The sequence below is a fragment of the Myotis nattereri genome, assembly GCF_964212035.1.
Source record: "Myotis nattereri genome assembly, chromosome: 3".
Taxonomy (NCBI): Eukaryota; Metazoa; Chordata; class Mammalia; order Chiroptera; family Vespertilionidae; genus Myotis; species Myotis nattereri.
In genome coordinates this window covers 123470612-123541964 of record NC_138077.1, presented here as the reverse complement: position 1 = coordinate 123541964, position 71353 = coordinate 123470612, and the positions used below count along the sequence as shown (strand labels likewise).

Sequence of the window (71353 nt, the reverse complement as noted above, 5' to 3'; positions counted from 1 at the left end):
AAAATACTGTAGCCCAGACTACTCATGTCATGAAAAGTGCTGAGTAAATGCCCTGCGTGCGTGATTTTTCCTAGACAGCGTGCTACGCTGTAAGGAGGCGGAACAGCTGAGCCTCAGGGCTGGAGATAAGAAGCATTTGCAGCAGACAAATGTTTACCAAGTTAAAGAGCAGGGGGTACAACCAGAGAAACGTTTATGAGGTGGTCCCACTGTAGGAATGCTTTCTCAAAGAAACGTTTTAGGGGCATCATGAATAAAAACGGGGATTAAAGCATTTTATCCACTTATTTGCTTTATGAACTTGAGTGAAATCTCAGACCTCGCCAAGCCTCAGTTTCTCATCTGTAAAGTTGGAATGATAATAGTATATGCATCTCTTTAAGAGAAAATAAGATGGTGAACACAGGGCTCTGTTAGCACATTGTAGGGACGTGATAACTGGCAGCTATTATTATGTATCATTTAATTACTCCTCCAGGACAAATCTCTCCAAATGCCTGCAACAGGCCTCGTGCCCTCCTGGGGCTGCAGCGAGTCCTCCAAGACCCACCCCGCAGGCCAGGGGGACCAAGGCCCCACAGGAACCCTATCAGATGGGCCTCTGCATCTGATCCTGCTGTCCCCACGGCTTCCAGTCCCGTCTAAGCTACAGACAGGCATCGGCTCCCCGTGTCCAGCCTTCCCTGCATGTCCTCGGATACCTCTCCATCAATGTATGCCCAACTGAAATGATCATTTTTGTTCCCAGCCTGTTTCTCCATCAGAGAAAGATACCCTGGCTTCTCATCACCCTGGCTGGAAGCCTGAAGGGTGTCTCCCCCTTTCCCTTGCCCTTGCCCTCACCACCAGTCACCCAGTCTCCCAGGTCTGACTGTGCAATCCCCTGCTTCACCTCCTCCCACTGCCCCTGCCTATCTGAGGCCTCAGTAGCAGGTGATGTCGGTGCTTCCGGCCCCACCTGAGGGCCTTTGACACTGACATAAATTAATAAAATGGAGTAGAGTTAAAAGTCTCTACACCATTCATTAGGGAACTGTAAATCAAAACCACAATGAGATGGCTATTATCACAAAGAAAGAAAATAATTAGTGCTGGCTAGGATTTGGAGAGATCAGAACCCTGGGCACTGCTGGTGGGACTATAAAATGGTGTCATTGCTGCAAAAACAGTTTGGTGGTTCCTAAAACAATTAAGCTTAATAGAATTACCATAGCAACTTCAGTTCTGGGTATATATCTCGAATAGTTGAAAGCAGTCTCAAGCAGATATCTGTACACCCATGTTCCTAGCAGCATAATTCATAACGGCCAACACAGGAAGCAGCCCACGTGTTCACTGATGAACGAATGAATGAAATGTGGTCTATCCATACAGTGGAAGATGATTCTGCCTAAAGAGGAAGGAAGTTCTGACACGTGCTATAACTTGGATGAGCCTTGAGGACGCTATTCTCAGTGAGATGTCAGTCACAAAAGGGCAAATAATGTATAATTCCACTGATATGAGGCACCTAGAATGGTCATATTCATAGAGACAGACAGTAGAATGGTGGGTACCAAGGGCTGAGGGGAGGGTAATGGAGAGTTACTGTTTAATGGGGACAGACTTTCAGTTTTACAAGATGAAAAGAGTTCTGGAGATGATTATGGCGATGTTTGCACAACAATAAATATATTTAATACTGTTGAACTGTACATTTAAAATGCTTAAGATAATAAAATTTATGTGTATTTTACCATGAAAAATTGGAAATATAGTTTCTAATATGCTACGCAAACCTTTCCCGAGTTGCCCTCAGTCCAACTACTCAGTCCCATTCCTGCTCTTTCCCACCCACCTCACCCCCCAAGATATGGGTTTACAAGTCATTCTGTGAGGTGCCCTTCACGCTCCCTGCTCTGGGAAACACCCCACTCCGGGACCTCCACCCCGCCCCCACCAGCTCTGAAAGGCTCTGCTTCCCCTGGCTCACCTCTGGTCTCACCCACACTCACTCCAGGAAACCTCGATCCTGTGGCTCCCCAGGGTGCAGCTGCTCGGACCTGTGCGCTCCTTCCCCACCTCACTGCCATCACAGGGTGTGGCCAGCCCTGGAGACCTGGGCCTGTGGTCAGCTCTCGTGCTTGCTTGTTATGCGAGCAGGTAAGGGCACGTTTATTTGTCCTTGCATTTCCATCCCTGTGCAGAGCTCCTAGATCACTCCATGTGCTCGGTCAACATCTTTCAGATGGAAGTGGGTTAGGGAGCTAAGGGAATGGGAGACCCAGTGAACAGTCAGGGCTGAGCTTTCTACCATGTCCCAGTAAGGCCATAAGGCCACACAGTGGTCCTTTCAGACAGTTAGGCAGCTAGCCCATCCCACTGCCCCTCTAAGCCCTGGCCAACCTGGTCCTCTCCCATCACCCCAGGTCTGTCCATGAGCCCCAAGGGCCCCATCAACACTCAGTCCCCTCCTTTGATGCCCACTCTCTGCATGTTCTTGTGTGTTTTGTGGTACAAGTTCATTTGTGTTGATGGTTTCAGGTAAGAACAAGCAGAAGAGAAAATAATTTCTGTCAAGAGACCCTCAGGTTCAGACTGGGCTGGCTGGAGCCTCTCTGGCCCTTTCGCCACCATCCAGCCTTGAGTCCCTGGCGGGTGAGTGAGCTACCCAAGCACTTCTGTGAGAAGGGTGAGGGGGCCCTGGCAAGAAGCAAAGAGAGGGTGGCGGCCTCCTGGGCACCAACGTGCTGCTGGCTTGCTGACAATGGGGAGTGATTCACACGGTCTGTGGGAAGCTTTCCGCCCGACACCCACCAGGACAGCTCTGAGTGCCGTCTGCAGCCGAGCGCTGGAAGGAGCTCGCCCTGGCCCAGAGCAGACTGCGGTCCCGTCTGAGCTGACCTGACAGCATGTTTTCACGTACCACCAAAGTGGCGGTATTTTTCCCGGCAGCACAGAAATGATGCATACTTAGCAGTCTGAGAGGGAGATCATCGCTGAAGATTACCCTCAAAGGCAGACACCCTGAGCAACTTCAGGCTGGTCTGGACATGCAGGATTTGAAGCAGAGAAAGGTAAAGGTAGTTTACAGGATTAATTAGGACACAGATCAGTGCAATTTGTCAGATATTGTGATATTGCTTTTCATGCTAATTTTTACGTAGCAGAGGCGATTGGGGGCTGGGAACCTTTGCTGGGGTGAGAGGAATGACATCACATCCAGTGATCAATGCCACAGCCCACAGGAGGCCTTATGTTGATCACCCAAATCTTAGTTCATTTAACAGGAAAGGACAACTGGTGTCAGAGCTATGGAAAATCCAAGACATTAAGTGTCTTGGATGGATGAAAAGTAAGACATTAGCCACCCTGCGCACGTACACGGACTAGGAGCGGTCCCGGCCTTGATGTGTGCATAAAAAGAATAAATTAATGCAAAAGTAGTTTCAAAAGTAGACACGAATTTCAGTTATATGCGAGGGAATGAAAGCCGAAATCACCTCACGGTAGGCTTGCCTGGGCTAACTTAGACACATGCCACTTCTCCTCCCGGCAGGCGGCCTCAGAGGAGGCGAGCTCACGTGTCCGCGTGCGTGCAGTCCATCAGCACTTGGCTGAGCGTGCAGCGACACATCCTTGCTGATTTCATCGCATTTTGTTTTCTTGGAAGGAGCTTCAAGCTGCTGCATGAAAATTACATGCTAGTGGTGGGGGAAAGAAACAAACAGAAAAGGCAGCTTTCTTGATTAGCTTTCAGTGGTTGGAGAGAGGCTTTGCGGGAGTCTGAAACCATTTCTCCTGCTTTGCTGGCACTTGTTAGTTGTCCATCTATTTATTTGGAGGAGGAAAGAGCTGACAGAAAAGGCTCTTTCCTGAATTCTGTGCTGTTGAATAAAACAGCGCATGGAGAGAAGTGGATTCCATTGAGAGGACAGGCCCAGAGCACTCGCAGCCATCATACCTGCGCGCCCGCGAACAGAAGCTCCGACCACCAGCTGCCTCTGTGCCCGCAGCACTGGCAGCACCGCACCAGGGAGGAGAGACCCTGTTGCAAGTGTGACTCTGTGCGTTTGGCTCAGGTTGTGGGGGGGCTGGCAAGGACCCCAGAGAAAACTCGCCCAACCGGAACCCACAGCGAGGAGGCTGTTTGACATGCAGCACTATTCTGTCTTCCAGAGTGTGGGCACTTCGGCAACATTTACTCCTCAGAATTCCCGGGCTGTTTCACAGCCCTTCTCACTATAACCTTTGTCCACTCTCAAAGGACAGCGTGCTTGCCTGGGAGGCAGAGCTGACCGGGATTGAAGGCCCAGCAGGTCAGGGACACGCTGCTCTGGGCGGGTGTGCTGTGTGTACAAGCTCAGGTGTGTTATGGGCGTGTGTGAAGACACCATGCATACCCCAAGGTCTGTCAGCTCTTCTAACACCACCTCCTGCCCCACCCAGACTTTTCTTCCTCCCACTCCTCTCTCTTAGACAATATTTTTTAAAAATATATTTTTATTGATTTCAGAAAGGAAGGGAGAGAGAGATAGAAACATCAACGATGAGAGAGAATCATTGATCAGCTGCCTCCTGCTCACCCCCCACTGGGGATCAAGCCCGAAACCCAGGAATATGCCCTGACTGGAAATCAAACCATGATCTCCTGGTTCAAAGGTCGATGCTCAACAACTGAGCTAGGCCGGCCCGACTCTTAGACAATATTTTAACTAGTGTCTTGAGTTTCAAGTTCCAGGGAGCAAAAATTTCAGCATCTCCAACTCAGCTGAACCACAGACAAGCCTCCCCAGAGCATCCCCGTCCCCACTCCCACCTGTCACAGGAACCACCGCAGTGGGACAGAGCTCACAGCCAGTCATCCTGTCCCAGGCCCGGCCCCTAGTTAGCGCCAGGTGCTGACACCAGCCCCTCTTCCGTGCTCTCTCCTGGCCCCTTTCCTCTGTTCCCACTGGCACTGTCTGAGTCAACAGCCTCCAACCTGCTCTCCCTGCCCCCAAAGCCTCCCGCACACACTAAAAGCTGGCCCCAGTAACACCTCCTGGACACCACTGCCAGGTGCCCATCAGGGCAGGTCTGGGCCTGTCATGCACGAACCAAACACACATGTGCGTGTGCGTGCAAATACACACCCAACACACACACAGCACCCCCCCGCCACACACACACAGCACCCCCCCCCCCCACAAGTCTACAGACTCCCGTCAGCTCTCCATAATACTCAGAATAACACTTCTAAACAATGCCCACCTGGCACAAAGGCCTCCCCCGCTAACTCCCCCCCCCCCCCAGCCTGTGCCCCGCCAGCCCCCTGCTCCAGGGATGACATGCTCAAGGACCATGTGAACAAGCTCAGCACTTGTAGTGGAAAGAAGTTTTCAATCTAATATTTTGTGGTTATTTATCTGTTTTGTAGACAACAAACGACATACCACATATATAGACACAATGAGAACTATAATCTCTAGCTCTAGCTCTAGCTCTAGCTCTAGCTCTAGCTCTATCTGAAGAAGGAAAAATTGTGCAAATGCTGGCTTTTTGTCCTTGTAACCTTTGGAGTGGAGTCGGGGTGAGGCTCTGTAGTTCATGGAAGCTGATCCAGCAGGTCGCCTTTGGCATCGCTATCACAGCTTTTAGCACATCAGCCTGTAATCCCTGCTCTGCTTCTCTGTCCCCGACCGACTGGATGGAGATTCCTCAGGGATAGCAGCACGGCCTCACCTGTTCTCAGTGGTCAGCAGGGAGCCAGCTCTCAGGACGAGCGCAGCAGGGCTGGGGTCCCTGTGATCTCCTAATGAAACAGGACGGGCGCACTCTGTCCGGGAGGCGGCGGGCGCAGCAGTGTGCTCAGCAGTGTGTATGAGATGCCGTAGCCCCCACTTGCAAGTGGCTTTTTTTTAAATTTCGGAGAGGAAGGAAGAGGGAGAGATAGGAACATCAATGATGAGAGAATCGTTGATTGGCTGCCTCCTGCACGCCCCCTACTGGGGATGGAGCCCACAACCCGGTCATGTGCCCTTGACCGGAATTGAACCCAGGACCCTTCAGTCCTCAGGCGACGCTCTATCCACTGAGCCAAACTGTCTAGGGTGCAGGTGGCTCTTAAAAGCCACTTGCAGGTATGGTCCCTAAATCCTGCAGGCAAATTTTTGGGGGTATGCATGGTTTCCTTAAGCCATTCACACCACTGTGAACCCTTAAAGATGCATGTCCCCAACACCTTCCCCTATGAAGCTTCCCACAGCATCCAATGTCTCCCTTCGGGGTGGGGCTGTGGTTTCACACGGAGACTGCACATTAGAATCGTCTGGGGCTCAGTCCTGGTGATCTAAGCTTCCAGCAAGGATCTGGCTGGCTGGTCGGGGGTGGCCCGGGCATCCACGTTTGAAAAGCTGCCCAGATCATCCCAAGGGTGTCCGGACTGAGAACTGTCACTAACGCACCAAGAGCCACAGAGCAGCGCTTCTCAAATCCCAGCCAGTGCTCCTCGGCGTTCCGGGAGGGTTCACGCTGTTGAAGGTGGTGATGGCACTTGATTCTATCTCCATTTTAAAACAATATATACAGAAAGTGACTATTCTGAGATCTCTCTCTTTTCAGTCTGGTATTCAGGGAGCAAGCCGGTGTGGTGGTGCGTGGAGTGGTGTTCAGTTTTGGTCACGCCATTTGCTGATTACAGCTAGCTAACGCCAGTGCTTCTGATTTTACATTATCCATCATCTTAGTTTTACATTGTTTAATTCATGCCCACAATGGGCCACTAGTTAAATAAACAAGGCATTTGGAATACTGACATTTAAATACAAGTTTATGAAGAAAATAACATAAGCCTTTGTCAAATAAGCCTCAAAAATTTTACCAGTTACATTCATTAAATTGAAATTCTTAACATCAAAATCTCCAGTATTTCAAAACCATTGTCCAAAGAGAAAATATAGCAAATAATTTATCCAATTACTTTTCCTAAAGATAAAACTTTAAAAAAGAAACATTCTCTCCTCATCATTCTAACAAATGAAAATTATAAAAATACTAGAGGCCTGATGCATGAAATTCGTGTAAGAGTAGGCCTTCCTTCCCCTGGCTGAGGTCATGGGCTTCCCTCCAGCACCTGGGACCCCCTTGCAGAGGGAGGCCCCGCCCACCCTCCCCAGCCCACCAATCGGTTGCCTGGGCCTCCCTCTGCAGTAGATCATGGGGTGATGGCTGGGCCCCCAACAAATTGCATCACACCCGCCTTTGTTGGCCTGGTGCCAGTGGGTGTCATAGCATGGTCCCAGCTGGTCGTCCGGATGGTCGTTCTGCTGCTTGGCCATTCAGTTGATTTGCATATTATACTTTTATTATATAGGATTAAGTCGACAGTCCATTTTTGATGCTCTAAACATGACCAAATTTCAAGCTGCTTTTTAATATTTGTTTTTGTCCAAGCTAAACACAATATAATAGCTCATTTTTAAATGACCTATTGGGTTTTTCATATAAAATTAAAGTGTGTTAAATAGCACACACATTTGTACAATTTGTAGAAATGCATCTTACAAATTATGAAAGTTATGACCTGACATTAGAAATATTTTATATCCTTGAGATTATGTTGATCTGAAATAAAATACTAAAAATTAACTTTTTACCAACCTAATGTAAAACTAATGAGATTACTTTTTAATTCTGAAGGAGTTTTTCAGGTTATGAATGAGGTGCATGTATCAAAAAATTTGAGTAATGGCATCTTTTCCCCAACTTGATTATCAGAATCACAGAGGGAGTTTGTTAAGCAAAGAGACTTCTGATTCCTCCAGATCCATGAGTCGGAGTGTCTAGGAGATACGGGGCATCTCTATTTTTAATAAGTATCCCAGATGATTCTTTTATCTTTTTCTTTTTTTTGTTAATCCTCACTTGAGGAAAATTTTCTACTGATTTTTTAGAGAGAGTGGAAGGAAGGGAAGGAGGGGGTGGAGAGAGAGAGAGAAAGAGAGAGAGAGAGAGAGAGAGAGAGAGAGAGAGAGAAACATTGATGTGAGAGAGACACATTTTTTGGTGACCTCCCGCACCTGCCCCAACCAGGGCCAGGAATCGAACCTTCTACCCTTTGGTGCTTGGGCCAATGCTCTAACCATTGAAACACACCAGTGAGGTCCCAGATGATTCTGATGATGAGCCTAGTGGGAAACCAGGCTCATCATAAAAAAGCAGTTCCCTGGGGCAAAAAGAAACCAAGAAGGCAGATTTGTCAGCTGGCAAAAGGCCACACTAGGCAGAAAAAGGCCAGATCTGAACATGGTCCTGCTCTGAAGATCTTAGTGAAGGGAAGGCAGAAAGACACTGAAGGGATGTGTGGAGGAGCAGGCGAGGATTAAAGCTGCAGGCTGCTGCAAGCCAGGGACCTGGCCACTTGTCTCGGATCTGTCTCCTACCATGTGACCTCAGGAAAGTCACCTGAGTCAGGTTTCTCATCTGTATGACGATAATTTTTAAAAAACGAATTCTATAGGATTGTGGTCAGGGTTAAAAGAAATTATCTAGGCGAAGCATTTGGTCCCAAAGCTGCTAAACATAAGTAGAGAATTCAAAGAAAGGGTGGGAATGACTGAAGAGGGATTTCGAAACTTCCTTTGACCTGTCTCTGTGAAATTATTGTTGTATTTTCTGAACCTATAATTTGCTGGTTGTCCAGGTCTTTTGGGATGAACAGTCTGTTCATAAACCCCACCCATCTGGGATCGATCCCTGCAACATCATGGATCGCTGCTACTTCCATAAGTAAGCACCCCCGCCCTCCAAGACTGGACAGTCTTCTCTTGTGGGGTGATCAGGTTAGAATGTCTTGTGAAAGGGATTAAACAGTGCTGTGTTCTGAACATAGTTCTTCTGCAAGCTTCTCTCGATGAAGACAAGTGTTCCAGAGAGAGGGAGTTTATAACGCTGATCTCTACTGAGCAAGCGGAGAAACCAGGCCGGGGGTGGGGGGTGTGGGGGGCACATGCTGAGATCTTTGATTTGATTCTCAGCACAAAGCATTCTTTTACTTAACATCTCTCAGCGATGAAAATGTGACTGTTAGCTAGGTTACAAATTGGAGGAGCACTTCTAAAGACTATAGAATAACTCCCTGGTAGCAGAAAGGCTGGTAATGAGATTAAAGGCTCAACTCTCAACATTACACAGAAAAAAATACTTATTCAGGAAGCTAGAGATGGGCACCCAGGGTAAAACATGTTATGCAAATACAATGTGTCTGCATTATTTTCATCATTAATGATGAAAAATGGAAGGAAAGGAATCTTGAGACCTTCCTTTTCCTTAAGAAAAAAAAATGTGGTGGGTTCAGAAGTGCCCCCCTGAAAGACTGTCCCCCAATGGCCCTGGCTATGGACAGGGAGCTCTGGGGAGGCACCGCGAATGAACCCCCTCTTGGCTGCCGAGATACAGTCAGCACTGCAGCGGGAGGGCAATGAAATGATTAGTTTCATCTTTATCCCTATGGTTAGGCATGGTTACTTCCAATCTATTGTTAGAGCTGAATGTGTTTTCATATCTCTCATTTCCTTTCAGACTCAATGCTCTCACTGCAGGAAACTATTAGCATATTTCAGCAAAGATTCTTGCAGCGGAAATATGCCACATGGTGATAATTCTTTTCATCAGAAGAATGAAATTGGAAGTTTGGGCCACTCCGGTTCATGACGTTATGTATCCATAGCTTCTCTCCTTGATGATTTTCCCCTTAGTTCATAGGCTCAGGACAAGAAATGCATAAATGAATTTTATACATAAAAACAGGGGTATTTGCTATGACAAACCTAACGTGTTGTATTAAATTTATTAGAAAGATCCCAAATAGAGGCCTCTCAAGATATAAGCTCAATCTGTGGAGTTTATTATCATGGAGAAAGTGTCTCTAGAGCGGGCGAAAAAAATTGGTGCAGAAATAAATTGGTGCAGAAATAAATTGGTGCAGAAATAAATGGGCTGATGTCTGGGTGTGTAGGGAAAAAACCCAAACCCTATTTTCCAGGTAGCATTCTATGGAAGCTACCAATAGCATGGCCACCTAGTACTATGAAGCAAAGTAGCAAAGGGCTTACACTGGTTAAGATCAAAATGTGGCAGCCAGTGCTTACATTATGCCACAAATTTTCCTACTGTGCAAGTTGAACCTTGGTGGAATTAAAAATGGATACATGAGCTTTTCAGAGGTACCAGATGATCAGCTTCTAGAATATCATCTTTCCTTTATCACAGTCCTAAAGATCTCTTAGACCAACAAATCTAAATTTTAAAAAGATAAATGAAAACCCTGACCACCTGGCTACTTCTCAAGGCCCAGAAAGGACTTGTTTATCTTTTATAACAAAGCAGCATAACTTCAGAAGAATTTGCCGGTCACATGGTACTGCTCTCACTCGATTTGCACCAGGCGATAAAAACCTGCTGAAAGAGTGAGTGGTGAAGGGGTGGCAATACAGAGGGAATTTTACAGGAAAACAAAGACAGTGCCTTACAAGTATATTTTAAAAATTAAATTGGAGAGGTGAAAAAAATTTACATATGAAAAAAATAAAACTGTTTAATTGGGTCAATAGTCATAGGTTTTACACCGGGATTTATAATCAATGAACTGGGGGGGGGGGGGGGGGGCGGGGGGAACAACCCTCTGGAGATCACCAATAAAGTTACCGGAGCACTTGTAAGTTTCATTTCCTTCGGAAGTGTGCTCATTTATACTACATTGTCATAGAGACGTTTAAAAAGTGTTTTCCGGCCATTTTGTGGCTCCACTGAAGGACCTGGGAGACCAAGTACTGGGTTAAGGGGAGATGTAAAAGTTCCCGCCCACTTTACCTTCCTCCGCCCACTCACCAGGTGAAAGAACTCTGTTAGTCCTCTCCCATACAAGAGTTCCTGGAAATGCCTTTTGTTGTAAAACAATGACTACTGCCCGCCTCCCACCGCCCTCCCCCCCTCCCCCCCAAGCTAGGAGCCAAGTGACAGGCGAAGTCCAGCTTTTAAGGATAAACCCCTCAGGCTTATCCTGGGCAGCAGGGGAAGACAGCAAGCTTCCTATACAATGGAGCATCTCGTTTGAGGTACAGTCATCCCCTTACCCACAGTTTCTCTTTCCATAGTTTCAGTTACCTGAGGTCAGCGTCCGTCCAAAAATATTAAATGGAAAATTCCAGAAACAAGCAATTCATACGTTTTAAGTTGCACCCCATTCTGTGTAGTGTGATGAAATCTCGCAGTATCCTCTCCGTCCTGCCGGGACATGAATCGTTCCTTTGTCCAGCGCATCCACGCTATAGACCCTCCTTGGCTGTTAGTCACTCAGGAGCCGGCTGGGTTATCAGATCGACCGTCTCGGTATCACAGAGCTGGCGTTCACGTCGCCCTTATTGTACTTAATAATGGCCCCAAAGTGCGAGAATAGAGATGCTGGCAACTCAGATATGCCAGAGAGAAGCCGTAAAGTGCTCCTTTAAATGTAAAGCTGAGTACAGCACAATAAGATATTTTGAGAAAGAAAAATTTACATAACTTTTACTGCAGAATATTGTTATAATTGTTCTATTTTACTATTAGTTATTGTGGCCCATCTCTTCTGTGCTTCATTTCTAAATTAAACTTTGACATAGATATGTATGTACAGGGAAAACACGTACAGCAGATCCTTGAATGAGCTCACTTTGTTCAATGCTGTTACAATGTTGGTGAGAAAAGAACTCGATTCCTGGCCAGGGCCACTGTCTGTGGCGTGTGCACTTGCTCACCACAGTTGCGTGGGTTTTCTCCGGGAACTCCAGTTTCTTCCCATATGCCAGAGATGTGCACGTGGGTGAATGGGCGTGGCTACAGTGTCCCGTCTGGTCTAAGTGAATGTGCCCTGCGATGGAAGGGGTCCCGCCTGAGCCCTGAGCTGCTGGGTTGGGCTCCAGCTGCCCACGACCATGAACTGCAATGGAAAATAATGATCTTACTTGTTCTCGTTAATCTTTCTTAAATGTATGTGTAGCTCACATTCATTTCAATGTTTAATATTAGAATGTCCTTCCCGCTCGGAACCGCCATCTTCCAGTAGTTTGCCAAAATGACTAACACACAGGGAAAGAGGGGCGACCCCACTGCATGTTCTCTAGGCTTTTCAGAAAACATGGAGCTGTTCTTTGGCCACATACATGCGAATCCACAAGGTGATGTTGTGGACATCAAGGGAATGGGCGCTGTTCACAAAGGAAGGCCCCGCAAATGTCACCAGGGCAAAACTGGAGGAGTCTACATGTCACCCAGCATGCAGCGGGCATTGTTGTGAATAAGCACCTTAAGGGCAAGAGCCTTGCCAAGAGAGTTACTGTGCGTATTGAGCATATTAAGCACTCTAAGAGCCGAGACAGCTTCCTGAACCGTGTGAAGGAAAACGGTCAGAAAAGGAAGGAAGCCAAAGAGAATGGTACCTGGGTTCAACTGAAGCACCAGCCTGCTCCACCCAGAGGAGCACGCTTTGTGAGAGCCAATGGGAAGGAGCCTGAGCTGCTGGAACCCATGAATTTATGGCATGATAAGTGTAAAAGAAAAAAGACATCTGTACTTATGAAAATGTTTCTCTTAATTGAGTAGAAGTGTGGCATCCTCCCCCCACCCCCCCCAAAAAATAAAGAAAACTTTGTGTTCTAATATATATATATATATATATATATATATATATATATATGAAGTGTTTTGAGTCTTTATTTAAAAGTTTGGCAATATTTTTGTAACTAGAAATATGCTGTAGGAATTTAACTCTTGCTGGTATCAAATAACCTATGGTAAGACTGGTTTCATTATATGTCGTTTTGCTTAAAGCTGCAGTTTCCAAGAATCTCTGGACAACATTAGGGGAGGACTTAGTGCACACATGGGGTTCAGTGCTATCTGCAGGGTTTTTTAAAAATATATATATTTTTTATTGATTTCAGAGAGGAAGGGAGAGGGAGAGAGAGATAGAAACATCAATGATGAGAGAACCATTGATCAGCTGCCTCCTACACAACCCCCACTGGGGATCGAGCCTGCAAACCTGACATGTGCCCTTAACCAGAATTGAACCCTGGACCCTTAGTCCACAGGCCGACATGCTACCCACTGTACCAAACCAGCTAGGGTACAGTCCCCTGGGATAATGGGACTATAATTTGAGATGTGTGTAAATATTTTTACCCACCTTATTAAAATGCTTTTTAATTCAATAGTTGTAGGCAACAGTGAAACTATGTGAAGAGTGGCCTAAGTATTATGCTCAGGCCTATCCGTTTCCTTGGAAACCTCTAATTTGAGCAGGGTATTCCCAGGTTCAGTGTCATTTCCCCTGGCCAATTACGCTTCCTCATTTCTCATAGACCAAGAGGTCAAATGACAGCCAGAGCAATGGGGAAGTGGAATCACTCAGATATGCCCAATATCCTTAGCTATTCATTTCATTTTTTATTTATTGTTTTAGAAGCCACTCAAACCCCTTTTGATTTTACATATATACTAGAGACCTGGTGTAAGAAATTCATGCACAGGGGTGGGGGGGGGGGGTCCCCTCAGCCCAGCCTGCACCCTCTCCATTCTGGGACCCCTCGGACATCCCTCTCACAATCTTTGACCACTGGCTCCTAATCGCTCACCTGCCTGCCTGCCTGGTCGCTCCTAACTGCCTGCCCTGCTGCTGGCCTGGTCACCTCTTACTGCGCCCCTGCTGGCCTGGTCACCCCTAACTGCCACTCCTGCCGGCTGAGTTACCCCGACTTCCCCCCTGCTGTCCTAGTTGCCCCTCACTGCACCCCCTGCCAGCCTGGTCACCCCTAACTACCCCCCCTGCCAGTCTGGTTGCCCCTCACGGCCCTCCTGCTGGCCTGGTCACCCCTAACTACCTCCTCTGCCTGCCTGGTCTCCCCACGCAGCCTGCTGTTCATTTGTTTGGTTGTTCCTCACTAACCTTCCTGTTGGCCTAGTCACCCCACGCAACCAACTTGTTCAGTTGTTTGGTTGTCCCTCACTAACCCCTCTGCCGACCTGGTCATAGGCAGCCATCTTGTGAGGGTGTGAGGGTTAATTTGCATATCACCTCTTTATTATATAGGATACATATCTATATATACAAAAGCCTAAGCAACCGTCTGACCATTCGACTGACCGATTGGTAGCTATGATGTGCACTGACCATCAGGGGGCAGATGCTCAATGCAAGAGCTGCCGAGCTGTGGTGACTTGGCAACTGCAGTTCTTGGGTGACGTACCCAGAACCAGAGAGGAGGGAGCCCAATTCCGGCGTGCGTCACCCAAGAACTGCCCTCTTGCAATCTGGGACCCCCTCGGGGGGATGTTGGAGAGCTGGTTTCAGCCTGATCCCAGCAGGCCAGGCTGAGGGACCCCACTGGCGCATGAAACCATGCACCAGGCCTCCAGTGTGTGTGTATATATATATATATTTTTTTCTTCTTCTTCTTTTTCTCCTCCTCCTCCTCCTCTTCCTTCTTCTTCTTCTTCTTCTTCTTCTTCTTCTTCTTCTTCTTCTTCTTCTTCTTCTTCTTCTTCTTCTTCCTCCTCCACCCAAGGATATGTTCTTATTGGTTTTAGAGAGAGAGGAAGGGAGAGAGAGAGAAAACATTGATGTGAGAAAGAAACATGGATTGATTGCCTCCCATATGAGCCCTGACTGTGCATCAAACCCACAACTTAGGTATATGCCCTGGCTGGGAATCAAAGCTGCAACCTTTTGGTATATGGGATCAACCAACTGAGCCACCTGGCCAGGGCTCAACCCTTTTTTGGAATGAAATCATTATCATAAATAATTAAGCAGTATGTGTGTAGTTGTATTCTTAACATCATTGGAATTTATTTGAAAACACTCACCTTCATTTTCTGGCAATTTGACAATGTGTCAAAACCTATTTCCTTGAAAGTGACCAAAAGCATCAAAATTAATCACCAAGAGCTCTTATCATTGAATATTAAATTACATAAAGGCCTCTGAGGACTAGACAGTGCTTAAACCACAAGAGGGTGTGGTTGTGGTTGTGGTGTGGAGCATGTGGCTATCTTCGGAGCCTTGGCTGTCTGCCCAAAGCATGCTCACACAGCCATGCGGGGCACACCAGCCACCTGAGAGAGGTTGCCTCTGAGTGAAACCGTGGACTGATGTGGGCTGTGTGGCTCCCTCACGACAGCCACTTTTGTGTTGAGCATGTCTTTTAAAAGCAAACCAAGGAAACAGTCTCACTATCAGACTGGGATCTGCTGACACTGAACTTGGAGTGGAGTTTTAGGATATAATCAGAATCACAGGAGATATCAGTCTGCTGAACTTAAAATTGGGTTATTAACAAAAGCAAAACCTGCCAGTAGTCTCCAATTGCCCAGCTTCTGAACTATACCTGTAGCCCCGAGTCGGTCATCAGACTGGCACTGGTTTTCTAGAATATATGTACACGGTGGTGGTGGAAAGAACGTCCCTCAAGCATAAACTTCCCACTCATGGACACTCTCCTCACCCAGAGGCTCAATGTAAACGCTCTAAGCACTTTTTAAAAAATGTAAGTAAGGAGAGAGCAAACATTCCAGTTATTATTAGCTCCTCTTTGATTATTGGCCCGAATGGGATGTTTTTGGGAAGCATTGCTTTCTCCATCTCTTTAAAAATGTATTTACTTATTTTTCAATCTTAGGACTTCCGCTCTGGGCTACCTGAGGTCAGGTCATTTTGAACGTTTGAGTTAAAGAGCCCCGGGAAAAGAAAATTCAATTACTTTTCTGTCAGGGTGAGCGACAGAACAATTCATCATGACAACTAATACAAACGTACTTACTTCTCTAAACATCAGCTCCTTGAACCAAGCATGACACTGGCATTTGTGCCATCGCCGTGAGCTTTGTCCTGGTTTTGGTTCACTGAGCCCTTTATATCTGGGCAGAATTTGAGCCCATTGGTGCGGGAGTCACAGTCATGTGACAACATAGAGCAGAAATCTGACAATTAGCTGAAATACTTGGATGTGCAGATGAATAAGTTCAGTAATTTGGGCTGCTACTTGGAAGTAAATATGCAAACCAACCAGAGAGAAAGAGAGATGGGTAAAACTGGAGGCTTCGTTCATTAACATGCGCTGAGCAAATCTGGGGATGAAAATATAAATATACCCAAAAGCCAAAAAGGTAGTCAGGGTGTGATTATTCAGTTAGAAAGGAGAGTCACCTGGGGCTCTTTGAAGTTCTCTTGACTTGTAAGCTATCTTTAAACATTATCTTGAAGTAAAAATTTCCCCATTTCTGCCCAACTGGCATGGCTCAGTGGTTGGGTGTCGACCTATGAACCAGGAGATCATGGTTCGATTCCAAGTCAGGGCACATGCCCCGGTTGTCTGCTTGATCCCCAGTGGGATTCTCTCTGATTGTTGACGTTTCTGTCTTCCTCTCCCTCTCCCTCTCAAATCAATAAAATATATATTTTTAAAAAATGTTTCTCCATTTCCTTCTTCCCTCAAGAAGAACCAGAATTGTGTTAAGAAAGCAAAGAGAAATAAACAAGGGTTTCTTATCCCAAAATGACGTTCTTGAGTTTCCAAAAAGAAAGCCACAGTCCTAGCAGGTTTGGCTCAGTGGATAGAGCATCAGCCTGCGCACCAAAGGGTCCCAGGTTCTGTTCCAGTCAAGGGCATGTACCTCGGTTGCAGGCTCCTCACCAGCGTGGGCCTGGTCGGGGCTCGTGCAGGAGGCAACCAATCAATGTGTTTCTCTCATATCGATATTTCTCTTTGTCTTTCTCTCTCTTCCACTTTCTCTAAAATCAATGGAAAAATATCCTGGGGTGAGGATTAAAAAACAAAACAAAAAACAAAAAGAAGGCCACATTGGAGGCAAGGCAAGAGTTTATGCCTTGGAAGGAGGGGAAAGGAGGAACTGAAGTCACCTGGGTACATGGTTGTTTTTGGAGGTTCATGGGAAGGAAACTGGGAATGGAGAGGATGGGTGGGTGGCCAGAACACACGCTGTGCCGAAGCCTAGCCATGCCCGCAGGTCCTGCATTGCGGGTGGTGGGCAGCTGCTCTTTCTGTTCTCATTGGACCGGCTTCCTCATTGACACCTGCCTGCCCACTGCCTACATACAAGGTGCCCATCTCTCCAAAAATCTGCTGAGCCCCAGAAATGCCTCATATTTCCTCCCTTGAATGGCCAAACTATGTAATGTTCCCCAATACAGAGTGGCTTTTTGCTATTCAGCAATGCTATTGGAAACCAATTCAAGCCCCTGTGTGTGTGGGTAAAGTTGAGTGATAAAATACACCTCCCATTTCAAATTTCTGCTCCTTCTAATCAAATTTAGATGAAGGTAGTCAATCCACATCTTTCCAGAAACATATCTACTCCATAAGATGAAGGGCAGTAGAACTCTACCTTGGTCTTTTTAGCTAAAAGTTCTTGCTCATCTCATGCTAAGTAGCTAATGATGTGATTAGATTGAGACTACATTAAATGGACAAGATGTTGAGCATATAGATATGAACAGATATCAAATAAAGTACACACTGACCCAAATCTTCCCCCCAAATTTTTGAATGATCCTGAAGTACCTCAGTCTCCTCATTCACTCATAGAATAAGATGCTTGCTTGATACCAATCTCGAGACTCTATGTTATGTGATACAACTAATGTAAATACTTTCAAATCAACATCTCCATTCTCAGGAGCATTCATAACTTTACCACTAACATTCAGTAGAGTTAAATGATCATTAGAGTCCTTTTAGCTAGCATGTAAATTGAATCTATTAAAGCTTAATTGAATACCTAACTTGGGGAATTGGGATAAAATGCAATAGTCTGGACTTAAATGACTGGGGCTTATGTGCTATAGTAAAAGTGGTCTCAGGACTAAGGAGCCTTTAGAGTGGTTGTTGCCATGTTCTTTATTACCTTGTACCCAATGTTACGAGTTACCCACAAGATGCAGTACTGACTGATTTTGTTTTTTCCTTATCCTTTAATTCAGTGAACAGTAACCATTTGGGACTAATTTTAATGTGCTTGACAAAAGTCCTTAGGCACTGATGCTTACATGTGAAAATATCAACAGAAATAGTGTTTCTCAAGGCAGAAAACAGTATTTTTTCTCTCTTCTTGTTAATATATAGCTTATTGATTTGAATTCATATTTAGGTTATCTGGATACTATAAAGGAGTAGGAATAAAAATATTATAAAACTACCATAAGGGAGTAGAAATAAAATAGTAACATTTTACTATATTCACTTTATCTATTTATTTATTTATTCATTTATTATGGAACCAATTGAAAGACAGTTTTTGACATTATGACACTTTCTTACTCAGGACTTTGGCATGTGAAGCCTAAAAACAAAGACATTTTCATTACAGAATGCCATTATTACATTTAAGAAAATAAAGAAAAGGTCTGAAAAAGCATTTACTATCCTGTTGGTATTTTTTCCCAATGGCCTATGAATTATCCTTCATGCTTATTATCTTATTTTTATGTGCTGGGGTGACCTTATCAGCACTTAGTGTCACTCTACTGTTGGAAAGCATGGCCTAAGAGACTTCTAATACCAAAATTCTCATTTGGGGTAAATGTTCTCCCAAATTCAGTTACTTGAAGAAATGTTTTATTTGATAACAAAGGCAGCCTTGTAGGCTCACCAGGAATCAGTTGGTTGATTGTCTGTACCTATAGGCCTGTAGCAGACAGTGAGGAAATGTTATTTGGAAATTTTCCCAAGTCACTGTGGACCGACTTTGGGTGGACCATGCTGGGGTCCTGCCTGTTGTTCTGCTCAGCACTACAGCTGCTCCTGGGCTTGGAAACTTCAGTTGCAGGCTCGCCTGCCCCATCACCACGGAGAGCTGAATGCTCTCAGACATTGCTGTGGTGAGCATGGATCAGACTCAGACAAAAATTCTGTTCTGTTGATTGAGGGAATATCCGTGTGCTTTAAAAAGAAAAATTCCAACTGAGATATAGGATGAATGTTCTTTCATGTAAAAATGCCTTCATTCTGCCCCTGGCCAGAGCCTAGAAACTTAGCCATGGCTGCTCTCAAAGGGTTTTCCTGCTAGTGAGGGGGCAGATCATTCAAGAGTATATGGCGAGGATGTGGAGAAAAGGGAACCCCCGTGCACTGCTGGTGGGAACGCAGACTGGTGCAGCCATTTTGGAAAACAGTATGGAGTTTCCTCAAAAAATAAAAAATGGAACTCCCTTTGACCTGGTGATCCCACTTCTAGGAATATATCCTAAGAAATCAGAAAGAATATATGCACCCATATGTTCATAGCAGCACAATATACAATAGCTGAGATCTGGAAACAGCCTAAGTGCCCATCAGCAGATGAGTGGATAAAAAAGCTGTGGTACATTTACACAATGGAATACTACGTAGCTATAAAAAAGAAGGAACTCTTACCATTTGCAACAGCATAGATGGACCTGGAGAGTATTATGCTAAGAGGGAAAAGCCAGTCAGAGAAAGATAAGTATCACATGATCTCACTCATATGTGGAATCTAATGAATAAAATAAACTGATGACCAAAATAGATCCAGAGACACAGAAGCATGGAACAGACTGTGGAATCTCAGAGAAAAAGCATGGGGAGGATGGATGGGTAGGAAGAGGTCAACCAAGAACTTGTATGCATATATGCATAACCCATGGACACAGACATAGGGTGGTGAAGGCCTGGGGTGTGGGGTGGGGGAGGGCTAGAAAAGGTCAATGTGAGAAAAAAGGGGACAGATGTAATACTTTCAACAATAAAGATTTTTTAAAAAAAGAACATATACGAAGTAGTGTGCTGTGAAGACAAATAGAACATGGGAAGAAGGCAGTGATGGGCAGGAGCAGGCTCTTTTAGGAAGGCTGGTGGGAAGGGCCTCTTTGTTGTGGTGGTGAATTAAGCACAGATCAGGGAGGGAGGGAGCCACTTGAAGGACACAGGGCAGCTTCAGGCTGAGGCAATGGTAGCTGCAAAGTCGGAGGTGGGGCCTGTCCGGGCATCTGAAGAGGATAGATTCAGGGGGTGGGAGAGTGGTAGGGGATGAGGTGGGGCGGGGAGTGATGGGGTGATGGGCACGTCACATAGAAGTCTTGGAGGCCAGGCTGAGGTTTTGGAGTTTAACTCTGTGATGGGAAGCCATGGGAGGGAAGCCATGTGCAATCCACACTTAGTAACTGCATAAGGTTATGCTACTTTTCCTCAGCTCCCTTTTCTCTTCTACTAAATTTCCTTACAGCTTTGATTTTAATTTATGCATTTTTATTGTATAAATATTTTGGCAAGTCATCTTAAATCTTTTTTGGAATCAAACAAGACATATTTATGTCTCTGCATCTATGCAGTAAAAGTTTGAAAATTCTATTGCTTGTTTTGGACTAACATTGCTGGTTAATATGAGCAGCTCTGCTAGCTCAGAACTGGTGACAACACCATACAAAGAGGCCTGATGTTTACACTGATATGGTAGGTAGTCCTCTATAAAGCATTTTTTTAAAAAATATATTTTATTGATTTTTTACAGAGAGGAAGGGAGAGAGATAGAGAGTTAGAAACATCGATGAGAGAGAATCATCGATCAGCTGCCTCCTGCACATCTCCCACTGGGGATATGCCCGCAACCCAGGTACATGCCCTTGACCGGAATCGAACCTGGGACCTTTCAGTCCGCAGGCCGACGCTCTATCCACTGAGCCAAACCGGTTTCGGCTAGTCCTCTATAAATGTTATGGGCAGGCACTATATCTCAAGCTACAGTGTTGATCCCTAACTATTTCAGTTCTTATCTTGCTTTTTTCTATATAGTTTTCACAAACAAGCTAGCTAGCTCATCTCATGGCAGCCAACAGAAAGCAGCTTGAGTGAATGTTTCAAGCATCTAATAAAAAGCATTGTTTAGCTTCAAACCAAAAAATCATGTTAAATCATTTTATATATTCACTAGAGGCCCGGTGCACAAAAATTTGTGCGCTCGGGGGGGAAGAGGGGGGTCCCTCAGCCTGGCCTGTGCCCGCTTGCAGTCTGGGACCCCTCCGGAGATAATGACCTGCTGGCTTAGGCCTGCTCCCGGGTGGCAGAGGGCAGGCCCAATCCCTAGGTGCAGCCCCTGTCAGGGCTCAGAGCAGGGCCAATTGGGGAGTTGGGGCGCCGCCCCCTGTCATGCACAGAGCAGGGCGGATTGGGAGGTTGCAATGGCACCCTCAGTCACGCTCAGGGTAGGGCCGATTGGGGGGTTGGGGCACCGCCCCCTGTCACACTCAAGGCAGGGTTGATGGGGAGGTTGCGGCACCACCCCCTGTCATGCACAGAGCAGGGCCAATCAGGGGGGTTGGGGCTCCTTACCCTGTCATGCACAGAGCAGGGTCGATCAGGGGGTTGGGGAGCTCCCCCCTGTCACGCACAGAGCAGGGCCCATCATGGGAGTTGGGAAGCTCCCCCCTGTCACACACAGAGCAGGGTCGATCAGGGTGTTGCGGAGCTCTCCCCTGTCACACACAGAGCAGGGGCCATTAGGGGGTTGAGGAGCTCCCCCCTGTCACTCACAGAGTAGGGACGATAGGGGAGTTGGGGCACCGCACCCCATCACCCACAGAGCAGAGCCGATCAGGGGGTTGGGGCGCCGCCACTGTCACACTCAGGGCAGGGCCAATGGGGAGGTTATGGCTCTACCCCATCACACACAGAGCAGGGCCTGTCGGGGGGGGGCAGGGGGTTGGGGCGCCGCAGCCTGTCACACACAGAGCCGCAGGGTGATCAGGGGGTTGGGGAGCTCCCCCGTATCAGGCACAGAGCAGGGCTGATCAGGAGGTTGGGGCACCTTCCCCTGTCACGAACAGAGCAGGGCGGATAGGGAGGTTGTGGCCCCGCCCCCTGTCACACACAGAGCTGCAGGGCGATCAGGGGGTTTGGGCGCTGCCCCCTGTCACGCTGATCCTGGTGCTGGGAGGCATATGACCCTTTTACTATATAGGATAGAGGCCTGGTGCATGGGTGGGGCTGGCTGGTTGGCCCTGAAGGGTGTCCTGGACCAGGGTGGGGATCCCCACTGGGGTGCCTGGCCAGCCTGGGTGAGGGGATGATGGCTGTTTGCAGCTGGTCACACACCCTTCAGGGTGGTGGTCCCCACTGGGGTGCCTGGCCAGTCTGGGTGAGGGGCTGAGGGCTGTTTTCAGGCTCGCGGGTGACTGAAGCTCCCAACTGCTCCTTTTTTTCTTTTTCTTTTTATTCTGGGCCAGCTTTAGCTCTGTCTCCAGCTCTGAGGCCTCTGCTGCTGAAAACAGGTATCTGGTTTGTTTGGGTTCTATAATCAAAACAATGTATAACTCCAGCTCTGAGATCCCGGCTTGCTGAAAGCAGGTTTCTGGGGTTTTGTTTAGCTTCTATATTTATTACAATGTTTCAAACTGCAGGCTCAGAGGCCAGCAAGGCAGGCGGGGAATGTTGGTTTCCTCCGTCCCTGAAGCAAGCAAGCCTCATGTTAGTTTCAAGCTGCCTGGCTGCCAGCCGCCATCTTGGCTGGCAGTTAATTTGCATATCGCCCTGATTAGCCAATGGGAAGGGTAGCGGTCGTACGCTAATTACCATGTTTCTCTTTTATTAGATAGGATGCATTCACACCACTGGGAACAATGGAGTGGGTATGGGAAGAGGTACAAATGTTTTATTTGTCCATAGACTGTTTGCTGAATACCCTCACACAGGCTACATAGTATTTATTTTGAGACTATTTTCTGAATTCCAGTAACTGAAAAGTGTGAAACTCCAGCAGCCCTTCCAAATGGGATTAGTTAGTGCTGTGACTAACACTAATAGTCTTAAACAGTCTTGAGTTTTTATTGATTTTTTAGTGACACATTAAAAAATGGTGATTGAAATTTATGCAAATGCCTCAGCTGAGGCTACAGGTGAAGTCTGCTGCTACTAGCTCTTAAATTAAAAAATTCCATCCTCAGAAAAGGGGCACCTGGAAACAATATTCAGGTTGGTGGGAACATGCAGAGAACAAGTCTCAAGAAATGGGCTTAGGATTCCTTGGAAGTAATAGAGATGAGAAGGAATACTTGGATGAACCGACAGCTTCCGAGAGAATCCATGTCCGAACAAATTCAGTGGGCAGCTGGAGCCCAACCTTACTTTGTAGTCAGGAAACTGAGACACTAACTAGGAGCACAAGCGACCGACTCCACAGCTAGCTCAGCATCTGCAGTGACAGAGACATGGCCATGTGGATAGTACAAGAAAGAGTCTGCTAAATAAACTCTTAATGCTGCCTTCGAATTACTGCAGCGATGCTTGCTTATTGCATCAAATTTGGAAAACAAAAACTGCACACACAAAAATAGAAGTCTGTAATCCCATTCTTGAGAGATCATTGCCATGAGCATTTTGGGCAGTCCTTTTTAAGGTGGCTCAATGCCTGCAGTTTGGGTCTGCAGGAAAGTCTGGATTTAATGATAGATTATGAAAGCCTCCCAAAGTCCAATTGTTGGGAATGAAGGGAGGGTATCATTTTGGTGGAAAGAACAGTGCTGGCTCTGGCTCACTCACTTACTAATTGAACAGATGTTTAGTGAGTGTTTATCATGTGCCAGGCACTGTGTTAGGCATCAGGTACACAAATATGAATGAGACTATTCTAGTGCCTGTCCATGTGGAGATTACTATCCAGCCAAGAAAACATAATTGATGCTTGGTTACAGTTAAGAAACAATGCAGGTACTATGAAATCGTACAGCTTTCCGGACTCACTTTGTCCAGTTTATGCTAGAATCAGCCTGCTACTCAGAGCAGCCTGCAGACAACGAGGTCTGGGAACTTGTCAGGTTCCAACCAGACCTATCAAATCAGGATCTGCTCTTCAGCAAGCTCCCAGGGGATTCACGGGGCACCTTATGGTTTGAGAAGCACTGGCCTACAGGGTAAGTGGGAATCAAGAGTGGAGGGAGGGGGAAGGCCTGCCAAGCCCTGAAGCAGGCTCTCAGTGGGAAGGCACTTGGCACTTTGAGCCGGTGAAGGAAGATCAATACACTGGGACCAAGGCCAGACATGTTCACAGCTGGGAGACACTGTCACTGCTACTCTTGTGAAGAGAAACAGAGAAGAGGTGTGGTAGTTGGGAGCTCACTGATTACCTCATTGTGTCTAGTACAACTCCAGGCAGAACACACAAGCCAATCATGGTGCTCCTATGAATAGTTTATCAAACTCACCCAAGCACAGTTAGTGATGAGAAAATACTATTCAGCTCTAACTTTGCACACTGGGGGAGGTGAAGATGGAGGGGGATGGTTACAATTGGTGGAACCTGTGGGGTTTAAGCCCCCCCTGGTCCAGAATACCTCCCTCACCCAAACCTCCCTTCCAGGTTCAGGCAGAGTGTTTGGTCTTGTTTGTCAGACTCTCGAAGCCCCTTGCTTCCTATTGTGTTGTCAGGCCCAGGAGCAGGACAAAGAGGTTGCCTTGAAGGATTGATTACCACCCTTTGCACTGTCTTTCTCTTAACTTTGAAGGCTAGAAAGAAAGGATGAAACAAACAAACAAACAAAAGTCTAAGCCAAAATCAAACAACTACAGAAGAAAATAAACAGAAAAATAAACATCCCCTTGAAAGTTAAGGCCTTGAATTTCATGAAGTCTTTTATTCCCGTATTTACTCTTATTAATCGGATTGAAGTATCTGGTTTCCCAAGCTCTTACCTACAAGCAGGGCTCCTCCTCTGATACACCTGTGTCATTCTACACCCGGCTTGGAAGAGGGACAGTGACCCAGAGAGCTCCTCTTTGTTCTCCATTTTCACATTCTATTATGAAGCCTGAGGCACTGAACTAGCTAATCAGCTTGATTTACAACCTGAAACCACTCCGGCTTCTCCATATTGGTTCCTAACATTTATATAACACAGGCCCTCAAAGGTGTTTACAGCATACTTTCCACCGTCTACCGGTTTATTAGTCCTCACAACAGTATGGGCTTTAACATTTTTTGTTTTAAATTCCTCATTCATGAAAACGGAAATCCCGGCAAAGCAAGTTCGGGCCAGTAGTTTGAGATGATGACTGGAGTTAGTCAGAGGCTGGGCAGGACCAGGAGTCAGAAGTTCCAGCACTTATTTCAGAGATTCTATCATCATCATCATCATCATCATCATCAGGAGATATATTTAAAGTTTCACAATTATTGCATTCAATTCTGAAATATATATAAAAACAATATCTATAAAGTGAAAATCTTTCATGACATCTTCCCACCTTGACTTGCTCATCACCCCCAAGGCACTTTTATGGGCTTGGCAAGTATCTTTCCAAATTTAGTAGTTTTGTCATATATATCTACATCTCAGTCATTTCCATTGACATTGTGTTTCTGAGATCTAGCTATATTTTTATAACGAATTCATGTTTGGAGCTATATAGTATTCCACCATACTCATGTGGCACTAATTTATTCATTCTCCTTTTGATGAATATTTACGTGATTTCCAGTTTTTCTCTTTGACAAACACTGCAACATTGAATGTTTTGGTACATTTCTCTTAGACCTATGTGGAAATGCTTCTCTAAGATTGAATCCTAGAAGAGGAATTGTTGGGTCACAAGTTATGTAATTTTTAGTTTGAATAACTACTGCTAAACTACCTTCCAAAGAGCCTTTCCAACTGGTACATCCAAAATCAGTGTACGAGGATTATCTCTCTATAACTTTGCAAAAATCCTTGTTCTTGTTAGACTTGTCCATGTGTAACTTTCAAAAGTTAAATATGACTCTCAAATATATTTTACAAATATAGAGTGCACATGTATAAAATGTATTCAGCTTATTAATTAATGAGAAAATTTATAATATGAAAAAGCTATTTCAAAGACCACTTGGAGAAATGTAATAATATAGTTCTTAATAAAATATTAAAAGAAGATTACTAGGCTACATATAAAAATGGTTAATGTCCTACAGGCCAATGAATTATAACCTTTGAAGTTATCTTTCTTTGGGACAAAAATTATTTGCCTCTCTACACGGCACAAATCTACAAGTTAATACATAACCTTACAGAGTCTTAGCCTTTCATCAATAGTAAACAGCAATATCAAACAATGTTACAGTCCCCTAGAAAACTAAATACAGGAGGTCCTCGGGTTATGTTGGAGATACGTTCCTACGGCTCGACCCAATGCGATTTTCAATTTTCGCCGTAAATCGGAACCCACCTACATAAGCACCTATGTCACTCACATGGAGCACATACACAGCAGTGATGAAGTGAAACAGTAAAAAAAATTTGAAAGAAAGATAATTCCTGACCTTTACTTGTGGTAAATAAATAATGAAAAACATAAAGCACATATGTACATACGTCAAAATGACGGAACTTTTAAAAAAATAAATACTGTAAATGGGAGATGATGACGTAACCACAAAACAATGTACATTGAGTCCAACGTAACCCGAGGACTGCCTGTAATCTTTGGGCCTTTGAATGATGCTTCAATAGGACACTGACCCGCCATACATTGAATGGATAACTACCCTTTTGGCCTTATATCCAGGTTTTGGATAATTTTCTAACAGATTAAAAAAAATCTGTATCAATGCAATGGATTTAAAATGGCAGTTCATTGTGTTTTAATCTGAATTTCTGTAACTATTAGTGACTTTGAGGCATTTGTTATTTTTACTTGGCTACCCAGTTTTCTCTAGTTCCAGGTCTCTCTCTCTCTCTCTCTCTCTCTCTCTCTTTCTCTTAATTTTCCATTGATTTTTTAGAGAGAGTGGAAGAGATGGGAGAGACACAGAGAGAAACATCAACTGACTGGTTGCCTCCCACATGTGTCCTGGCCAGGGCCAGGGACTGAGCCTACAACAGTGGTAGTTGCCCTTGACCTCCCAGGGCCCTTAAGTCCCAGGGCTAATGCTCTATCCACTGTGCCAAACGGGCTAGGGCAGTTCCAGGTCTCTTTAAATAAACACCAGTGACAGGAAAATACTTTTTTTCTTTTTAGTGACCAGAAATGCCTGGCACAAACTGAAGGGCAGCTTCACGAAGTTAGGACTCCTAGGTGAGAGGGGAATGAAGACTAGCTTTTTCCTAGGAAAGATTTTACACAGCAAAGTGTGCCCTCAAAACTGGATGCATAGCCTGGCTGGCCTGGTTCAGTGGTTGACCATCAACCTATGAACCAGGAGGTCACTGTTGACTGCCAGTGTGGGATGTGCAGGGGTGTGCAGGAGGCAGCCAATGAATGATTCTCTCTCATCATTGATGTGTCTATCTCTCTCTTCCTTTCTGAAATCAATAAAATCAATAAAATATATTTTAAAAAACTAGATGCATCAAAGCACCTTCATCCTGGCCTTCAGAGTGCTAGAGATGCTGCCCACACCAGTGGCATGAAGGCAAAGGAGTGTGTCCAGAGAGGACCTGTGTGTGTGTGTGTGTGTGTGTGTGTGTGTGTGTGTTTGGGGGGTGGGGGAGAAGATGGTGTTTGGTGGGCCTTTAGGGGAGGTGGAACTCTGCTCTGCTCGCTTAGATCCCTTCCTGGGCGGACTTCCTTGTTCAGTCTACCCATCACTCAACACTTACTGACCCCCCCCCCCCCGCCCCCCGCCTTTTCCCCCCTGCAAGGGCCGGAGATGGGCAGAGGGTTTTTCACAGGACAAATGGGGAGCATGGCCAACACAGGGAGGTGACGATAGACCGAGATGGTGAACTTTGAAGATATGACATCCGCAAGTCTGGATAAAACCCGGTAGTGGCGATGTGTGCGGGGCAGGGGAACATCTCCGTCTGGAGTTAAAAGACCGGCAACCTGGCCTCAGCCCTAGTTGGGCTTCTGAGACTTTCCAGAACTTCGCGAAACACTCGGGGGCCTCGCGCGGGCTCCCCGACCCCAGCCCAGAGCGGCCGATGACACTTCTGGAACCAACTTCCAATTCTTAAACTGGCTCTTGAAAGCATCTTTTGTTAGGAGCAGCCTGAGAACTGGAGGCTGAGTCCCCGCTGCTGTGAACCCGTTTTCTCCCCATGTGGGGGCTTCCCCAGTTAGACTCCCCAAGTCCCTCGGTCCACAAAAGGCCACGGGACGTCTTCCCACCAGTGTGTCGCCGGTCTCAGCAGGGGGGTCCGCCTCCCCCTTTAGAGGGCGACTCCTCGGCTACGGACCCAGGTCTAGGAGACGCCCCTTCCCTGCTGGGGCCTGCCCTCTCCTCTGTCTTTCCGGCCGCGTCCGGTCTGTCTGCAGCCAGCGTCCCGGCCTGTGGCACGACTGGAATGCACCGGGGACGCGGGGCGGGGGAGGACGCGGGGCGGACGCGGGGCGGGAGCGCCGGCTCCCTGGGTGGCGGTGCGGAGACCGGGAAGAGGCAAACAGTCCCAACGCCCCGCGAGTCGGATCCCGGGTTCGGAGTGTGCCCCGCAGCCTCCCTCCGCGCTCGGCCCAGCTCCCCCCAACCCCCACGCCCCCGGCGCGCAGCGACACCAAGGATCCCGAAGAGGAAAGAGGAAAAAGTCTCCAGAACCCGAGCGTGGGCCTGCTACGCCCTCCCTTGCAGCTTCCAGCCGTCACCAGGGCGCGGGGGAAGGAAGCCGGGAGGGCGGTCAGGCGGGGAGGGGGCGAGGGGGCGGGGCCGAGCGCTGGATTCGCCCCAATTCGGCCCGCGGGGTCCTCGCGGCCCCGGCAGCGCGCGCTCGGGGTGGGCGGCGCCGGGCGTGGGCGGCGGGCCGCTCCCCCCCACCCCCCGCGCGTCCTCTCCCCGGAGGCGGAGGAAAGCGGACCGGCCGCAGCCCCGACGTCGCCGCCCGCGGTGGGAAGTGCCTTAAAAGCCGCTGCTCGGCCCCCGCCCGGTTCTCGCCGGGCTGTCTCGGGAGGGTTCGCGGAGGCCGGGGACTGGCCGCCGACCGACTTCCGACGGATCCCGGTCCCGCGGAGCCCCCAGAGCGGCCGACCTCGGCTTCGGAAAGACCCGGACGGACCCCGGGCGGCTCCAGGCACACCCGGCTGGCCCGGACGCGCCCCCTGCCGGCGGGCAGCGGGCCGAGGGCGCCGGCGGCGGGGGCATGCGTGGCCCGCGGCATGGCCTCGGCGGTGTTTGAGGGCACCTCGCTCGTGAACATGTTCGTGCGCGGCTGCTGGGTGAACGGCATCCGCAGGCTCATCGTCAGCCGGCGCGGGGACGAGGAGGAGTTCTTCGAGATCCGCACCGAGTGGTCGGACCGCAGCGTGCTCTACCTGCACCGCAGCTTCGCCGACCTGGGCCGGCTGTGGAAGCGCCTGCGGGACGCGTTCCCCGAGGACCGGCCGGAGCTGGCACGCGCGCCGCTGCGCCAAGGTGCGGGGGCGCGGGCTGCGGGCGGCGCCGCGGGTGGGGTTCAGTGGGCAGCGAGGCTGGGAGGTCGTTTTAAAGTGCACGGAAGGGAGCGGGGAAGTTACTTCAACTGAGATTGCGGCTTCCCCCCGCCCCGGCACGGACAGGGGACACTTGGACCCTCCGCCCCCAGGCGAGGGGCGCCCAGAGTGGCCGTGGTAAGGGGACAGGGAGTCGCTCGTGGAGCCCCGCAGCCTTCCCGGCCTGAATACCAGAACAGGCGCCCTGACCGTCACAGCGGGCCGGTCACTGAGCAGTACCAGCGCGGCGGCCGGTGTCGGGGTGTCTCGGCGGCAGCCCCGACGAGTGGTCGCCTCCGTCCCCACTCTCGGGAAGGCCAGCTGCGTCCCCGCCCGCCCAGGGGCGGCAGTAGGGTGCTAGAGGGACTCATGGGAAGAGCTGACAGTGTCCAGTTGGGGGTTGCGTCCCGTCTGGCACCCCTCAGACTCCTCCCCCGGGAGGGGCCGCGCCTCTTCGCTGACAGAGGAGCCGGGGTGCGTGTTGCCACGCAGCCCTCTGTCACCGCTGGGGAGGGGCAGCCCCACGGGCAGCTGCAGAGGAAAGCTCGGGCCCCCACCCCAGGGGTGAGTCCACATTTGCTTTTGATTAACTGTGGCGGCCTCCTCCCTCGCCTTGTGACCGGTCCTGGCTCCTGGGACTGGAGTTTTCAGAGATCTGCTGTGGCTTCGCATTTCCTACTGCCTGGCTGTCGACCTTCCCACTGGCTGCCCTTTGGAGGCCAGGCAGGGAGGAGGTGGGAAGGAGGAGGAAGGGCCAGAGAAGCTAAAATTGAGATGGGAAGGATTGCAGAGGAGGAGAAGGGGCCAGGACAGTCTGCAGGGCTCTGAGCAGCCCCGCTTCCCTTATATCCGCGCCCCCATGACTACCTGCAGTGAGGTGACACCCAGAAGCCTTCCTTTCTGCACTCCTCTAAGCAGAGACTGGGCGGCACTTTGGGGGCAGTTACGGAAGCTGAGGGTGGCGGGGACAAGTCTCCTTAGCTGCTGTCTACCTGAGGTCTTAGGATAACCTTTCCTTACACCCCTGGCAATCCCCCCTCCCACCCCAGAGTGTGACGTATATCTCATGAGCTCAGTTCCCATGACACAGCCTCTGGCAGACGCGTCATTTTGGAAAGGCTCCGCAAGCCGGTGAGTCTGGAGGCCCTGAGCGAGACAGCTTGCCTTGCAGGCCTCTCTTTGCTCCCCGATTCCCACATTTATAGCCATTCTGGAGCTAGTTTAGGATTATTTTAAGCATGCAAACAGTTTTCCTTGGGTTTGCTATTTGGGTGTGTGTTATTATATTTTTAAATTCAAATGAATGCCCAAATCAGGAAAGCTTAGTTTAGTGTTCTCCTTTCTGGAACAAGGTGGACCATGAATGAACTGGGGCCCCGCCCCGTAGGGCCTTCAGAGCGCCTGCCTTCCCCTCTGCCCTCCAGGTCTCACTCGGCCGGGTGGCCCAGCTCAGCCGTGACTCTGGGCACCCTGTTCGGTTCCTCCTCTGTAACATAGTACCTGTCGCTCACTTTTTGTATGTGAGGATTAAAATGCAGAGTGGAGTGTCTAGCAGTAGGAAGCCCGGCATTAATGCTAGTTCCCCTCAGCACCCACTGCTTCTGGTGAGACTTTGTAGATGGTGGTAGGGAGGAGAGCGTGGCATTGGCTGCCCTGGGACATGGTAGTGAAAAGTCTTACCTGGAGCAAAAGGGAGGTGAGCGTGAGGCCTTGGCCCGCCCCGCACATGCCCTGGCTCTGTGCTTTCTGTGTGCATTTGAGTTGTGCGGGGCCAGTTTAGGTTCCTGAGGTGTAGACACACAGTGAGTACCTCTGAAGAGTGGGCCACTTACAAGTGAAGAAAGGTTTAGGATTATGGGGAGAAAAGTAGACTTGAAAAGGACATGATAGGCCGTGGCTGGTGTGCTCAGTGGTTAGAGCGTCAGCTCATGCACCAAAGGGTCATGGGTTTGATTCCCAGTCAGGGGCACATACCTGGGTTGCAGCTTTGATTCCCGATCCGGTCAGGGCATGTGCAGGAGGCATCCAGTAGATGTGTCTCTCTCACATCAATGTTTCTCTCTCCTCCTTCTACTTTCTAAAAATTAATGGAAAAAATAACCTTGGATGAGGATTAACGAAAAAGAAAAGAAAGGATATGATAGGTACTTCCAATTATCTGAAGGGGGAGAAAATTCAAATGCGGTATTAGCCATGGTGGTGGTCATGGTGGTAGGGGCAGTGGAGGTGTTGAGGATGAGGACCAGTGGCTGGGTGAAAGGACTCTATAACAGCCCACGGTGGAACTGTTGGAACCTTTGGCTGGATTCCTGGCTCGGCAACCCGTGGGACAGAGGAGTGATGGCCTTAATTCTCCATCTAGTCCTTGATTCTCTGAAGGGAGGCAAGCTGGTCCCTCCCCCAGCACCACCTGAGTTTTGTACAATCCGAAGGGAAGTCCTTTTCCTTTTCAGAACTGTTTAAGTCCAGGGAAATAATTTTCTTAGTAAAATACGTTCCAGTAATGTAAAAGAAAAGTCCACCTCATTTCCATGTGCCAGGTATCATCCTAGGTGCTAGGGACATGGTAGTGAACAAAAAAGACCAAAAAAAAAAAAAAAAAGAAAAAGAAAAATCCCTGCCCTCATGATTCTTGTATTCTGGTTGGGAGAAACCTAGTAATAAACAAGATAAGTAAAAAATATGTTAGTGATAAATGTTCAGAAGATAAAAAATAAGTAAGCAAGGAAAAGAGCTATTGCTTATGGGGGCAGGGAAGGTAGGATGGTCCCAAGGTCTGAAAGGAAGTGACCTTTGAGTGAAGATCTGAAGGAAGGGAGGGAGCCAGGCCACGTCATTACCTGGGGAAGAAAGAGGAACAAGTGCAAAGGTCCTGAGGCCTGCACGTGCCTGGTGACTTTGAGTAGTGAGAGGCCATTGTGGCTGGAGTGGAGAGGGTAGTTGGAGATGATTGGGGAGGTAGGGAGTGGGCAGATCGCACTCAGATTTGGGTTCTTACTCTGAGATGGAGAGCTTTGAGCAAGTGACTTGATCGAACACACGCTCCAGCTGCTGTGCTGAAATGACTCGGGAAGGAAGGGAGGCTGCTCGAGCTGCTGGGACATTGTGGCGGGTGCAGCAGAGCAGATGTGAGACATGACCACGCACTGATATGTCTGGAACGGAAGAGCACAGCGTTGACTGAGAGACCAAATGTGGGTGTGAAGGAGCGTCAGGCTCACAGCCAAGCTTTCAGCCTGAGAAACGGAATTGCCACTCACTGAGATGGGAAGCCTGCAGGAGCTGGGGTAGGGCTCCAGCTTTGAGTGTATTTCAGCATGTTTTCCAGATAAGCCCCCTCATTGGGAGCCTGAGGGGCACAGATGCACATATCTGTTCACCTTATCACTGAAGATATTAACCTACCTACAACCTCATGGACTGTCTGTGCTTAGATTTGAGGTCTGAGGGATGGGAGTTACGGTATCTAGGGTATTACCAGGATACACCTACCAGCCTCACACACCCTGATAGCTTAAGGGAAATGTGTCCTCTGCTCCCGGGCCCTGAGCCTGTCCTGTGGGCAGAGAGGGAAGAAGCTCCGTGCTGCCCCGGACCAGCTGGGAGAACGCCACCTGCTGGATGGGACGGACTGCAGAGTCTCTGAGTTTACATTCTAAGAAGCTGAAGAAAGTGCCAGCCACCTGGGCCCTGGGCAGCAGAGCAGCCGCACAAAGGCCTTCTTTGCCCTGCCAGATGTGTGCTCAGTGAGCCTGCCCCTCGCCTGTGTCTCAGCTCCCACCCCCATGCATAGCCTCACCTCAGGGTGCCCTGCCCCTCCTAATGGGCAGTTTTCACTTCTGGGGGTTCGGGGTGTCCTTTCAGGTTCACAGGCCAATTTTGAGTTTCTTCCATATATAGTGCTCCTGGGCTGGGTGCTTCCCAGGACCCCGGCAGCATGGCCGCATGCTCTGCCACCGTCCCGGCTGGGACTGTGCACCTCCATGTCGCCTGCTCTTCCTCTTCCCTCCTTCTGCTTTACCTATCTTTCCCAAGTCCACACCCTGCTACTGCCCAGCGTGCCGGCGCTCCTGGTGTCCGGTCCGGTCTCTGCAGGTGGCCACGTGGCTGAGTTTGGTTCATGGTCCTGTGACCTCATCCCAGGAGAGCTCACTGTGCTGTGGGCACAGGTGGCCCGAGCTAACTCTCAGCTAGGGAAGGAGCTGACATGGTGCTTCCCACCAAATTTCAGAGGAGAAACTCAGTTCCGCTTCTCAGATCAGAACTCTCTGTGGCGTCCTGGCTGCCCTCAGGGACATGAATCCCCTTCCCTTCTTAAAACAAGGCTAGGCTTCACCTTTCTCTGCTGTCTCTTTTAATCAACCCTTTTCTGAAAGGTGAAGGATACGCCTGCATTGTGGACAGTGGCAATCCGGGAAGATTCAGAGTGCCAGGCAGAGCTAATAAGCAGTGGGCACTGGGTCAGCTTGCCTCTTCTGGCTGAAGCCCAGCTTGGAGTTGCATCATGCTCATGGGATTCAGGAGTCAGAGAGGCTGAGGCTGAGTGGTGAGTTATGACCCCGACGTGCATTTGGCCCCCGTGGCACAGTCCTCCGGGCGGGTGTCCTGTGGGAGCTCTGGGCTCTGGGCAGTAAATGGGACAGTATGTTGTTATCGGTGGTTGGCATTGCCCGCTCACTGAAATACAGTTTTTATTGGTATTTTTGTTCACTTTTACTTTCTTGGGTGACAGTCAGCATCCACCGGTCACCCCCAGTTGTCACCACTAAAAAGATGGTCCCCTTGTCCCAGAACCTAGAAGCCCCAGAGCCCCGTAGTCGGAAACCTCTCCTTGGTGGGAAGGCCAGGGAGCCTGAGGGTTAGGGTCTGCTCTCCGTTCCGTCTGGGCCTGCTGTGGCCTCCCTGCGATGACATGATGGCAGCCCAGGTGTTCCCTTGGAGCTCACTCACATGCTGAGATGCCGCTCTCCAAGCACACACCTCCAGTCCATCTTCCTCTGACCCCGCACCCTAGACGGAGTCACAGCTGTGGACACAACCAATTAGCTCCTTTGATAACTTACCCTGCAAGTTTTACTTAATTTTTGTCTAAGAACAAAACACTTTAACCATCCTTTGCTGATAGGTGCCTTGTAACCAGTGGGGAAACACTGGGCACCAGCTGGGCAGAGCGGGGAGCAGGAGTGGATGTGTACTTACAGCTCTCACAGGGCATCTGCAGTGCCCGGTCCCTGTCCGGCCCCCCCGCGAGGAAGCGGAGGCCCTGACGGCTGGAGCACAGGTCGCATTGGGGGGCGCAGGGGAGTGGGGCAAAGCACTGGCTTTGGAACCAGACGGGGAGGACTCCAATCCTGGCTCTGTCTCGCCGGAGACTTCAGGCGAGTGGCTCAGTTCCTAGAGGCCCGGGTAGCGATGGCGGTAGCGCGGCAGGGCTGTCGCAAGCGTGAAGCAGCCATCTCCACGGTCCCAGCACCACGCTGGGCACCTGAGAATGGTTGGCTTTGGACTCAGGACCACGTGACCCTGGAGCTTTGGCTCTTTCCTTTGCAACTATTTTTATAATCACCTTTCCCAAAGGTGGACGGTAGTTCCGAACTGTGGACAGTCATGATAAGGGAAGTCATCCAGATTCCGAGAGCCAGAGGGTGGCCCCTGCTCCTGAGAGCGCCCTGTCCAGGGGGCAGTCTCATGAGGGGCAGATGACTGTGGATACCTGGGGCTGGTGTGTGTGCTACCATAAGAAATAGAGTTACCAGGTGGGCAGAGTTCCTGAGGCCAGAGCCCGCAAGGGGGGCCACGACTGCCCTCTGCTCCCATGGCAAACTCCTTCATGTGGCGTGTGAGGCCCTGCCTGTCTCAGCCTTCCCTACCCCTGCCCCAGCCACACTCCAGATCCCACTCCCTGATCTCCTCCTCCCTCCCTCGCCCCTTCCTCAGGCCTCCTAGTCTGAGAGGGTGGGCCCCTGGCTGTGAGTCTTCCTAGCCTCCCAGGTGACGCCCCACTCCCTGTGTCCAGTGTGCATCTCACTTCCATCCTCCCGGCAGCATGAAAGCCCTGCGGAGGCAAGGGTCCTGCTAGCTGTTGTCCAGGCACCTCCGCACCTGGGGGGCTGCCTGGCTGGAGCAGGAGGGCAGGCAGCACTGTGGGATGAGCAGATGAGGGGTGCTTCCTGTTGTGAGAGCTGAGAGTGGGGCGGTGTTCCCTCAGCACCTTTGATGTTTTAAGGCAGACTGGCTAAGTGAATGGCTTCTGAAACACGTTTGGGAAGGGAATTGTGCTTTCAGTGGGAGAGCAATGAAGAGGCCTAGAAAAGGAGGGGTTCAGGGAAGGACACAGAAAAGATCGGTACTTTTTAAAAATATATTTTATTGATTTTTTACAGAGAGGAAGGGAGAAAGATAGAGAGTTAGAAACATCGATGAGAGAGAAACATCGATCAGCTGCCTCCTACACGCCCCCCCCCTCCCCCGCACTGGGGATGTGCCCGCAACCAAGGTACATGTCCCTGACCAGAACCGAACCTGGGACCCTTCAGTCCGCAGGCCGACGCTCTATCCACTGAGCCAAACCGGTTAGGGCAAGTTCGGTACTTCTAAGGGAAACACTTACTTTCTCATATGACAAAACCACATTCACTCAAGGGAGCATCTGCCAGTTGTAGGAAGACACAGAGGAGGGAAGAGCATCTCCTCTCAGCCCTTCTTGGGTCCTTAGAAAGAGTAACTTTGTCGCTGCCTCTTCTGCCTCCTCCTCTACACCATTGAGCAAGGGAAGCCGGCAGGGAGGGTGAGCCAGCCCCCCCCCCCCCCCCCCCCCCGGCCGTGTGCAGCAGGTGTCAGCGAGGGCAGACAGTCCTCTCGTAAACGCTGCATGACACCTCGCAGAAGGGAGCACAGGACACTGAGATGGCGTAGAGGGGAGCGCCGCGGGTCCCGGGGAGAAAGGCCCTCATTGGGATGTGTACGTGTGCAAATATAGCCACGTGGCTACGTTCCCCAGCTCATTTCTTAGCCTCCATTTCTTGAATGATGGCTACCTATTTAGAAAACAGGTACTTTGGAAGTAAGCCTATAAGATTTTCCAAAAAATTTAAAATGTTTTGTTTCCAAAATGTGTATTAGGCTCAACCTTTAAAGAACATGTGTCTCCTAAGCATGCATGATGGCCCTGCATTCCTGGTGTCATCCACATGGTCTGCCCTCTGTGCGGGGTGTTGATGGACACGTTTGCGCATGGAGAAGGAACTCTGGAGATGTAATTTATTATTTGACTTGGCTGAAAGGTCACGTTACCGAAAATCTTCCTGGGGCTCTATTGTGGAGTCTCCTTTGAGACTTGTGCCCTTTGGGTAATGGACACTCCTTCCTGTGCTTCAGAAAGATGGTCTTCCTTCCGAACTGACCGAGAAGACGCCTGTCTTTATTTCCAGAATTTTAGCAGCAGAAGGCTCAGGTTAGGTTCGGTCTCCCAAGTCTGTCCGTGGAGGAAGCCTGCGACTGTCAGAGGTGTTCCGCACAAAGCCTCCACTTCCTGAAGAAAACGGGACTTTGGACCCAGGCTTCTGAGATTAGGAATCTGGGTTGTTTGTGTTTGCGGTCACTGGTGGGTCATTGTGCTGATGTCAGCGTGTTCAGTCTGGGTTTCGAGAATAAATCAGGTGTTTGCATGAAGAAGCTGATCCTGAAACCGACAGAAACAAACTGTGTTCTCAGTTTCCAAGGCTAAACTAGTTCACAAGCAAAAGGCACCCTGGCTGCTGTAGGCTGACTTTAACCCTCAAATGTATGTAGAATTGGCACACTGAAATGGATATATAATTGTGCTATCAATTTTTTTTTTAGTTTCAAATTTTTAATTGATTGGGGCTAAATCTGGATAAAATTTTCACATCACAAATTATGAAGAGTGAAATCTTAACAGTTGAGGTTATATTAGTGTTTATGTTTTTATCAGAAATTAGAAAAACTCCCAGGTGCTGTGAAATCTAAGTCAGTCAGTTTCCTGATTGAAGTATCTGAATATGACTGGTAGTGGATGATCCCTTCCTGTCCTCACTGGACTGAATTCCATGGCTTCCAGAGTACGGTCACCCCCTGCTGGCCAGTCCTGGAACCACAGTCTCATAACCAAGAGGTGTGGGGAGACCACAGGTGGAGGAGCAGGTACAGTGCAGAGTGGTGAATTCTGCAGATGTCACGAGAGAATTCTCTGGGAGCCCAGGTCGCCCAGCCTCTGATGTGGCGAAGGCTGTGCAGAACAGAGGGCATGTGCCTCCTCTTGAGGGCTGGATGAGATTTTCTCCTACACGAACCTGGAGTTGGGGGAAGGTCAGCAGGAAGGTTGTCCCAGCAACAGGCAGCACTGCGTGAGGGTGGGCAGGTCAGCAGGCAGCGCTGCGTGAGGGTGGGGCTGTGTTTGGATGGTGTGGACCTGTTCCTTGGGGTTGGTGTGTGGGTGGGGGACTCACAGGGCACAGGGCCACTAAGATGGGCTGGGTCAGGCCGAGGAGGGTCTGTGCGCTGGGTTAAGATGCTGAGACTGTCTCCAGAGACCTGACCGCGTGCTTCTCTCTTTCCTCTGGAAAATGGGTCACCATGAAGACAGGGTTCCAGGTAAATACAGTTCAGGTTGAATTTCAGATAGATCATGAACAGTTTTTAGTAGAAGTCTTTCCATACTAGTGCATTATTCATTGTTTATCAAATTTAAATAGGCATCCTGTGTTTTATTTGCTACATCTGGCCACCTTAAAAGATCATCATAGAGCAGAATGTATTCATCTGATGAAGTCTTACCCTTGGAGGTTATTTACCCAACCATAGGTTGAATATTAATTAAAGCAAAGATGTAACCAAAATTATGGTGTTAAAGCAAAGATACAAGAATTGTAAACTTCTGTACTGACTTAGGGTTAAGTTATGCTCTTAACTTGTACAGCGGGTGTGAAATGCTGTATGCTCTCCCCCTGCAGGAGGCTGGTCTTCCTGCAGATGCCCACAGTACCGTGTCCGAGCCCCGGCTGATAACGCGAGTAGTCCAGCTGTAGTAGAAGCTGAAGTACAGTAACGGTTTTGCTCATCTTGGAGTAATGGAGCACCTTGTGGGCATGATTGACATACTTGTCTCTTTAAAAAAACTTTCAGAGGATTTTGCTTGGTCCCTTTCTCTCCTGAGACTTCCCTGTAGCAAGCAGAAGATGAAAGCATTTTGGTGCAAGGCGTGTGCATGTGTGTGTTTGAAATTCTATTCCTGGGAATTCAGGGCCTGGAGAACAAGCATCCTGAGAGTCTGTCTCTGGTATTTTCTCCCTTCTGGTCCCTGCTTCCTGCAATGTGTGCCGGGTGATGTGCTGGGGCTGACAGCCTGGGGAAGAGCGGAGATGGTGGCCCAGTCCTTGTTGCTGGGGATGGCTGGGGTGCTGTGGCGGATGTGCCAGGCCGTGTGCATAGGAGCCTGGGGCTTCCCAGCCATCCAGCCATGACCCACTGGCCTGCCTCTGGGACTCCTGCTCCCTGGAAAGCTGACCTCTGGCTGCCTGGGCCTGTGAGGCTGGGCAGGGTGGGCTGGACCAAGCAGGGACGCCTACACCCAAGGGGCAGGGGCTTCAGGAAGTTGAGAGGGTGATTCCTGGCCTCGATTTGAGCTGTGGAGCATCCTTCTGCTGTCACCAGGCTTTCAGAGTTGCCCTTGCCCATGTCTGGGGTGCTCCTGGTTTTCCAGGGACTCTATGTTGTAGGCCTCTTCCTTTCAATCATGTAGTGTAAGAAGTTAATTTTATCACTTATATAGACTCAGTCAATGATTTTCCTAAAAATAACAAGCACCCATTCTCCTGTAAAACAAAATGAAACCAGAACTTCTAAAGAACTTAGACTTGTTACTGATAACAGCTCTGGGATTTCAGCCATGTGTTTTGGTGAGAGCTCACAGGGCAGTCATCTTAGGTCACAGGACATGTGGGAAGAGGCATATTTCCTTGGGAACCGAGTATCCCCCATCTTCAGGAAGCCGATGTATAGAAACTGTAATGGGCGGGTTTGTGTTCCTCACTGTTCATGGGGACACAGAAATGTACCCCGAGTCTCCATGCTGTAACCTATAGCATTTACAAAGCAATAGACTGCACTTCCTCACAGCGGCTCCGTATTTCTGGTAACTAACAAGGTCAGACGCTGGTTCCTGGAAAGTGCTGTGAGTCATGCCACGTTGGTTTTCTCTGAGTAGAAATCTGATTTTTTCCTTCCGACGCCAGCATTTAAATGACTTATCTAACCATGGGCGCCATCCAGATGGGCCCTGCGGTCAGGTCAGCAGCGCAGAGCGAGTCCGCCTTGCGCTGCGTTGTGGGAGTGGGTGTGTCCAGGGCACCTCCCCTGGTGCAGCCACCATGGGCGGCGGTGAGTGGGCCCCGCCGAGCTCCGGTGGAGCCCAGGGTGTTTTTGGAGCCATCCCTGCTGCCCCCTCAGAGGCCACTTGGAGGGTCTGTCTGTGCTTATGCCTGCCTACCCCCCTCACTCGCTGTCCCTGGCTGCCAGGCGATAGTGTCACCCCAAATACACCCAGATCATTCACTGGGTCTTTGAAACTTCACATGAGGTGTGGAACAGGGCTTCAGAGGAGGGCTGTACGTACATGAACGAGGCTGAGTAGATGCACCCACCCTCATGCAGGGTGACGCAGGGGTGGCATCCTCATCGTGGGAGGCCTGTTGTCTGTATTTGATGTGGGAGCACATTCCCTGGTCTGTTTTTCTGACTGTAGGCATATCTGTTTCCACTGTAGGACTGGTAGCCATAAAGGACGCCCATGACATAGAGACCAGGCTCAATGAGGTGGAGAAGTTGCTGAAGACCATCATAAGCATGCCATGTAAGGTGAGTGGGTCGGGTCCGGCTGGGCGGGATGGTGGCACATCCCACCAGCATCCACATAGCTGGCCTGCTGGCTCCCTTGGCCACCTGCCCCTCCCTGGAAGTGTCAGGCCATAGGGAGGCCAGTGGGTAGACCTGGGAAAGAAAGACTTTGATGAACTCCAGTGGCTCTCTTGTTTCCTCCCTGGGCAGGAGGGAGCGAGGGGCCAAAGAGGCGTTGAGTAGGAAGGGAAGGGGCCCTCCGCTACAGTGGTCCTTGCTTTCCTGCTTCCATGCAGAAGCCCCTGGTCTGGCTGAGGGTGTCTGAGAAGAGGCGTGAGGAGCCCGAGGGGGTGTTGGCCTCAGCAGCGGCAGGTGGATAAGCAGCTTGCAGGCCTGGGTGCTGTGGTGATGAGGAACCGGCTGAGTCAGGCTACCACCTTACTCCTGCAGGCTGTTGCCTGCCTCCTCTGTGGGCGCTCATAGTTTACTGTGAAGTGAAGGGAGCTGTGGGGAAATGCTGGCCATGCAGCACTGAGAAAAGCTAGCCAGCTTCTGTCACCCAGTCCTGCCTGTCCCAGGGGCCCTGTGTTTAGCCACGTGTCCATAAGTAAACGAGGTCAGCGATTTCAGCCTCTTCCGCATGGTCGGTCCTGCGGGCTGTCTGAACAGCTCTGGGTAGCACTAGATGGGGCCACCTTGTAGAGGATTAATTTTAGTAATTAACCCATTTCTCCCCAGTATTCTAGGTCAGAAGTCGTACTCACCTTCTTTGAAAGATCTCCTCTGGATCAGGTGCTAAAAAATGACAGTATACATAAAATTCAACCCAGCTTTCAAAGTCCAGTGAAAATTTCAGGTAAGAGCTACAGGGAAGGCCTGGGGGAAATGCCCCGGGGGTTTCTAGGAGCTTTTCAGTGCGGTGCCTGCGTGGCTGCACCCCCCCGCACCCCCCTCGGGCTCCAGAAAGACAGCTCAACAGATGGTGAGCACCTTGGGTGAGAGGCTGCTACCAGATCCCTATGAACAGTGTGTTTTCTGACCCAGAGTTCACACTCCCCCTCCGTCCTAAGGGAGTTACTTGGCATATTAATTGGAGCTTAAGAAGCAGTATAATGATGAAAACATCAATGAGGCATTTCTGAAGCAAACTTCTGGAGCCAATAGTCTAGCCTGCTGAAAAAGATAGTGCACAGAATGTGGCATTGAATTGTTCTTAGTCTAGGGCAGCCGTGGCCAAAGGGGAACACACCATGTAGGTATTGTCAGCATTGATAAATTAACTAAAACATTAACGAAAGGGGCAAGGTCGGCCGCAGTAAGTAATTGTGCATTGAGCAGAGCGCTGGCCAGCTCACCTGTGGAGTCACATGAAAGGAAGGGGGCCCTGGACTTCACCCTTCGTGGTGGCTTTCTTAGCTCTGGTTGCCCCTGTCGTAAGAACACTGTTGCTTTCTGCAGTGCTGTCTGTGAAGGCCGCTGAGAGTTGCAGGCAGGCACCGGGCTTCCCCAGGCAACAGGCAGTCCACTTGTTTTGGCCTAAGAAGTAGCGTTTGCGTGGAGTCCTGCAGGGTCTGCCAGGTGGGAAGGGAGGGAAGGCAGCGGGCTGCAGGCTACCCGTGAGGGCCTGCAGAGCATCCTGGTCTGTAGGAGGCAGAGGAGGGATTCTGGAGGAGGAAGGAAGGAAGAGGAGGAATGGAGGAGCAGCCTCTAGAGGAAGTAGATGAGGGGGGAGAAGAGCCCAGAGCCAGCTCCTAAGAAGAAATTGGTGGTCATGGTGAAGGGGAGACCGAGGAAGCCAACCCGGAGGATGTCATTGGTGGAAAAGTGTCCTTGTTGAGTTCTGTGCCACAGCGGGGACCAGAGTCCTCATTGTGTGTTGGTGAGGTGGGCAGGGTGGGTGAGGTCTGGGAACCTGGGATGGAGAAGGTACTTCCAGGTCTGACTGTGTGAAGATGAGTGGGAAGCCTGGGTTTGTCTGTCTGCTGCTTTTGATGTCTGTACAGCTTCCTGTGTATTCCTGGCAAGAGAGCAGGGGTCAGAGCCCTCCTCCTTCGTGGTAGAGTGAAGGTGGCTGTCGTTTATTCTGGTGGGTGTCTGTGGGCTCCAGGCCCGGAGGCTCGGAGAGCTCCGGGACCAGATGGCCAGTCCTGCTGGTGGCATGCTGCCCGCTGGAGCGGGGCAAGCTCTGTCCTCAGTACGCGGCGGAAGGGTCCCAGCACTGGTGTCCCTGCTCTGCCTCAGTTCTTTCGTGTTGAGCAAGTGGGAGAGCAAAGAGCAGCACAGTCCTTTCAGGGCCGGTGTTGGTACAAGAGCTGGTGTGCTTCGGGTTGGCCCCACGTGGAGAAGGACCGACTCGGGCTGTGTGGCGCTGCCTCTGAGTACCTCCCAGAGTGCGACCGCATGGAACCTCCCAGCCCTCTTGGTGGCCTGTCTTGTCGGTGACAGTGACGGGTAAATGCAAGGCCACGTCTGCCCTAAGGAGCTGCGAGGACTGAGATGGAGGGATGGCGGTAGAGTCCCATGCTGATGTTTAAGTATGTTCTCCCTGCTTTTCCAAGAGGACTGAGAACAGAGGTTTTGGCTTGCCCTGTATGTGAGCCTCAGTGAGGCCTTGCGTGGGTGACCAGGGACACGGTGTCCAGGTCTAGGGAGGCAGGGTGCTGACCTCCTCCTGCCAGCCGGGAGCCCAGGTGGGGGGGTATGCTCTGCCCTGGGGACATAGCGGTCACTACCCCCTAGTGTTGGCTCTGCACAAAACACTTCATAATAAACGGGGCTGCCAAAAAATGGAGTTTGTAAATATCTACTGTGCGTCGGTCCCCGAAATCCTCCAGCTAGGCGCCTGTGCAAGGAACCCGTGCGCGAAGTGGCAGGCTTGGGGAGCACCAATCGAACCTTTCCAGAGCTGAGTCTCTGACAAGAAGGGGTGTCCTCCTCTTCTGCCCTCATCAATGGAGCCTGAAGTCTGGGAGTCTCCCTTTGAAGCTTCCCAGCATAGACTAGCGTGTAGGTGTGCCGGCCTGGGGGTGTTCCACGGAGGTGGGGTGCACGCTCATTGCTCACTGCTCGAGGAGATAAATATACGAAGACAAGGCACTGTGGTAAATTCGGAGACACTTTTCAGTCAGACTGGGGTTTGTGGTGGCACCGACATCCCTTTGCAGAACGAGTGCACACGTTTGCCAGTGGTGCCTTTCAGTCTCCGACCCCTATTCTGGGGTTGCTGCATTCGGGGTTCCCCAGGCCTGAACATCCACAAGTGTCTCTATCAGCCTCACCCTGTCCCTGGCTTATAGCCTGGATGCTGACTGGTCATCCCACAACTCTGGCTCCCTGAACTCAGTAATTTCTCAGAACCCGGCATCCACAATAAAACCCAAGCCCCCCAGTCATTCTAGGCATGGCAGAGTCTGGCTGGCTCCAGCTTTCTGATTTTGTCACCACAGCACCCTCTGCTGCAGACCCTCCTGGCTGGGCTTTGCTCGTGCTGTGTCTGCCCCTCCACGTCCACTCCTGTCCTGCTAAACTCCATTCATTCGGCAAAATGCCCTCACTTGCTGCGACTCACCCAGCCCCTCCTCCTCCTCTCCCCGGAGATTTCCTAGTGCCTTCTCATGCTATTGACATGGCATTTAGGGAGGAGGTGCCATGGGAATGGGCACTGGCCTCCCTGGCTGTGAGAGGCTGCTCTTCTCACTGGCGACTTAGGTGCATCAGGCCTCTGCAGGCACAGCCTGCTCTCTAATATTCAAACTGTGCAGTGGCCACGGGCCCCACTAGGTGGCGCCAGGCCCTGGTGGTGCGAGAACCGAGCCAAGTCCTGGGCCCACAACAAGGGCAATGGATTCTCTGGTGATGCTTTGGGTCAGTACAACCTCAAACAGTCCTCAACCCATGTTAATTTAACTACTATCAAACATAAGAAAAATAGAATATATGAATTAATGAACTGAAGGACTGATAGCATATGGAGCGCTGGAAACCATGGCTGCAGTTAAAAAAAGAAAAATCGTTACCACAGTAGTAATTACTGCAGAAAAGATTCATTAATAGCTGCTAAGATTAGTGGCAAAAGTTTCAGGAGAAGTAGGATTTGCAGAATCTGGATGCATCTCCCTAACGGTATTTCTTAACCACAAGGGAAATATAGTAACCTTTGGGGAAACTGGCAGAAGCCTCCTTACCCAGGTGATCCAGGCCCACATCCCAGGAGTGAGGCCAGTGACATCACACACCCAGGGCTCCTGCTAGAGCGAACCACTGTGGTCAGAGCTCACGGAAGCATCAGACACTTCGAGGGACGTCGGTAAAATAACTCACCAGTCTCTTCAAAAGTGTCCTGGTCACCAGAGATGAGAATTTATGGAGGAACTGCCAGCGGTCATAGGAGACGAGGACACAGCCGCTTAATGCAGCAAGGAGTCCTGCATTGGGTCTGAAACCACAAAAGGCTGGTCAAACTCAAGGGAGGGAGATGTTCCGTGAACAGACCTGTGCCACGGTAATTCCCTGCGGTTGGTAATCCTACCACAGTTACCTGAAAGGTCAATGTTAGCAGAAGCTGGTGAGGGATATGTGAGAACTCTGTACTGGTTTCACCACTTGTTTATAAGTCTAAAATTAGCTCAAAAATGTTAACAAAAATAAGAAATGGCAAAGCAGGACTTTACTTAATGTGAAAACATGTAGCTTGAGAATGCACCATTTCATAGAATCAGTCATGGATGTGATTGATTAAATTGGCCAGTGATTTTTTTTACTATAGGTATTAAGCTGGCATCTAAGAAATTAAAATGCTGTAATTTTTATGAAGCCACAACACTGCTTTTGTTTCTTTTTATTTGCATGACACAGCAGATATGAAGACATCAGCAGCCACAGTAATAACTACCATTCCGCAAGCACCAGGTGCTTATTCGGTCTTTACAAATGCCACCTCGTTTAATCTGTACTTGTGCCCTTTGGGGTGGATACTGTTGTTCCCATTTTACAGAAGAAGAAACTGACTGAGCAAGAAGTAACCTGCTCCCCAGGCAAAAGTAACAGAACTGGAGTTTCCTCAAGGGCCCAGGCGGCCTTGAGAATAATTAAACCACATTCCTATGCACAAAGGCTGAGCACAGGCAGCTAAGGAATAGTTTTCTACATGTCTATTTGGAGGGGGCTGGTCAAGATTCCATTTTTTAGAGCTTCAAGTTTCACATTTAAGAAAAATTAGGAACCCCTAGCCTGTTTGGCTCAGTGGATAGAGCGTCGACCTGCTGACAAAAGGGTCCTGGGTTCGATTCCAGTCAAGGGCATGTACCACAGTTGCAGGCTCCTCCCCAGCCTGGGCCTTGGTTGGGACTCGTAGGAGGCAACCCAATGTGTTTTTCTCACATGGATGTTTCTCTCTGTCTCGCCCTCTCTCTTCCACTCTCCCTAAAAAATCAATGGAAAAATATCCTCGGGTGAGGATTAACAACAACAACAAAACACAACAACAAGAAAGATTAGGAAGTTCCTCTACAAGGTATCTCTTCAGAACGTTCAGAAATGTTTGAGGCACTGACATTTGTTTTCACTTGTAAGGTTCCCCCCAACCCCCTTGGTTGGGGTGGGGTGCAGAAAGGTGCTGGGGCCATCTGCTGACTGTGCTGACGTCACTCTGAGGTCTTCTGTGCTTCCTGGGAGAGACAGATTTGGGACAAACTTAATGAAAGCAGCTAAAGAAAGTGTTTGTTTTGTATTGTTTTCATTCGGGCTCCCATATGTTTGAAATTGAGAGGGGAGGGAATCTTAGTCTTTCTGGTTAAGAGTTAGTCACCTTCAGAGTCACTCAGGCTCCGGTAAACATCTTCTTGCACCTTCTCACACCTCCGAAGGGAATTGACCCTGGAGGTTCCCCGCGCCCATGTCTGTTGGTCTTTGCTCCTTCTCAGGACTTGCAGGCCTTCTCGCTGGTTCTCATGCAGGGAAGGTGGCAGCTCTGCTGGGTCCCACCTAACGTCACTGGGACTGGGACTGGCTGAGCTGGTGTTGAGAAAACCTGTGAAGTGTGAGCTGTCACCTCTCCAGAAAGCCATGTGGAAATTTTAGTAACTAGTTACTTGGAAAATCTAAACAATGAGTTGTCATTTTAATCCTGTAGGGATGAGGAGGAAACCTTATATTTTTCTTTCTTCATTTTTGTGTAGTTTCCCTAAGTCTCTTCATGTGGAGAGAAATTTAACAAACTGAAAACCAAATACCTAGAAAGATTAAAAATAAGCATCCACTTATAAAAAGCAAATCTATGTGTGGGAATAAAACAATCTAAGTTAAGGTCAGATGTCAGAAAAAATAAATCTCCCAAACAACAATGCGCCAGGTGCCCAGTGAGCCGGGTGCCCTCGCTGCCAGGGGAGGAGGGCCATTTGGAGCTGCGTGTCTGTGTGTGAGGCCCTGACTGGGAAGATGGTAATCCTTTGGAAAACCCTTTGAATTTGAGAATGCACCAGGAACTTTCCAGTTGAGGGTACTGAGTCCCCAGATCATAGAACCCCTGGCTGGTCTGAGCCCCAGTGGTGCGGTAACAGCTACCACACCCTCAGGCACCGCCATTCCACCACTTCCAGCGCCTGACAGACCAAGACCTGTGCCCTCAGAAAGCTAACACCACAGAGCCAACAAGACATATGAAGACTTTTTCTTTGTGGGCCTTTTTACATTATCAAAGTTTGTGCTTGTTAGTAAAAAGTCAATTTACATGGCAGAATGAGAGAAAGTGAAAAGTGAAGTTGCCCATTTGGTTTAAGACACACTCTGATCTCATTTGATCCATGTGGCAGCCCCCGGGGGTGGGGGTGGGGGGCCCGAAGGTGCTGTCCTGCCTGGCAGATGGGAGCTTAGAGCCCTGCAGAGCCGTGCAGTGTGCCGCGGACGAGACCAGGACTCAAACCAGACTGACAGATGTGGGCTCAATGCTCCTTCTGCCCCAGCTTCAAACGCATGCGGAGGGTGTCTGGGAGAGAGCTCAGACATTCCTGGGGGAGAGAGGCGCCTTCCGCTTGCACAGGCCGGCAGGTATGGCTCCTGTGAAGGCTGTGCCAGCCCCTAAATCGTGTGCAGGACTCCAGGGTTGGCTCCAGCTGCACCTGTGGGTGCAGAGTGTTCCCTTAAAGTGTGGGGGGGACAGGGCAGCAGGTGGAGGGGGCAGTCTGCAGATTGGTGTAAGCCCCAAACTTTAAAACTTCAAAATCCGACCTGACCTGAATATTTACCTGTTGCTTTCATTTTCAGAGATCATGAGGTCCAACGGATTTTGTTTAGCAAATACGGAAACTATCGTTATCGACCACAGTATACCCAACGGGAAAGAGCAGCACCTGGGTGTGGATCCGGCAGAGCATTTGTGAGTACGCTGGTCTGCGTGTCGTTTTACAGATGGATCCTGGAGCGGGTGGCTAGGGCGGACTGGGTTCACCCCCTGGGGAGCTCTGTAGGCAGGAACTACCCGTGGCCACAAACACCAAGCCATCCTGCCTGTATTTGGACACTTATTTAGAGAGTTTGCCTTTTCTAGAGGACATAAGACCGTGGTCATAAACCTGTGGGGACACAGTTCCTTCGCCCTAGTGGCTGGCTAAGTGGCCAAGCTTCAGGGTCTGGTCTGTGCTGGGCCCTGAGGGGGCACAGGGACCACAGCCTCCTTGGTGCCAGGCCTGGTCTCCTGGGATGGGGAGAAGTGGCACCTGCACTCGGCCTCACGTCGCAGGGCTAGACATTCTCCAGACGCCCGGGTGCCGGGGCCTGGCCCGGGGGACTTGCTCTGAGGAGGGGAGGATGAGTAACTAGTGAAGGTGGGACAGCCAGAAACACCACTTCTCCGTTCTTCCTCTCTTTTAGCAGAACTTTGGCCATGAGTGCCCTGGGGAAGCTGGCACTGGGTCCCCTTGAGGCACAGCCGCCTTCTCCTCGGGAATTATCAGACAGCAGCTTCAGGGAGTCATAGCGTGGCTTCTGTGGACTGTCAACACAACAAGGGTTGTGTGGGTGTCAGGAAGTGATTTAGCCTCTCCTGGCACCTCTGAATCTTTAAAGTGGGACCACTGTGTCCTCCAGCGTCCACTGTGCAGACCTCAGGTCCCAAGGGTGGCACACCTGGCTCAGGAGCCCAGAGGCAGCGCTGGGTGTGCAGTCTCCCTGTGGGCAGGAGAAGCACACCCATGGGCAGAGGGGCTGCTCAGCATGCCAGGCCCCGGCCCATCCACTCCACGGAAAACAAACACGGACTAGGACAGATTCATGCTGAGACACCCAGGCGAGGACTGCAGGACACAGAGTGACCCCAGGAGTGACAGCCCCGGGTCGGGGCAGCCCTGTCAGCCCCAGGGAACGGGCTTTCTTAGTGTCTCAGATGTCGCTCAAGTAGGTGGCACAAGAACCCTTCACTGTGGTGTCATGAAATGCTGGCGAGGCCGAGGGGTCCCTCCTGTAAAATGCTGCTGTCCCTTTGCACACCCTGCCCTGCCACACGCGCACGGTACCTGCTGTGTGTGTATGGAGGGCGCGTTAGTTCATGCCGTGATGCGGGGCTGGCATAGTGGAAAGCCCTCCACGGTTTGACATCGGTCCTAAGTGCCCTCCTGCAGTGACCTGCTGTGCCCTCTCCGTCTGGGTGGCGCTGGGGGTGAGCCAGCCGCAGCCCTCACCTTTGTCCTTCCTGTTTCAGGTTTGAGAACGGCAGTGAGTTCCCCTCCGAGCCGGAGGACGGCGATGACCCGGCAGCTTATGACACCAACCTGTCCTATTACCACCTGGTCCCCTTTGAGACGGACATTTTGGACTGAGTCTTCATGGGCCCTCCTCAGCCCTCAGCTGCTGGTTCTGCTGCTGTTCACTGGGCCCTGTCCCACCAGGCCCCCGTGCCTGCACTGACTGAGCACGGCTCTGCTGCCAGGCCCCGCACCGAGGCCTGGTGTTCTGTGGTGAGTGGAGTAGTGGGGGTTTCTGGGGTTAGCACCGACCCCACGATCTCCAACAGCCAGGAGTCAGGCCCGGGAGTCCGCGACGCCTGCTGCTGAGGAAGGCCCTCTCCCACTGCACACCCCCGGCCTGTTTCTGCATTCCTAGGACTCGCTCGCTCCCTGTGTGGAGGAGCCACAAGTGCCTGCAAGACATCACGATGCCAGGGGGCCACCCGGGCCTTGCTGGGTGCCTCCCCGCCTGTGACTGCTTCCTGGGAGGAGCCTCCTCCTGGTGCAGGGGCCCAGGGCCAGGCGCCCCTCCCTCCTGCCATCCCCAGCACGACAAGCACACAGAACCACCCACGTGAAATCCTGTTGCGTCCCAAGTTCTGGGCGACACAGGCAGGGCATATTAAATAACCAGCCTTTTCCTGAGAAGCTGGATGTGTGGCTTCCATTGTTTTTCACCTTTTGTCTGGAACCTGAGGGCTGGCTTTGTGCCAGCCACAGTGGGTGTTTACCGAAGGGAACTGTGGATGGGGACAGGAACGGGGACCATTGATCACGGGGTGCTTATGAGTTGGGGCTGAGTTAGTGATGCTGCTCATCAGGAAGAGAACCCTGCCTGGCCTCCAGCATCTCTTCAGGGGCCCAGTGCTGTGGCCACCTGGGCCCCGAGGTTTGTCTCTGGTTACCAGCTCTCCACTATGGAACTGCCATAGTAACGTGAGGGGAGAGAGTGAGAGGAAAGCCACGCACTCGGTTTGCCCGTTTCCCTCTGCCCTCAGGGAGGGTCTGGGGTCTGCGTGCTTATCTCCTTTATTTCTTCAGTGTCTACTAAGGACCAACATCTGCTAATGTAAATAATAATAAATTATTGAAAATCCTAATTATTTTACACAGTCTGTTTTTAAATCTATTTTAATGAAATAAAATATATTACTCTCCTTTTCTGGATGTCGTGTTTGCGTATAAAGGTGTGCCTCCTCTTATTCCCTCCGGGGAGGGGTGGAAGCCAAACCCTGCCCTCAGGCTGGTCCGGAGCCCTGCCCCTCGTCGTTGAGCAAGGTGTTTGGTTAGTTGTGTAGAGTTTTCCTCTTCGTGTTCCTCGTTGGAACATGTTCTGTGGCCCAGCTGCACACGCGGGATCCCCCTTCTGCCTTCCAGCTGTGCTCAGTTTACTGCACCCTTCTTTCAGGGGGCTGTTAGGTGGTGGATGGGGGTTGACCAGTTGCCTTTCTTCTCTTGAGGGTAAAATTCACTTCTGTCCAAGGATAGGGCTGGTTGCTTAGCAGTTAAGGTTAGAATCTATCACCAAAGAAGTGAAAACATATGCCCACACCAAGACTCAAAAAAACAATTTGCTCATGTATCATCCAGTGGATATTCCTGGAATGCCTGTGTGCTGAAGGGGCGCTACTCACACCGGGAACCAAGGCTGCCTGGTGAACGGTGGGTGGGTGTGATCCCAGCTCTGGAATGACAGTGAGCCGCGAGAAGCACCTTACACTCAGGAGCAGCAAAACCAAAGCCACGTATCAAAAGGCTCCACTGTGAAACAGGCGGGCGGTGTCCACAGGAAGCCACCGCAGAGCTCTGGCACTCAAATCCACACATTGCAGGGACTCCCAGAGTTGCATCCCAGCAGACAGGCCACACACTGTGAGGGTTTAATCTTCTGGAAAAAAAGAGAAAAAGAATATTTGTAACAGCAACATACTGCTGAAGATTGCCTCCATGTTTACTTCTGGTTATGTGCTTTCTCCTCTGTGAACACAATAGCATCTTAGTGTTATCAGAGAATAGCATGGCTTGCCTTTCTCCCTTCATGGTTGCCATTCTTTTATCGGAGAATTGCGTGGCTTGCCTTCTCTGTTGCCAGTGGGAGAAGGGCTCTAGGGGCGCCACTGGAATAAGCATTTCCAGAGGCCCCCACAGGAGGATAAGATGTAGAAAGCTTTATTTGTGTTGAATTACATCCCCTGGGTTGCAAAGTTGCATTTCCGTTGAACCAGTCCTGGAAGAAGCTCAGCTAGGGATTCAGCAGAACTAGAAGCTGGTGTCCAGAGTTTCCCTCCCATGGTGGAGCTGGGTCCAGCACAGCATCAGCCCTTCAGTCCATTCCAGCCCATCAGTCCATTCCAGCCCATCAGTCCATTCCAGCCCATCAGTCCATTCCAGCCCATCAGTCCATTGTGTGGGGCCACATGGCTGTGGGCCATGTGGGCAAGCGCAGAGTGTGACAGCCCCGCAAGTCAGGAGTCCGGCGCTAGCAGCAAGAGAGGGAACTCCCTTGTTCTGGAGTTTATGTATCTCAGACTTTACCCCCTTGCAGAGGCCACGCCTATTCCTTTTTTCTGGATAAGGTGTGCAATTAAGTGATTTTTAGTAACTTTACAGCTAATGGAGTCATCACCACAATCCAGTTTTAAAATTCCCTCTCCCCTTAAATAGATGCCTTGTGCTTGATTTCAGTCAGTCTTATTCCCATTCCCAACCTCAGGCAACCGCAGTGCAGGCTTTCGGCCTTCGTGGATTTGCTTTTCCTGGGCATTTTATAGATCACACAGAATGTAGTTTTCGTGTCTAGCTTCTTTCACTGGAAATGTTGCTGGGACGCCATGTCCTAGCAGGTGTGAGTGCTTTATTCCTGTTGTGTGCAACAGTCGATTGTATTAATGCACCACACGTGGTTTATCCAATCATCAGCTGACAGACATTTGGTCTGTGGACACTTTTTGACATTATGAGTTACGGGGCTATGAACGTTGGAGCTAAAGTCTTTGTGTGGATATCCATGATTCTTTTTTCTTGGGTACATACCGATGAGTGGAATCGTTGGGTCAAATGGTAACTTAATTAACTTTTTAAGGAATTGCCAGACTGTTTTTCTAATTGGTATGCCATTTTATATGTATATTCTCTCCGGCCTGTTTGAAGGTTCGTTTCTTTCTCCTGACAGGACTGGGTATTGTCATTCTCTCTGATTGTAGCCATTCTAGTGGGTGTGAAGTAGATTTAATTTGCATTTCCCTCATGACTTCTGATGTTGAGCACCTTCTCATGTGCTTTTTGGCCAGCCATTCATTAATCTTCTTAGATGAAATGTGCAGTCATGTCTTTGCCCATTTTATTTAATTTGAAATAATTATAAATCACAGAAAGTTGCAGAGTAGTAGAGAGGTCATGTGTACCCTATTCTCTTTTTGTCCCAGAGGTAACATCTTACATATTGTACTATGTAATCAAAAGAAGGAGATTGACATCATACAGTCCATAGACCTAATTCAGGTTTTTATCAGTTTTACACAGACATGTGTGTGTGTCCAGGAAGTTTCTCACATGCGTAGATTTGTGTAGGCACCACAGTCAAAGTATGGAACTTGTTTATTACCTCGAAGACCTCCCCCCTGCTACTCCTTTATATTCACATACACCAACCTCACCCACCCCCGTCTCTAACCCTGACAACCACTAATCTGTTCTCCATCTCTATAATTTCATCTTTTGAAAGGTGAAATAAGTGGGACCCTACAGTATATGACCTTTTGAAATGGGCATTTTCCAGTCAGTATAATACCCTTGAGATCAGTACAAATTGTTGCATGTATCAGTAGTTTTTTTTTTTTTTTTTTTTTTTTTTTTTTAGTATTTAGATGTGTAAAGTTTCAAGAAAGAAATGACAGGCTCCAGCTTATCTTTGGCTCCATCACCAACATGAAGGCAAAAGGTTAGCAAGGGGAACAGCCCCACAGGGCAATGTCTCTCTCTCTCTCTCAGGCCTCCTCCTTCTCAGCCTTTTCTCTCCCCCGGCACAAGCAGAGTGAGCACATCTGTCGTCCCTTGAACCTCTGTCCTGACACCCTCTGTCCACTGTGCCTTCACTCTCCAAGCCCTCAGCAGAACAGGCAGTATCGCCTGGGTCACCATCCCTCCATGTCTCTCTGAGGACAGGAAGAGTGACTAATTTGCCTATTATCCCATAGCCACTGGGATTGGCTGAATTAAGGAATGGGTAATTAAAAAGAATGTAAAAGGAGAAAGTCACAGAGAACAAAGTTCTAAATTGTGTTTCCCCAAAAGAACAGCCAACAATAAACTAACATAAAGAAATACTTTTTAAAATGTTATGCCCTTGCCGAAACTGGTTTGGCTCAGTGGATGGAGCGTCGGCCTGCGGACTGAAAGGTCCCAGGTTCGATTCCGGTCAAGGGCATGTACCTGGGTTGCGGGCACATCCCCGGTGGGGGATGTGCAGGAGGCGGCTGATCGATGTTTCTCTCTCATCGATGTTTCTGACTCTCTATCTCTCTCCCTTCCTCTCTGTAAAAAATCAATAAAATATATTTAAAAAAAATGTTATGCCCTGTCCCATGTTGCTCTACCTGCACAGTGGAGGTTCTTAGGTTTGATTCCTGGTCAAGGGCAGGTACCTGGATTGCAGGTCCAATCCCCACCCCTGGTCTGGGCACGTGTAGGAGGCAACCAATTGATGTGCCTCTGTCACATCAATGTTTCTCTATCGCTTTCTCTTCCCCTCCCTCTCCATCCCTCCCTTCCACTCAAAATAATCAATGGAAAAAATATCCTTGGGTGAGGTTTAACCAAAAAAAAAAGTTGTAACATCGAACATCCAAAATTTCTTAATCTACAGAAATGAGTTGTTTCTCCCAATTCCATCACTCAAATCAGAGAGATTATTTCTAAGTTAAGGAAGCAATAACAAATGACAAATATTCTTATGGTCACTTTAATATCATTAATGACCTTTACTGAAACAGAGGTGGCCTGCATACCTCTCTCCATGTATTTTTATCAGTATTAATAACCATGTACACTAAAAGGAAGCTGAAGCAAAATGCCAAATCTTTTCTAAGACTTTTAGCAACATTAAAAAAAATACAAAAACATACACTCCAAACCTTATATTAGTAATCACTTCTGTCCATAAGTGGTCAATAAAAGTTTAGAGACAACTGACTGTTCTGGTGCATGAAAAGAGCATTTCGATTATATTTGGAGAATGAGAAAAACTGTGCCTCCTTGGAGCTTGATTATGGCTTGAAAGGTTGACCTTTGCACCCCCGAGAAAGGGTGCACTCCCAAGTCCAGGGAATGAGCGCGGCTGCAAGATAAACAGAGGAGAGGGCATCACAACCACCTCAGAGGACGGTATCACGTGCTTTCCGGTGACGCTGTCCAAACTCTGGGCACAACCCCAGTCAGAACACAATTTCCTAAGAAAGGAATGACTACTTCATGTTAATGTGTTCTACTACATTCCAAAGATTTCCAACTTTTCTTAGAATTCCTTCTTTTGAAACAAAATTAATTCACTTTCAGACTCAGAAAATAAACTGTTTATATGATTCAATAAGATCTAAAGTATGTTCCTGTATATTCAGACCTATGCACACAAAATAAAACCATGTCCCTGTAAACAACAAAGAAAGCTAATGTAAACTAAGATGGAGTAGTACCAATATATTTTTGCCATCAGTATACATCAGTCAGCTGCCAGTCAGTGATAGAAATGAGGCAACCAAGCTTATGACGAGCACAGGCGGCCTCCAAATGACTCAGTGACAAAGGGCAGCGCCGTAGACCTGGCAGTCTTACTAACACAACAGAATAATGGCTGTCTTCCCCCAAACCCACCCAAGCGCTGGCAACAGAAACTTTAAATCCCTCAAAACTAAGACAAAGTCTCAACAAAGGCATTTTTTGGAGGGCTATCTTGGTAAAGCAAGGAAACACCCCCACTGGGTTCCCACCTCTGGAGACAGAACGAGACGAGGGTGCGCCCTGGTGGCAGGTGGAGCGCTACTGGGGACGGAGGAGTGATTCTCCGCACAGGCTCTGAGGTGGGCTGCGAGGGAGCTACTGGGGGCTTCATTCTGGGGTTCCCCAGAACTTTAAAACAACATTCTGGCTCTATCTGGTTTGGCTCAGTGTATAGAGCACCGGCCTGCGGACTGAAGGGTCCCAGGTTCAATTCCAGCAAAGGGCACATGCCTGGGTTGCCGCTAGATCCCCAGTAGGGGGCATGCAGGAGTACCAATATGTACAAAGGGCAGCGCCATAGACCTTCTGTTGAGCCAATCAATGATCATCTCTCATCATTGATGTTTCTATCTCTCTCTCCCTCTCCCTCTCCCTTCCTCTCTAAAATCAATACAATATATTAAAAAAAAATTCTGTTCCTTAAGTCAATAAAAAATATAAGTAATTTATTAAATACGAAAGAAAAATACAAGTCACTTGGGAAAATTAGACACTTAGCTTTTCAAAACGCCAAGAAAGTCCATTCAACCACTGATTGTAAAGCATCTCCTCAGGACAGCAGGGTTCCCAAGGCAAAGACACAACGTGAAACCGCTTGTCTTCTAGCCCGTGGCAGGGATTATGGTCCTGTCTTCAGTCCCCTGGGTGCCCAACCACCCACCTTGATGAGCGTCCCCAGAGCTTTCACTCCAAGGAGGCTCTGGCAGTATGCTGTCTAACTTCCTGTCCCGCCCAACTGGCCCTCCTGCGCTTCCGACTCGGGGGGGGGGGGGGTGGCTTACCCACAGGCTACCTTTCAGGCTGTGGTGCTGAGCCTCCAGGATCGGGAGAGCCTCCTTCCTAAGACCCGCTGTCCAAAACTAAGTCCACAAAGTCACAGAAGCACCAACCACCCACAGCTGCAACCTCCACCTCAGTGCACAGTGTCACCTGGTGAGCCCAATAGAGATGACACACAGGCCCTCCCCACAGGAGCAGACGAGGGGCAGGGACGGCTCTACCTGGGCCCCTCCCCTCCTTCCTTTCTGAAGCCCACTCTCGCCTGACCTTTCCCTACATGTAACTGGCTCCCCGGCTTTCCTCCACCAGCGCCTCTCTTTTAAGGGAAAGAGCATTAGACATAAACTGCAAATACTGCAGTGGCGTCACTAACACCACTTAATACCCTTTGCCTCACCTTTTTCGTCTGTAAATGGAAATAATGTTCCTAAGGATAGAGACCATGAGGTCATGTCTACAGACTCCAGCGTTCCTAATGCTGGACGCACTGACACATCCAGGGTGAGTGAGTGACTGCATCTGAAGCCCCGCCTCAAGGAGCAGACCTCAGTAACCACACTCTCCTGCTCCCGGCCCTCTCACAGGGACAGCCCGGGTGCACACCCACACCCACACCTCCCTGTGCTCAGGGGCCCGGGAGATTCGGCCGCCACTCAGATGCAGAAGGAAAGCCGGCCCACCTGGAAGGACGTGGGGACACAGACGAGGTCCAGGTTCTCCTGCTTCACTCTTTCAGCTGTGGAGAGAGAAACATGTCGGTGGGTCTTCACTCTCACTTCACTTTTCTTGTCTTGGACACATTTGCTCAAATCCAACAGAAAAGGAAAGCCTGCCTTTCATACCATGTCCCCCCCTTTTGACAAAGGTGATGAACATGCCTCACACATCCCACGACGGGGCAGCAGAAAGCCTAAGGCGGTGAGCACTGACTATGGCAGAGCAGCGCCCGTGTCTGCTATTATGTGCCCGGCTACAGTCAAGGAACTGTGCGCCTGGGAACTCTTTTAATCCTAAAGGTCAGTTATAACCCCAAGGAAAGGAACAATTATTACCTCCATTTTATAGAAGAGGAGACTGAGGCACAGAGAGGTAGAGTATCTGGGTAGTTACACAGCTAACAAGGGGCAGAACTGGAATATGACCCCTGGCAGTCTAGCTTCAGTCTTAAATACTTCCCTATGCTGCCTTTTACAGGGAAAAGCTAGAGGTCAATTTTCACATTTAATACAAAATATAATATCATTTGTAGACCCCAGAAGGTTATTCATGCATTCGGGGATTGCGCCCTTCAGGAAAACTTGATTTTTTAAAAAAGATCTTAAGAAAAACACTGTCTTGTTGAAATTTAAGACATATATATATTTCAGAGGGAAAGGGAGAGGGAGGGAGATAGAAACATCAATGATGAGAATCATTGATCTGCTGCCTCCTGCATTCCCCCAACTGGGGATTGAGCCTGCAACCCGGGCATGTGCCCTGACCGGGAATCGAACCGTGATTTCCTGGTTCACAGGTCGACACTCCACCACCATGCCACACCGGCTGGGAGAAATTTAAGTCTTTTTCATTACTTGGTTGCATCTTGTGAGGTTTAGATGTCACTATTACGAAACCCACAGTTAATTCTTGAACTTAAAATCCTCCATACACTCAGTGCTAAGGCACAAGGATGTACAATGTTACAGCCCCTGTTCGGCCCATGAGGCAGCTTCCAGAAGCCAACACACCAGCACCACAGCCACTCCTTAAAGACAGAGCGGTGCTGGACTATGTCTCCTGAGCACTTTGCCCCTGGAACTACAAGAGGCCAGCACTCTAGCAAGCCTCTCCTCTGGGGTTTGTTCTTACAAACAAAAGCAGGGCAGTAAAACTTGTGGAGTGGCCACAGGGGCTGGGAATTCCTGCTCCTTCCTAAGCACTGGGACACCCTAATCAGAAAAAGCCAGCACCTGCGGAAACCAGGCCGCAACTGCCGGCACCTCCCATTCCCTTCAGAGTCAAGCCTGCACTGACCTTAATTTGTTTGCCTGAGATTGTCTGAGGGTCAGAGAGCTTGCCTCGGGGTCCCTGAGACCACACACACACACACACACACACACAGACACACACACACAAATGAGGATTAAAATTCTGTTGAGACCTCACCTAAGTTGGCTCCTCCCTCCCAGCTGAGAAGAGTAAACAAAGATAGGGTAACCCCGAAGGTGGCTGAAGAGGTAGAAGAATCCTTCTCTAAGGGAAGAACAGAAACACTCAGATGACCTCAGGCAAGCAGGCCCTCTTCCCAGCTCCTTGGGGCTGGAGACCAACCCGCACATGCAAAACCTCTGCTCCCCACCCTTTTACCTCCCCACACCCAGCGCACCACACGAAACACCCCAGAGACAGCTCAAGAACATGCCTATTCACTGCACATATGGACAATTGTAGAACTACTTCCAATTCCCAGCACTTGGCCATTCCGTCTGAAAAGGGGAGGAGAAATAACCAAACCTTCTTAATACCATCTTTTATTCCCTCTTCAGCCTCCTCCTAGAGCTACAAGACTGTTATGAACAGTTCACCAACCAGGGTGCAAGGCAAGCACTGCGCCCATTTTACAGGAACAAACCTCTGGACCTCAAAGCGGGTCTTTATTACAGTGCCAGGGGCAGTTTATCAGCACAGCCCTCCTCCTTCCATCTGACCCTGACGTCACCATCTCCTCCTGATGAGATACACTGGGAAAGTTTACAAATGTTAGGCGCTTATTTGAGTAAAAACGGATTCAAATTGTGCAGCATCCAAACTAGCAGACAGAAAGGAGCTTCACGGAGCTGTCCAAAATGAAAGACTTCCATATGCTTTCCTCTGAGGGGTGGCAGGGCCTGCCAGTCAGATGACCCCGCTATGACTCATCAGGTGATTCCTAAAAGACTTAGATTCCATTTCTGGGAGAGCCACACTGTAAGTCCTGGTTTGGTGATGTGGGGTTTAGCATTTGTGACTCCATTTTTGGCCCGTTGTCTAATATGTAACACTCCCTCCATCCTATCCAACAAAAGGCTTGGACTTCCAGATACTGTAAGATTAATTTTTAAACTGACTTACAGCATGTAGACACAGCCCTGTGATAGGCCAGGTGTTCCCACCATTTTTCAAATAGCAATTCTTTAATGCAACCACAGAGAGGGTATGTTTTTTATTATTGCCAAGTGTCTGATGGGGAAACTGAGGCACAAATACCACTGCTCTCAAGCCTTGCACCTGTAAGTACAAACATTAACACCTCACAACTTCTGCGGAGCAGGCATCTGGGCACGGTTGGGCTGGGTTCCTCTGCCCCAAGGTCTCTGAAACAGATGTGTTTCAACTGAGGCTCCACTAGGGGCAGATTTCCCCCTGAGGTCACTCGCCTGGTTTGTGTCAGGATGCAGGTTAGACAGAGGAGAGCTCTAGCTCCTGCCTGTTGGCCTGGGCACTCCCTTGGTTCTCTCCAATGAGGTCTCTACATAGGGCAGCTCAAAACATGGGCGCTTGCTCTCCCCTTTCCATGGATATGACAGACAGACAGACACAGAGACACACAGTTATCTCATCCACACCTGATGAGGTCCTTAGGAAATGGTGTCTAGCATCATTCTCATTGGGCAGGCTGGGAGGCTAGGAAGGCCCAGAAAGGCACAAAGTCTTTCCAGGGCACAGAACTGATAAGAAAAAGTAGGTGTGAACTCAGCTTTCTCCTCCAAGCCGGGGACCTGGGGCATTCCCAGGGAGTTGGGGGAGGGCTGTTAGGTATTGGTGTACAGGTATGGAGATGGCATGGGTGAGGAGGGTGAATGGTCAACAGCCAGAGGGGGCTTTGGGTGGTTCTGATTGGAGGAAGGGGCCCAGGTCATGGAACCTTGAGGGAACCAGCCAGGGCTCTCTTGCTGGGACATACCCAAATGACCAGGTCAGGGGGTCCAAACCACAGGTCCAACAACATGAAAGGAGGCTGCCAGTCAGCCCTGCAACAGGGGATGTCCCAGCACAGGAACAATGACTCCTGAGAGCATCCCTGACTGGGAAAAATCCATCCCCGAGTTCCTGTCTCAATGCCAGCCATTTCAGTTCCTCCCATATGTCCCTGGGTCCCCCAAAGTCACTGTCTGGTGCTAGAACTCAGTGTAAGTGGGACCCTGTAAGTTTATGTGCCAATGCTTTAATAGGAACTGCCTGGGTCTCTATGTCACTCAGCCACAATCCCCACTGGTTTTTACAGCTCAAAGTTTCAGGGACTTCTCTTCCAAGCTCTGGAACCCTTGGCTGGGGGTTTGGTATGGGGCCCAGATCCCTTGCTTCTCACAGAAGGCCTCTGCAGCCAAGACATCCCTCCTGATTGAAAAACACATCATATGTGGGTGTCGGACCAGCCCATTCTGCACCTCTGTCCCTCCTACCAGTCTTGATGTACTTTTTTTACTTCTCTAGTTGTAGGACTTTCATTTAGCCAGCTTTCAGGAGGTTCTGAATGATGGTTGTTCTGTATTTTAGTTGTAATTTTGATTGTGGTAGTGGGAGGTTGTGAGAATCAGCATTTACCTATGCTGCCATCTTGTTTCTCTCAGCATTATTTTTTTATGACACTTATTATTTGCATATTTATTTATAATTGTGCCAAACACCTTGCCAAATGCTTTGCAGATGCTATCACACTTAATCCTAAACAGCTCCAAGAAGTGGGTGCTATTATCCCCATTACACGGATGAGGCATGAAAGAAGTCCTCACTTAGCCAAGGTCCCACTGCTCCTAAGTGAAGCTGGCATGCACAATTTCAGTGACTCTAGGACCAAACTTTGGTCTAATGGAGTTTCCCAGATGGTGGTTTGTTAATTACCACAGCACCACCACCAATATAGCCCTAAAGTTGATGTGTGAAAACCTTTTCTCTTTCAAGTCACAAGTAATAGCAATGACCCTTGAGACAAAATAGATAATAAGGGGGAAAAGAATGGAAAAAAAACAACAAAAAACTAAAAATGAGGAAGTACTGAATAAAGGGAAGTATAGTTTTTGGATGCTGGACCACTTTCAGGGTTTCACAAAGGTGAGAGCGATCTACTTTACAATCTTAATAACCTGCCAAAATTTTTAATTTTAAATTTTTTCTCCTGTTTTACACTGGGAAGAACTACATGGGGTTTATTTTTCCATTTTTCTTGGAACCTTTACCGGGTCAGGGAAGTTTTCAAACACATTCTCAATTTTTTGCCGTCTTTCTTTTCTTTCTGATACCCCTATGATGTGGATTTTGTTATATTTCATGTTGTCCCAGGATCCCTTAAACTATCCTCATTTTTAAAAATTCTTTTTTCTTTTTGCTCTCTGATAGGGTGTTTTCTACTACCTTGTCTTCCAAAACACTGATTCAAACCTCTGCTTCATCTAATCTACTCTGAGCCAGGATTAACTCCCTCAGAAGTCCCTGTGGAAAGGAGTGGGATAAAAATTAGAGTTGAGGAAAGAAGTGGAAAATAGTACATGGCCACTTGTGGGGCTGAAAGTTCCACCTCTCTGACCACAAGATTGGTTCCCCTGAAAACTAGCTCCCCCATCCTTAGAGGCTTTCCATAAGCCACCTCATTAGCCTCATCTCAGATGTGGTCGAAAGGACCTTATAATGAGTAACACAACGTATCTTTCACCTCTGTGCTCTGGAGGTACTTCAGGAGCTGGGAACAGCAATCTTTTCCTCTCCTTTCATATTGTTGGACCTGTGGTTTGGACCCCCTGACCTGGTCATTTGGTTTAGACTCCGTGACCTTTTATTCCTAGAGATAAATCTAGGCCTCAGTTGTATTTCAGCTCCAGGCCTGAAAAGCAGCAAAACCAAAGTGATACCAAGGCTGATCTTGGGACCATTTGCATTGGATAATGACCCCCTGCCCTGGTTTGGACAAATCGATCAGTAGAGACTTAGAACCTAAAAGGACACACCTGGAAAGCTGCTAAATATTCTATTGAAATTCTCTCCTAAAATCTACACCCTTAAAATCCTTAGGATGGAGGACCCGTGTGCTCTCCCACCCAAGAACACAGTTCCCTTCCTCATTCACCTTCCCCTCACACCTCCCTCCCTCCAGGCTCGTCACCTTTACCTTCCTCACTTCTAAACTCCAAGGGCCCTTCCTTTGCTTCTATAACGTGTTTCCTAAGCCCATTTCTTTTACCATTACTTCTACCTCTGTGACTTTCTAAATAAATGTTCTCTTATAATTTGAGTCTTGGCTCTGAATTATTTCCTAGCCAGAACTCAAGTGCTAAGGTTGCTGAAACCAGTTCTGGTGTGACCCCACCATTCTAATACCTGGTGCCATTCTCACCACCACTAACAGAACCAGCTCAAAATGGTATTATCCTGTTTAGTAAGATGTTGAGTTGCTATTCAGAGATAAAAGACCAAGGCTGAAGGTCATGCAGCCAGGGCATTCGCAGAAAAAAGAAAATTGGCCTCTAGGTGCACCTAGACCCAAAGTCTTGTTCTCCTCCCCTCCCCCAAGGACATGAAGGATTTGTTGTCCAGGAAGAAAGGTCCAGTGCTGAACCCCCTTACCTTAAATAGCCAAGCTCCAAGTTTCTCCAAATAAAACTTGCCCCACCAGCACTTCCTCCCCAAACCCTGGATTTGAGTTTTGTCTCCTATCTCCAGAGAGCCAACTCAGCAATAACTAAATTGCTCATTCTTACCTCAAAAGCCTTGTCATGGTATTGGCTTCTATGTGCATCGGGATAGGAACCATTGTTTGGGAACAGAAGGACACATCAAAGAATATATGAAGAATGCTCAAGCCCTGGCCAGTGTGGCTCAGTTAGTTGGAGCATTGTCCTGTGCACCAAAGGTGGCAGGTTTGATTCCCGGTCAGGGCACATACTCAGGTTGCGGGTTCAATCCCTGGTTGGGGTGCTTTTAGGAGGCAACTGATCAATGTTTCTCTATCACATCAATGTTTCTTTCTATCTCTCTCCCTTCTTCTCTCTAAAATCAATTTAAAAAATTAAAGAATACTAAAGAATATTTAAACATTTTTAAATTTAAAAAGACTGCTCAAGACTTAACAATAAAAAAACAAAAACAAAAAACTAAAAAACCCCAAACTAAACAATCTGATTAGAAAATGGGCAAAAGACATGAAAAGTCATTTAAGTGAAGAGGACATATTGAAGTCAAATAAGCACAATCTATTCCACATCACCAGCCATGGGGGCCATGCAAGCTAAGACCACATTGAGATATCACCTCACACCTATTAAAGCAACAAAAATAAAAAATGGGTTAAAATACCCAATATCCTGGCAAGGATGTGGAGACAGTGGATTTCTCTCACGTTGCTGGTGGAAATGTCAAATGGTCTACCACTCTGGAAGTACTTTGGAAAACTACTTTAGTTAAAAACTACACATGCAACTATAGTATGACCCAAGACAATGGAAACTTATTTCCACACAAAACCCTTTGTGTAAATGTTTATAAAAGCTTTATTTCTAAAGATAAAAACTGGAAAGGACTAAAATGTCCTTTTGTGGGTAAATGGATAAACACATTGTGGTACATTCATTCCATGGAACTTGACTCATCAATAGAGAAGAACTAACTATTGACGCACACAGCAGCATGGATGGACCTCACGTACTATATGACTAATTATACAACACTGTTAAATAACACTGTAGATACGGAGTACAGATTAATGGTCACATGTGTTTGGGAATGGTGGAAGAGACAGGTGTGGGTGTGTTTAATATTGGTGCCTGACAATTAGCTTTTCTGATTTTAATGTCAGTGGCTGACATTAAGCTTTTTATTGCTAAGGCATCCACTTCAAATCTGGAATCAACACATTGCCAGCTACACAGCTAGATGAAGAGCCAGGTTTCCCACCCACGAAGTTCTCCTTATAGAAAGCTTTGGTTGACCTAAATAACTGACCACCTGAGTGGCCCTGCTTTTCCCTTTCATCCCATTAATTCCTAAAAGAGTGACCCTGAGAAAACTTAGGTACCACATCCTGGACCCAGTAAAGATAGAACCCCAGATCCATTCTCTCTCTCTCTCTCTCTCTCTCTCTCTCTCTCTCTCTCCCTCTCTCTCTCTCTCTCCCTCTCTCTCCATGACCTCACCATGTGGCCCTGGGTGTGCCTTGTAGCCTCCAGGGATAGTGAGTAATAAGCCTTGTCTTTTCAGTTTCTTGATGGTTGTTGCTGAGCTGTGGTGTCTTATAATCATAACTAGAGGCCTGGTGCATGAATTTGTGCACCAGTGGGGTCCCTCGGCCTGGCCTGTGGGATCAGGCCAAATCTGGCTCTCCGACATTCCCTGAGGGGTCCTGGATTGTGAGAGGCCGTAGGCCAGGTCGAGGGAACCCACTGGTGCACAATTGGGGCCTGGAAGGGACGTAGGAGGTTGGCCAGCCAGGGAGGGACTGCAGGAGGGCTCCAGGGCATGTCTGGCCCATCTGGCTCCGTCCTGATTGGCTGGACCCCAGCAGCAAGCTAACCTACTCGTCGGAGTGTCTGCCCCCAGGTGATCAGTGCATATCGTAGCAAGTGGTTGAGTGGCCTTAGCATATAATTAGCATATTACACTTTGAATGGTTGAATGGCTGGCCAGACGAATGGACACTTAGCATATTAGGCTTTTATTATATAGGATAATAACCACGGGGCTAGTTCAGCTGCAACACTGGTTCTGAGAAGAGAAATGTCTGGGGTTCATGCCAGTTGTACAGGCCCCAAGAAGTGCCCCAGGCATTTGCAGCTCACAGCATCACTGTCCATAGGCTGAGACCAACACAGAGCAGTGTGACTATAAAGGGGATCTTTGTGGTGATGGACCACTTCTGCCTCTTGATTGTAGTAGTGGTTACATGAATTTACAATGTGTAGGTGTCTACACTGTACCAATATTAATTTCCTGGTTTTGATATTGTACTGTAGTTGGGTAAGATGTAAAATATCTGTGATTTCCTGTTAAAATATTTAAAAGCATACAGCTATATTGTATGTAAACTATAGTGAAATAAAGTTAATTTTTAAAAGTGATTTGTTAAATGTTTGGCAAAATGCAGTGGAACAGCCCTAGTTCATGCTTTGGAATTGCATCAGATCCTTTTATTTTCTTGTTTAATGTCAGAGAAAAGTCAGAACCTCTCTGATACCTGTTTTATCATCTATAAAATAGATATAATACTATTCATATTACAAGGTTGTTCTGAGGGGAAATAATCTATATAGAATACCTAGTTCAAGTAAGCATTCCACAGATTTTTCTTACCCCATTATGGGATTTCTCATATCAAAGATTTCACAAATTATTTAAAATTTTCTTTGTCAGGTTTCTCTATGCTAGTGGTTGGAAATACAAGTATAACATGGGACTCTCCCAGCCCTTAGCTTTGATGATTCTATGGCTCAATAAATTCATCCAACTCAGGAATTGTGGTTTACCAGGGAGCAATGCTAACAGTTACCACCAGGTGGCAGGCCTCTTCTCTATTGTGGTGGTGGAATACTTCTGTCTCTTGTAGTGGTTACATTAATTTACAATGTGTAGGTGTTTACACTGCACCAGTATTAATTTCCTGTTGATTCAATATTGAAGGATCAATTTGGTCATAGAGGGAATGGTAACCAGCTATATTTAGATTATGAAGTCTTTCTCTGTTTCCTGCTGTGAGGAATTTCTGGAACAGCCCCGTTTCTCCAGATTGCTGGCCCTGAGGTTTTGGATGTGATCCAGTAATGTACTCAGTTAAACTTGGCTCAAGAGTTTATCAAATATTTATCAAGCTCAGATGACAGACACTGTGCAAAGGGCTGGGGACCGAGCCATGTTAAGTGTTCAGGATGGATGGCACATTTGCTTCTAGGTTGTGCGTGTGTGTGTGTGTGTGTGTGTGTGTGTGTGTGTATTTATTGCAAGGTGTTTTCCTATAAAATCCTCCTATATAAATTTATACAAGGTATTGAAAAAAAGTATTTGTTCTTCTTTGGCACCTACTCATATGACCTGAACCAAGCTAAAACAAACAAACAAACAAACAAACAAACAAACAAAACCCAAGTGGGCAAAAGTGATTCAGTTGGATTTCAGGCCAATTGCTGCACCTTCTCAAGACATCTGGGGTCATAGGGTAACCAACTTGTCTCAGTTTTCCTGGTCTTTCTTAGTTTTAGTTGTAAATATCCCATATCAGTCCCAGATGGTTGGTCCCTTGACCTAGGGATGGCGTTTCTCTTCCTCCCAGGCTGTGGGGCTTTCAGATTGGGAAATGGGAGTGGATTTCAGAATGACCTCTCGTGAGTTGTCACTAAGCCTGTCTTGTCACAGGGCCTGCTAGCCAGGGCCCTGAGTCTAGCTGTCAAGCAGACCTAAAGCCACCTTTTGAATCCTGGGACAGTGCCCACAATAAATCTGAGACAGAAAAGCCTGGAAAAGTGCAGGAAGGTCAGAGGAAGGCCACTGAGGAAGTGGCATCTGAGCCTCCTGGGGAAGCTGTGGACAGGCAGAGGGACTAGCAAGTTCCATGGCTCTGAGACAGGGAGGTGCCCAGTGCAGGGAACCACGCCTCGCTCAGTGTGGAGAACATGGGGAAGAAGGGTGGGGGTGAGTCTGGGAGGGTCGGCAGGGGCCAGTTAGGGTGTGGTCCTGTGGGTCTCTGCAAGGAGTTGGAATTTGTTCTCAGCAAATAGAAGCCTTGCTGAAACCGGTTTGGCTCAGTGGATAGAGCATCGGTCTGCAGACTGAAAGGTCCCAGATTCGATTCCAGTCAAGGGCATGTACCTGGGTTGTGGGCACATCCCCAGTAGGAGATGTGCAGGAGGCAGCTGATCGATGTTTCTCTCTCATCGATGTTTCTAACTCTCTATCTCTCTCCCTTCCTCTCTGTAAAAAATCAAGAAAATATATATTTAAAAAAGAAAAAGAAAAAAAAGAGAAGCCTTAAGAGGGGGTAGGACACTGTCCAGTTTGTGTTGTAAACCGATCGCCCTGGGGCTTGGGGAGAATGGGCTGGGAGGGAGCAGGTGTGGAATAAAGAAACCATTAGGAAGTGCCCGCTGTGTGAATCAAGCTGACAGTGCCAGACTGGTAAGACAGCTGGCCACCACTTGAAGGTGCAAGGCAAGGTGCCAGGAGAGAGGGCGCCACACAGCAGCTCCTCAGCCAGAACCTCACCGCCTTCCACGTCCCACTTTGTAGGTAAGAAGCAGCGCGGCCACTCGGCCTGAGGCCTCGCAGAGTCTGTGGAGTGGACCCAGGATGACCCCCAAAGATAGGCACCCGGCACTTAGGACACCGCTGTCCACAGGGCTTCCCCTCCAAGCAGGCCGAGTGAGGAGAGATGAGTGAGGAGATGTGGCAGAAAAATGGGAGATTCGGGGAAACGGTGGACACTATGAGTCCTGAAAGGCAACTCACTGCTGACCCACCAGCTCTCCCCTCTGCCCAGCAGGATGCTTCCCTGCCCGCCCCCCCAGGTGACCTCACCCCTGCTCCCTTCCCTGGGCTTCCCCTTGTGCAGTAAGCTCAGGAGCGCTAGGATGCCCGGGAGCTGCAGGCTACCCAGCTTCTGCAGGAGGAAGGACAGGCACAGGCACCGCCCAGTGCTGCGCTCCATCCGGGAAACAAGGCCCTTCCCTGCAGCTGCTTTTCCTCCCTCCGCCCCTCCGAGCAGACTGCCCGCTCCCGTTCTCATGCCCCCAGTTGTGCCTGGGTCTAGTCCTTTCCAAAAAAATATTTTTTGGTATATTTTATAGATTTTTGCAGAGAGGAAGAGAGAGGGATAGAGCGTTAGAAACATCGATGAGAGAGAAACATCGATCAGCTGCCTCCTGCACACCTTCTACTGGGCATGCGCCTGTAACCAAGGTACATGCCCTTGACCGGAATCGAACCTGGGACCCTTCAGTCCGCAGGCCAACGCTCTATCCACTGAGCCAAACCGGCTAGAGCTTAAAAAAGGTTTTATTGACTTTTAGAGAGAGGATGAGAGAGAGGGAGAGAGATTGGTTGTTTTCCACACGTGCCCTGACCGGGGATTGAACCTGTAACCTGGGTATGTGTCCTGACTGGGAACTGAACCCACAACCTTTTTGGTGCAAGGGATGATGCTCCAACCAACCGAGCCACTGGGCCAGGGCTGGAGAGTAGCCCTTTGCCATTTATACCACCTTCCTGAAGGCTCCTCCGCACAAACCGTAACTCAGAGCAGCTGGGAATGAGCCTCAGCGACAGGGGTGGGAGGTAAACGTAGGGTTTAAGCAGGTCGAATATTGTCCTAACCTCCGTCACTGGGGGACAAACACAGGGTCCAAGGCCCCCAGAAATGAGGTTAGGACAGCATTAGAACTGCTTGTTTGCCTGGTTTTAAGCATGTACAGTGTCCCCGGGATGCTACTCACAGGGAACCATGGTGGGTGGGAAATAAAAGAAAGATAAAGTGAGGGGGGTATCCCATGGTCACCTTGTCACCCTCCTGTCTCAGGAACCCCAGGCCCCGTGACCATGTTGCTGCCCCTCTGCCAGACAGTCGTCACCTCATCACATTCTGTCCCTCTGTGGCTTATCTTCATTATGCCCATCTGACGCCTGAGGACAGTTAGCAAGTCCAGGCTCACCTATGCTCGGGCAGAGCTTTAAGAGCCCAAGCTCCCTAGCCCTCCCCACCCGCAGGAGGACAAGTCCTCTTGACTCCAAAGCATAACGAACAAATCCGCTCAGATGTCTTCCTAACATAACAGTAGGTTTGGGCCGCTTAAATATTTCTACACTTCATTCTACCCTCCAGTGTTGAAAATGCTTTCTTACTTCTAAAAGTAGTTACCATTCCAGTCAATTTACACAAATTACTACAACTAAATAAAAAAAAAAAGGAAGTCTCAGGCCCTGCTGAATTTACCAATTTTTCCAATAATAGCAACTATGCACAAACTCTTTCAGAAAACAGAATAGGAAGGGAGTCTTCCCGCTCAGTCTGCGAGGCCCGTTGTAACTGATACGGACAGAGCTGCTGGGCTGAGTGGAGAGACCTGCAGAGGGAGGAGGCCAGGCTGCTGGGGCTGCAGGGGCAGGGCCTCGCCCACCTGCTGGTGTGCCTTCCAGAGCGACCTCTGCAGTGACAGGGAGCCGGCGGGGCTTGACTGCTGTCACTAAGAACATGGAGGACACTCTGGCCCGGGTCTGTGACCTCCCGGCACAGGCTCAGCCCAGAGCCCTCGTGGGATCCGGCTGCTCTGACCGCCTGGCCGCCCAGGGCTTGCCTCCCTGTGGGGGCTCCGGGCCAGCAGCGCTCAGCAGAGGGGTAAGAAACTGCTCGGCTCCACCCGGTGCACAGGGACATCGGCCTCAGACAGACCTGCTTCCGCCCAGTGTGGGACGTCACTGGAAATGCAGGCTTAGCTCCGGGAGAGATGTTTTGCAGGGCGAATGGGCTCTGTGCGTAAACCTAGGTGTTTCCTTCAGGAGTGGGCCCACAACTCCCAGCAAGGTGTCCCGGGAACCCTGCCTTGGTCTCCATTGCCAAGGGCTCGGGGCACCCCTCTGCCTCCTCCGTCGTGGGCCCTACAGCGACTGTTCTACAGAAGCCCCAGGACAGCGTGGCCGAGTGCCCCCCAGCCAGCAGCCCTCCTCTGAGATTCTGACCCTGAACTTGCCGCTCCTGAACCTGCTGCATGGCAGCGGCCAGACTGAGCCAGCCCAGGAGCCCTCCCAGAGTGTGCCGTCCCCACCGTCATTGTGAGGGTGCTGGAGGGGGGCAGGCCCCCAGGAGAGGCCCCCTCCAGCTTAACGTGCAGACCCTACACAGGAGGCGACTCTGTGCTGGGCCATGTGGTCCAGCTCGTGGGCCTCAGCATCCCTCGGGGATGGACAGGAACCTGCCCCCGGTCCCTGCAGGGAGCTCAGCTGCTCCTCGGTGAGGCAGAGCAGATACTCCCCCAGAGTCCCTGTGACTATGATGCCGGTTGACCTGGAGCTTGGGAGCGGACTGTCCAACAGGTATTCGAAATAAAAGAACGCTGGGCTCACTCCGTTCAGAAGCCATATTTTAAAAGACACTCATAGTTCTCTAAATGTCTGTGTTATTCAAGGAAGAAAGAAAATTCAAAATGGGCTTGGTACAATGTTTATACTCTTACAGTTTAGTAATGTTGAAAAGTTTATGCATTTAAGTAGCTTTTAAGAAAATTCTTTAGCATTCTTTAGGAAGTTTAAGATAAATTGATTTTAATGGCAATCCACTTAAAATCAGTCTTGGTAAATTTTAAAACGCTGCTCTTGCTGGCTATTGTTTCAGTGATGCTCTGGCAGAGAGCTGGGTGGGACACCTCTCCTGCCCCTGCCACCTGAGGTACCTGAGCCACCTGAGCCACCTGGTGCTGGGCTGTCCCTCGTGCTCCCAACAGTGTGACACAGAATCTACCCAGGGAGCCTCTGTGGGGGAGGAGCAGCCAGGGACTTGGAGGTTCTCCAGGTGGACAGCCATGGCTGCCAGGCCAAGGCGACCTCCTCCGGGAGGGCCAGGAAGGGCCAGGAAGGGCACTTGTACTGGGACAGCCCACCAGATCCTCAGAATGTGACTTCATGTGGGGACGGAGCCTCTGCAGACCCTGTTAGGGGCTTCAACTTGAGACAGTCCTCACTTATCTGGTGGCCCTGAATCCAATGAGAGTGTTGTTGTAAGAGACACAGGGAAGACAAATGGGGTGGGTGGGACGTGAAGATCGAGGCAGAGCTTAAAGTGACACAGCCATAGCCCAGGGACACCTGAAGCTCCAGGCCACCTGCTGCCACCTTACCTTGGGATTCTGGCCCCAGGCCAGAGGGAGGATTTCTGTTTGTTTTCAGCTGCCAGTGTGTGAGTCCTCACCCCTCACTCCCACCCCCCGAGCCCCAGGAAACAAGCAACATCCTTCCTACAAATGCAGATCACTCCAGCGTACAGGCAAGGCTCTGTGCGGTCACGTGTAGACCCTCACCACCTGAGTGGGGTTTGACCACTGGAGGGCGGATGGACGTTGTCCAGGTCTCAGGGGACCAAGTCCCTGGCTGCTCCTCCCCCACCGAGGCTTCCTGCACAAGTTCTGTGTCACACTGTTGGGAGCATGAGGGACAGCCCAGCACCAGGTGGCTGCAGTGTCCAACGGGAAGGGCTGTCCGACCCCCAACCTGGATAGAACATCCTATGCCATCCTGAAGGAGGACTTTCCCAGAGTGGTAAGACCTTCTGATTTAGGTGATTTTCTAAGTGTGGATTGAACTGACTCCCTGTTATGAAGCAACACACCTTGAACTTAAACTTCCTTCTGTGAAGAAATTTGACTATCTATCTAGGAATTTTGAAAATGGTCTCTTTGACCTAGGAATGCCCTTCTAGTATATTAAAAAAAAACACATAATAGATCTTAGAAATATTTATCTTAGTAGTGATAATAAGAATAAAATTTACAATATCTTAATATCCTGCAAAGGGAAATAGTTGGAAACACTATGACACTCTAAAAGTGAACCAATCACCATTTCAAAAAAATGGTTATTATTACTTTTACTATGAACCAGACATGTAACTAAAATATTTATGGACACGACTTT

At 49.1% G+C, this 71353-nt stretch overlaps 1 protein-coding gene across 1 annotated transcript; it reads left to right on the top strand.

Moving 5' to 3' along the window:
* Positions 1-28817: 28817 nt before the first annotated feature.
* On the top strand, positions 28818-50150 carry PXDC1 (PX domain containing 1). Its single transcript, XM_081087593.1, has 5 exons — positions 28818-29343; positions 40183-40274; positions 40992-41109; positions 47514-47625; positions 48946-50150. Exons 1-5 carry the CDS (start codon positions 29088-29090, stop codon positions 49061-49063), a joined length of 696 nt encoding a protein of 231 aa, XP_080943719.1. The 5' UTR covers positions 28818-29087; the 3' UTR covers positions 49064-50150.
* Positions 50151-71353: the final 21203 nt, after the last annotated feature.

Bases quoted from the DNA above. Each gene is read 5' to 3' on its own strand.
- PXDC1 (XM_081087593.1), top strand. From the start codon at position 29,088: ATGGCCTCGGCGGTGTTTGAGGGCACCTCGCTCGTGAACATGTTCGTG. The intron at 40,275-40,991 runs GTGAGTGGGTCG...ATTTCTCCCCAG, and splicing joins TCATAAGCATGCCATGTAAG to TATTCTAGGTCAGAAGTCGT. The intron at 47,626-48,945 runs GTGAGTACGCTG...TTCCTGTTTCAG, and splicing joins GTGGATCCGGCAGAGCATTT to GTTTGAGAACGGCAGTGAGT.